The sequence below is a fragment of the Suncus etruscus genome, chromosome 1 (assembly GCF_024139225.1).
Source record: "Suncus etruscus isolate mSunEtr1 chromosome 1, mSunEtr1.pri.cur, whole genome shotgun sequence".
NCBI classification, from domain to species: domain Eukaryota; kingdom Metazoa; phylum Chordata; class Mammalia; order Eulipotyphla; family Soricidae; genus Suncus; species Suncus etruscus.
The window spans coordinates 143,513,942-143,586,030 of NC_064848.1; the positions used below are offsets into that span (position 1 = coordinate 143,513,942).

Genomic DNA, 72,089 nt, shown 5'->3' on the forward strand with positions numbered 1-72,089 from the left:
CAAAAAAGAAATCCTTTTAAACCCTCCTCTCCTTCCGTGGACGATGCCTGAGTGAAAGTAACTGGACAAAAATGACTTGTGTTTGCCCAGCAAGACACTGAGATACTTTTATTGCACTGGGGAATACAGCTCCTGCTCTCTTCCATTCACAGACATCTCCTTTACATCTCCAAAAGGTATAAATAATTCAATGTGCCAAAGGTATTATTACAACCTTTTTTCCTGGGGGGGAAATGTGGAGCTCATTCCTTCAAAAAGTAAACCCAGTGTTCCCTCCTCACTGATACCCACAGGTCCTCAGGACCCTTTCAGCTTGCTTTACTTGATTAGAATGCAGAACACTTGGCAGGCTGGTGAGTGATGGAAGTAGGTGAAGCTTGGGTGAGGTTGTCTTAGTGTGACAACGAGCTCCAGGCTTCTGCCTCACCCCAAACCACCTTCACCAGCTATGGAAATTATAAGGGTCAACCCAGGCAGCTGACATCCCCCCGCCCCCAAACAAACAAAAGAACCACCAGTTCAGTATCTGTAATTCTATTCTGATAGGCATCTCCTCGCACTGAGCAGCAAATCATGCAGGCACTAAATATATAATGTTCTTTGATCCTTCCACCAGCCTACCAGAGCACAAGCTACATACAGCAACCCTGGCATGCACCCTTCACTCACCCTCTAGTCCTGTCCTGGCTTCAGATCTTATGAATGTTGTCTCTTACTTGCTTTTTCATTTTTTCTACTATTGACGAGTGAGAATAGGGAACAAGGATTCTTGGAATATTCCTCAGAAATTCACAGCTTTAAGAGTTTAATCAGCCATTCTGAGTGGGCAGCAAGAGAGCAATGAGCAAAGCATCACATCTGCTCTCTCCTCTGCAATGTCTATTGCGAGGAAGATGCTGGATGGAGAGAAACCAACCATCAAAACGGCACAGGTCTCTCCTTCCCCCAGTTTGGACGTACCGAAACCTACACCGATGCTTTTATTCAATTGGTTCTTTACTTATAAATATTGTCACAGTCACTTTCAAATGTTATTCTGATCAATAACAGATCTGTATCTATATTGACAGTTCTTTCAACTGCTGCAAGAACCAATCACATTTTCAGCATAAAGCTATTGAGATAATGCTTTGTTGATCTATGAAGGACAAGATTCCTCCTAAGCCACCTTTTCCAGGCTAAAGAAAAAGAAAGCAAAATGAATGTAGGATCTGCCTTCTGAGCTCTAGAATGTGATCCTTCTCTGAGTGCTCTTGTGGAGCTGTTAAGATCTTGGTTTCACTCTGTAACAGGCCAATTAGTCCACTGGCCTAGAGCTGCTTCCCTGATTTTGAACCATTTCTGATCTAATGTACGTTTCCACCTTCTTTCCCATAGACGTTGGACACTATTATGTGAAATCAGATAGAGGTAGGACAAAAAGAGAAAAGTGCAACATTATTTTTTCAATAGTTTTCTTAATATCAAAGGGATTGTATGGACTCTCAGATTTGCCTTGAGCTGTAACAGAACAATCTACACACATTCTTTGCCAGATAATCTCATCCTTATAGACATACATTCTCAGTATCGATTATAACAAAATATAAGCTATACAGATAAAAAGAAATCCTATAAAAAATTCCCCCAAACATCCAGAGGCCCCAAAGAATAGAGCCATAAACAGATCTGGGGTTATAGGTGATGCACTACATAATGAACTTGTGACCACAGTGAAGAAAGCTGAGGTGGAGGCCAGAAAATGCAGCCAAGCAAGAGGGAGAAAGGAGCTCGGGGAGTGACAAGACATTTACTAGAATTCTTTAAAAATGCTAGACTTTGAAACCTAATCATAAACAATTTTGTATCCTTGGTGCTTAAATAAAGTAATTATAAAATAAAAGTCAGGGGAAAAACATGCTAGACTACTTTAACAGAAGAATAGATGAGACCTATTGGCCAGACCAACTCTGTTTTTGCACTTTTAGTAGCACTGACCAAATTAAAGTTCTGAGCCAGTTCATTCTGGACAACTGGACAAGGAGAAAGGAGAAGACGCAACTTAAGAGTGTCCAAACTCTTGAAAACTGGACAAAAACATTGTCAGGAGTATTAATTGTTGTTTGGCTTGGCCAGAAAAGAAAGTAGCAAAAAATAAATCACTATTGAAAAAAAAAAAAAAGAAAGAAAAATAGCATTAATAATTTGACAACAGAGTCAAGGCAAGGACATGCTGACATTAAATTAATGTAATTCAAATAGTCATTGTGTTCTTCCATTTCTTTTTTATAACTCTGGTCAAACTGCAAAGTGTCTCTCTACATACACTGAAATACATACATTCCACTCTCAATAGTCCATGTCATTTGCTATTTGCTTTAAGTCATATTCTGGATATTCTAAACATACTCTGTTGTGTACAAACTATATCCTCTTTGCAAAGTCACATGGTCTCCCCCAGAGAAAAAGAGTAGGCTTTTAATAGACCTTTCTCCTCCAATATGGTACACTTTGAATTTTTTTAATAAAGATTGAAGGATTAAAAAAATCAGTTGGCCTGGAGAAAGAAAAAAAAAGTGGTGTAAAATAAAGTTAACAGTAATGACTACTATTTAATATGTAAAATAGTTTTCCTTATATCCAGCTTTACAGAGTGGTGTCAGCTGCCAGGGTATTTCCGGAATCCAGCTTTTCCCATAGGTGAGCTCTTGACTGTCTGATGGAACCTCTGGTAGGTAAGAGCAGACAAGGGGCCCAGACTGAAAGAAATAGAACCTAAACCCGACAGGCCCCATTTCATGCTTCTATGTATATCAGCCTGTTCCTAGGGAAACCTCCAATGTTGCCCGACTGTACCCCAGGGTTGCTATGTTATGTGTATCACGTGTGTCCTGAAAAAAGTCTATAGAAACCCAGGTGAGCAGCTGTGAGCTGCCTCTACCTTAACTGGTGAGATAGCTCTATCATCATTTCTGAGAGGCTCTTTAATATGGGAGATTAAATCACCCTTAGACTTGGGAATTCCAAGTTCCAAAAAACAAAACAAAAACCATGGCGCTCATCACCTAGTGAGTTCACCCTCAAGGCAGCACTTTCTAGAGGAGCTACAGTGATGGACATCAGAGACCAGAATAGTCAAAGGCCTGGAAAGCTCGTAACTTAGGTAAAGACAACACTGTACCTTCAACATACAAAACAAAAGCACAGCAGCCTTAATGCCTTGGTCAAAGTCACATGGTGGTTCTGGCAAGGACTCAGGCCAGCCCCTACCTTGGAGTAGAGCTCCAGATGGGGACATGAACGTGCCAGGCTTCCCTGGCACAGCCCCAAAATAAAGGCCCTTGTGTACAAGAGAAGTAGCGGTTACAGTGGAACTACCAGGGATGGGCCAGCACTAAGTTGACAGGGAAGAAATGGAAACACCATGTCCTGTCCTGCACATATCATCCACCACATGAAACTGGGTCCCAGACTACAGGATGACTAGTTAGAAGGGGGCTAGGCTTTAGCAATGATATACACTTGGACTGGCCCCACCCTTGGGAATATACATCTAGAGCATTAAGATACTACCTGGCCAAAGCAAAAAAGAACCTGCCCGTTCCATATATCTCTTACTCTACAACTCAGTAGCTGGAGGGGTTGAGGCTCAGGCAGAGCTAGAGTGTGAGGCTGAGAAGAAAACAACTAGTTGAGCTCCTGGGAATCAAGTGTGGGTGAAGCCTGGAAAGACCAACTGATCTGGGCACAGTCACTAGATCTGATGTGGTATTAAAAAAAAAAAAAGACAAAGGGAAAGAGAGCATTGCTCTCTTTTCTGTGCGGGTCTAGAAAGCCATAGAGAGCAAAGCAGGACTTGTGCATAGAGAAAATAGAAAACCAGTGCTGGACATGGGAAAGCCTACTAGATACCAGTTCCCAGTGTCACCAAAGCTATGCTCATGATGAAATACTGGGAGAAGTCCTGCCCTGTGTCCAGGCATTTCAGTTCAAGTGGCAGATTGGTGGCTCCTACAGCGATGCTGGGGGTGATGGGAAAGGGCTATGGAGGAGCGGACAGGTGGCAAGAGATCTGGGAGGAGGCCAAGGAAGAAGAGTGATGGCTGTGAACAGCAAGAGAAGGTCTCCTCTTAGACAAGGGAGAGTGAGCTAGTAGCTCCGGGGACTTGGAACATGAAACCCAATCGCAGTACTAAAGAGCTGGGGAGGCAGAACAGAAAGAGCAAAGAGCTCTACAGGAGACAACTGATGCTATACCCACTGCAGGGCGGAGAAGCTTCCATTCTATTAGCAAAGGCCAGGGGGGCAGGGTCACTAGAGATGGGAGTAGCCAACTCTTGCTGAGGGTTCTTAGGTACCCCCATGGACTCCACGCTGCCAGAGCAACACTCAGGTCCAACCTCAACAGGTCTTTCTTCCCCACAGGCTCAGTTCTTTCTGTCCTTGCAAGGCTGGCTCTTAGCTGTCCCCAGGTTGTTCCACACCTCCGTGTACAGGAGGGTCCCAAGGAAGACGAAGCAAGTGCCCAGCCAGTGCCAGGGTGTGAAGGGGTTCTGGAAGTACAGGATAGAGAAGATGAGGCTCACAAATTTACGTAGTGTCACCACCAGGGTGACAGTCAGCGAGGTGCATTCTGTGGTGAGGATGAAGACACCCCGGATACACACGTACCTAGAAGTTAAGGAGGTTAAGGAAGGTCTTGCCTGGAAAGTTTGGGAAGTGGGGAGAGAAACATCCCACTGCTCATGGGTTACCAACCACAAGGCACAGAGATGGGAGGTTCTCCTCCCTGGGAGAACTTGCAGAATCCCAGCCCTGCCTTTCACCAAAGGCTCCCACTTAAAAACAACACCCTTTCATGCCAAAATTCTTGTTCTAACAACCTCCCATGTTGTGTGATGACTACTGTGTAAGCATTCACTCCCATGGTTACCTGATGTGGCCCCCACTGCACCCCACTCTCACTCCACACTTATCTCTGCAGACCAGATCTCCAAGGTGACTTCTGAGAATGAGACTTACCTCAATCTGTGTCATTATTCCAAACCTTAATGATTTTTGTAAAAATCCTAACTCCAGGGCCAAAAGAATATAGTGTGTAGGGCACTTGCCTTACTAAGCATGGCCAAAAGTGATCTCTGAGCAAGCCAGGAAAAAGCCCTGAGTACTGCTGGGTGTGGCTCCAAAACAAAACAAAAAAAGTTTGGGGCCAAGGCGGATATAGTACAGGGGTTACGATGCTTGCTTTGAATATAACCAACTAACCTGATTTGATGCTTGGCACCGGATATGGTCTCCTAAGTACCACCAGGGGTCACTACTGAGCAGAGTCAGGAATATCCCCTACATGCTGCTAAATTTGCCTCAACCCTTGCCCCTCTCAATAAATGAATAAATAAAAACAAGCAAAGGACTTAATGCTGATCAGAAGAAAAAAAATTATATTAAGTGTTAGTTCCTTTGAAATTTTTCAGGATTCTTGTGGCAACTTGTAAAACATACCCTCAAATACTTGAAAAACCCCAGGTAGAAACACAGGACATTCATGCAATGTGCCAATTCATAGTGATGTCTTGGCCTGGGTCCCTGAACCCAAAGTTTTTCCTCCAGGCTGCCCTGTGATACCGAGCCACTGTATTCCAAGCACCTCTTTGGACTCTGCCAAGTCCATGGGATGATCTGGGATCTCCAGGCAGAAAGAAAATTCAGGTGACTGCACTGTGAGAAGTAAAGTGCAAATGTTCCTAAGTTGTATGGTAGAGCAGCACAAAGGATACTGGGTGATGACGTTCATGAGGAGATAGAACCACATGATGGGTAGCGTCACGCCGACCACTGGGATCTGATACAGTTCTGCAAAGACCAAGAGAGAAGACACCATGTCATTTTTCATCCTTCGGAACAGAGGAACACAGACTGAACCAACTAGAGACACACCACCTCCCTAGCAGAGAGGCACGACCCATGTGCCATCCTGTGTCACTTCACCTGCCTCAAGAGCCATTTGATTTTTTTTTTTTTATTATTTTGGGTCACACCCGGCAGTGTTCAGGGGTTCCTCCCGGCTCTATGCTCAGAAATGGCTCCTGGCAGGCTCACAGGACCATATGGGATGCCAGGATTCGAACCACTGTCCTCCTGCATGCAAGGCAAACACCTTGCCTCCATATTATCTCTCTGGCCCCAGAGACATTTGATTCTTAAAATAAGATGATTTTAATAATAATAAAAAAAAAAAGTTCAGGGGCCAAAACGGTGGCACAGGGTGTAAGGATCTGCCTTGCATGTGCTAGCCTAAGACGAATCTCATGGCGTCCAATATGGTCTCCCCAAGCCAGGAGTGATTTCTGAGCGTGCATAGCCAGGAGAAACCCCTGAGCGTCACCGGGTGTGGCCCAAAAACCAAAAAAAAAAAAAAAAAAAGTTCTAATATTCACCTTAATAGGACCTCACTTTACCAAGAAAGAAGGAATGATATAGTCTCGGGACCAGAGAGATAGTAGAGTGGATAGGGTGCCTGGCTTGGACATGGCTGAGACCTGGGTTCAATCCCTGGCACCATCTATGTCCTCCAAGTCCTACGAGGAGTGACCCTTGAAGAGCCAGGAATAAGCCCTGAGCACTGTCAGATGTTGCCCAAAAACAAACAATAAAAACACAAACAAAACAAAATGATATGGCTTCAGCAGACAACACATGAGATGAGAAAGACAGCTGGGAACTGAACGCCGTTTATAAATCTTTAACGTTCGTAAGCAATCTAAGAATCCCAAATTCCCTATGACCAGAACTACTTCATACTTTATGAGGTCAGCAATTAAAATTTACAAATAACATCCTAATCTAGAGTGCATGTAGAGCAGACAGCCGTTCTGTAAGATAAAGTGGTGGTGGTGTTAATGATCAATTTCATAATACTGATAAAAGGGTCATAAAAGCATTGATACTTGTTTAAGAAGTAATCCCAGATAATCTAAAAAAGGGGGGGGGTGATACTTTCTTGCAGAACCTCTGAATTGTCTTTTATTTTTTTTACATAAAAATTACTTTTTTATTTTTATGGTTTTTGGGTCACACCCGGTGACACTCAGGAGTTACTCCTGGCTTTGCATTCAGAAATCGCTCCTGGCTTGGGGGACCATATGGGATGCCGGAGATTGAACCGTGGTTCATCCGTCCTAAGCAGTCTGTCTTAGGCTAGTGTGAGCAAGGCAGATGCCTTACTGCTTGTGCCACCACTCCAGCCCCCAAAATTACAAGTTTTATTTGGAGGTACTGAGGAAGAGGAGGGAGAAGATAAGAAAGAGAGACATGACAAGTTATACACTCATCATAAGAGAGAGTGTGAGCTTCTCCATAGGCAGAGTCGAAAGCATGGAAGTCCACATCTCAATAAGGAAGATAGAGAGGTAAACTGTGCTCAGGCACCACATACCAGGTAATGCATGTGCCTGAATTGCTTTTTTTTTATTATTATTATTATAAAGATGTAGTTATGCTAAAAATAAAACTGAAAGAGAAAAGGCAACTATGAAGTTATACCTATATAAGGATTATAACTATGTAAGAATATTTGTTATATCTATATCCTCTCTATATATATATATTAAATTAAATATAAATAATATCTATTTATATATAATATTCTTCATAATATATATAAATATGTAAGAATGTGTTATATTTATATACAATATATTACATATGTCCTATATATTTTATCTATATATTATTTACATATAATACATTAAATAAAATAATTATTTATATATAATATTGTTTATAATATATTATATATGTTACTATATATAAACACAGAGAGAGAAGCGATGTCTCTAAATGAAACTTAATGAGTTTTTGTTCAAGGCAATGGAGCTGTAACATTATCTTTTCACAAAGTCTTGCCTGTTTTACATAGGCTTATACAGTAAATGAGGAGAAATAAAATATCCAAGCTCAGGGAGCACATAGTGATCCTCAAAGGGTCAACATTTTGTACTGTTCAATTATGCCTTAGGAAATTCTACCAAAGTGAAGCTGAGGAACTGGTTAGTATATGTGATATATACATATGATTTTATGTCTATAAATATTATTCTCTGGACAAGTGGGAAATCTCAATAATCAGGTATCATAATGCCTTGATACACTTAACAAGTATACTGAAATGAAAAATGTTAATAAATGCCATTACTATCTAATAATTTCACAGAGCTACTAAAATTTGCAGAAGAGACGATCAGAATGATTTAAAATATTTAGAAGAAAAATTCAGCTCTTAGAAAAATCCAAGTTCGGGGCTAGAAAGATAGCATGGAGGTAAGGCATTTGCCTTCCATGCAGAAGGATGGTGTTTCGAATCCCGGCATCCCATGTGGTCCCCTGAGCCTGCCAGGAGTGATTTCTGAGCATAGAGCCAGGAGTAACCCGAGCGCTGCTGAGTGTGACCCAAAAACAACAACAACAAAAAAAATCAGGTTCATTTCAGATATTTAATTTCAATACAAGCAAAGGTAGTCTTCGTTTGTATATCTATTTTTGGGTTTGGGCTCAGGGGTTTCTCCTGGTGCCTGCACTGAGATTATTCCTGGCAGGGATTAGAGGACCATTTAGTACCAGGGATAGAATTTGGGTCAGCCACACGCAAAAAAAAAGTGTTCTGCTGTTGTACTATCTCTTCAGCTCTGAGGAAAGTATATTTAACATAGGAATGACTATGAAGAACTTGAAGGCAGACTCTATAAGGGTTCAATCCTCAGCACCGCATGTGGTTCCCAAGCACTACTGGGAAGGATTCCCTGAGCACAGAGCCACAGCTGGTTTTGGCTCAAAGGCAAAAATAAAAACTCACTGGCACCTTTAGAACTTTAAACTTTAGACTTTTGGTTGGTAGAGATGTTCAAAACCTTAAAAAATGTGGTGGCTATATCAGAAAAAAACTCAATTATTCAGAGTCTTATGAAGTTTTACTTATTTTTTTGTTTGTTTATTTTTGAGGGGGTGGCACAGGGTACGCCTAGCGGTGCTTGGTGGTACCAGGGATTGAGCTCAGGGAACACACTCTAGTCCTCTGAGTCATCTCCACAAACCCTTTCATACTATGCTTCATACACATGGGCAGAGGTTGTGAGTAGCACACATGGGTATGACAATAGTGCAAATTCAGAGAATGCTCACAACTTTACAACTCCTCCACATACAGGCAAACAAATATTTGCCAACAACATACTGTGGCTTAAAGTTACAACATTTTCAGTACAGAGCAACATCATGCCGTATCTTAGAAATGCATATTTGCGAGTCAGAGACAGGATAGTGGACAGGGCACTTGCCTTGCACATAGCCAGCCAGAGTTCTATACTCAGCATACCATATGGTCCCCTGCGCAATGCCAGGATTGATCCATGTGTGCAGAGCCAAGAGTAATTCTGAGCATTGCTGAATAATCCTCCCACCTCCAATTTTTTTTATATTTGTTCTAGTGTCATTCTTTTGCCTACATGAATATTTCAAAAGCCTATTAGGTTACATAAGTAACTTTCCCCCCCAAGTTAACTGGCAATTAATTCATAGGTCACTGATTAGAATCACTTGAAAAATAACTGCTAACTTAAGAAACTAGACAGCTGAACAAACTGCTTTCTCCTGCCAACCTCTTAACTAAGGTGTAACAAAGACACGAGACATGAGACCTGTCATTCATTTTGCAACCTCTCTTGCTCTCAGGCTGCTTGCCCAGGTGGGACTCATGAACAGAGGTGCCTTTCTGCAGAAAAAGAGGGATAAGTATAGAGAAGCTGGACTGAAGTTCAACTTCATTCTTCCAGTCTCCGCAGCAGCAAGGTTCACAGTGGCAAAACCTCCAACACACCACATTCAAATGCAAACGCAGCAATTCCAAGTGGAAATGGAATATTTGCAGACACTTTCCTACTGCACTTCAAATTACTAAGAAGTACCCATAAAAGGGTTTGTTGCTGCAACCACTGATATATGACATCTTCCATGGAAGGTGGATGAGGATGGTTTTGACAGCCTCTGTCTTAGAGGGCAATTTCTGGAAGGGTCTGAGATTATGATAATCAGATCATGAAACAGAACAGTGGTCAAGTGTAAAAACTGAGACTTTTGTCTCAGAAGCTGCAGGTCGTTCTGCTGGGTAACCCCACACTCACCAGACTTATTGAATAGAACTGCATGGTCATAAATATCAGAAGCCAAGAAGATGAAACCGGGAAGTGGAAGAGCATGCTATGGGAAGAAATAGTGCACATAAATTTAAATGCAAACACATCATCAAATCATTCGCTTTACAAAACTTGTTCGATAAGTGATATCAAGAAAAGCAAGTTAGATTCATTACGTTACATGTCTCGGACACTTACAACCAGTAGATAAAGATGGTATGACATCAGTCCAAACCACATGGATGAGGCTGTGTGCCCTCTCCTCCATAGGAACATTTAAATTCAGTCCTTCTGCCCCAAAGGATTTGCTATCATTTACTGATTTTTGAGATGGGTTATGTATATATCATAGATTTTAAAAATTACAAAGAACATGAAGATCAATTTCTGGGAGTTTAGAAAAATGAGAGGGGAAAGAGATTTGATAGACACTATGAAGCGGGAGGAAAGAAAAATAAAGACAAGCATTCCAAAAAGGTGGAAGAGGAAGCCAATAGGTATATGCAAAGAGGAACATGCTTGAGAGCAATGACCCATCATCACCACCACAATGATAAGGAATCAGAGCTAAGTTTTACTGAGCAGTTACAATGTGCCAAGTGCTGTTCTACAAGAAAGATGTGATTCAAACAGAAAGCTTCTTTATTTTGACAACCCCCCCACCCCCCACCCCCACCACCCCCCGGTCACAAGCTCCAGTTCCCATGAAATACTTCAAACCACTTGCGTGCATGTTCAGGACCAAAAGTTGGAAGGAGAGACTGTTTGGTGTTACTGAATATGGAAGCAATGCTATCGCCTTGGCTCAGAGGGCCTGTGCTCTGAGCATTTCAGTAACAAGAAATGGAAAGGAGAAAGGAAAGCTTGAGGAGGCAGCTCTACAGCAGCAGTCGGGAAAAAAAAATAGCACAACTAGACTCTTCATAAGAGGAATTGAGACCCCATTCCTCTTGCCACCCCCAACTCTCTCACCCAATTGCCTGCCTGCTTACCTTCCCCTGGGCTGACTGTTTCAATGTTTTTACAATATATGTCCTTTCCTAAGCTTCCATATCAGCTAAGAGCAGCAAAAGGGTGATGGCAGACAGGAATCTGCCAGGGGTGTTCCAGATCAGCTGACAGGCTCAGTCCACACTGACTCATCACTGTCCTTTTGTGTAGAGAACTGAAGCCCAGAAGGCAAATCTATAGCTTGTTAAGGCATATCAGTATATAAGTTACAAAGCAGTGAACCAGCTAAATATACTGATCCTGATTCTTCAAACTGCAGCATCATGGCAAGTAACATTTTAAAAACAAATCTGTCTGTCTGTCTGTCTGTCTGTCTGTCTGTCTATCTATCTATCTATCTATCTATCTATCTATCTATCTATCTATCTATCTATCTATCTATCTATCTCTTGAATTTATATAGTCACATATATATATTACAAGTCAATCACTGTTATCTTCTCTGGCTTCCAAAAATTACTCACATTATAAAACAAAGCTTCCTTTGAATGTTTCCCAAATTGTTTATATAGAGTTTCTTGGAAAATTCCCATCCTTGCTGACATCAGAAGAGCAAAAGTCAATGCACCAATACCTTAAAAAGACAAACAAACAAAAAGATCAGTCATGGGATGTCTGCATTTGCTCATTTCCAGATGTTTTATTAAAAATATCTACTGGTGGGGCCGGAGAGATAGCATGGAGGTAAGGCGTTTGCCTTTCATGCAGGAGGTCAACGGTTCGAATCCCGGCGTCCCATATGGTCCCCCGTGCCTGCCAGGAGCAATTTCTGAGCCTGGAGCCAGGAATAAACCCTGAGCACTGCCGGGTGTGACCCAAAAACCAAAAAAAAAAAATCTACTGGTTTATAAAAAAAAGGTATATAAAGATTATGAATTTTAGAACTTAAAACTATCTTATTATGTTAAATTGTTTTGTTATTTTATTATTTATTGTTATAAATATAAATATGTATTAAATATAAATATATTATTTATTATTATTTTAAATCATTTAAATCATTTATTCATAGTTAATAGAGGCTGGAGAGGCCCAGGTTCAATCCCCAGCATTCCATATGGTTCCTTAAGCCTACCAAGAGTGATCCTTTAGCACAGAGTCAGAAGAGAGCCTTGAGCATCACCAATTCTGTCATACCCCCAAGGGAAAAAAAATCCACAAAGCTAAGGTTATTTATAGTTGAGCTTCAAACATACAATGTTCCAGGATAAATGCGACCACAGTTGTCTATGGGCACCTAGAACATCACTTATCTGTTGTGTGGTGATTCCACAGCTGAGTTACTGAGCTACTGAGTTAAGGACTGCCATGAATGATAATGTGACTATGTCTTTTTGAATTAGTGCTTCTGTATCCTGTGGGAAGTTCTGAGTCATAAGGCAGTTCAATTCTTACTTTTCAGAGAAAGACTATTTCTGTAGGGGCTGAACCAGACAACATTCATCCATCAGCAGTGGGTGAGAAATCCTTTTCCACATTATCACCACCAAGAAAATTCATATATGTATGTATATAATATGTATTTTATATATTCCCCACAAAATAAATTTAAGATTTAGAAATGGTTCCTTGGAATTTTAAAGTCAACAGATGTGAAATACTCTTCTTTTGTGGCAATATCCACTCAACAGATAATGAAGAGATTAATGATCTTCTAAAGATTAATGATCCTCTAAGAACTATTTGAAGGATGTATAGGGTAATATGCATATCTATAATTTGTTTTGGGGTTATACTCAGTGATGTTAAGTGGTTATTTCCTGATTCTGCACTCAGGAAATACTCCTTGTCGTGAACTCCAGGTACCACTTGGGATGCAGGGGATTGAACCTGAGTCAGACACATGCAAGGAAAGCAAGAAAGCACCTTCTCTCCTGTACTATCTTTCTTTTTTTTTTTTTTTTTTTTTTTTTTGGTTTTTGGGCCACACCCTGTGAGGCTCAGGGGTTACTCCTGGCTATGCGCTCAGAAGTTGCTCCTGGCTTCTTGGGGGACCATATGGGACGCCGGGGGATCGAACCGCGGTCCGTCCTAGGCTAGCGCAGGCAAGGCAGGCACCTTACCTCCAGCGCCACCGCCCGGCCCCCTGTACTATCTTTCTAACCCTGTTCCCTTATTTTTCATAAGTGCCATTCTCATTGGTGTGAAAGGATCTCATTGTCGCCTTTATTCAGATTTCCCTAATAAAAGTGATAATGAGTACTTTTTCATATGTCTATTGCCCATCTGCCCGTCTTTTTCAGAGATGAGTCTGTTTATTTCCTCTCCTTATTTTTTGATAAGGTTTTAGAATTTGAGTGGTTAATCTGCAAGTACTTTATATATCTTGAATATCAACCCTTTATTTGCTATGCTGAATGCAAATACTTTTTTCCCATTCAGTTGGGTATCTTTTAGTTTTAGTCATTTCTTTTGCCATGCAGTAACTCTTTAATTTGAAATAGTCCAATAAAATAAAAATTTGAAAGAAATTAAAAGTAACCATATTCTTAAGCCTGCTCTTAACAGTTTGTCACTTCTGCCTCTAAGACTAATTATAACATTTTATATTTTTCTTTCTTCACAACCCTTTTTCTGGTCATTATGGAAAAATGTTATTAAAAATAGAATTTAATGACCACATGTTATTTAATTGAGTACAATAATAAAAGTCTCACAAATATGAGACTTTGCTTACTCCCAGTTACTTTATCATTAAAATCAACGCACAGCCTCGTAATAAACTCTTGAAACAAAATGTTGATTATTTTCTTAGGATAAATACTCATGGGTAGAATTGCTGAGTCAAGAAGGGTGAGATCATTTAAAAACTCAATATGTAACTTCTTTCACATTCAGGCTGGGTCAGTATATAGTAAGCAGTTATAAGAATATGGTTATCTTATTACATTTCCAGAAGCAATGAGAAGAACCATTTATTAGCCTACCAATCTAACAGACACAAAATACAAAAGGATTGCATCTTGGTTTTAATTAGCATTTCTTTGATTACAAAGCTACTGAGGTTGAACATAAAAAATGACATGACCTTTTTTAAAAATCTATAGGTAGCATGGTTTTTTTGTTTTTGTTTTTGTTTTTTTTGCAATTTTTAAAGAAATGAATCAAGTCTTTTTCTAACAAAGATTTCCAAGTTAAGAAGGGCAACTTAGGGGCCAGAGTGGAGGTACAAGCAGTAGGGCATTTGCCTTGCACTCACTAACCTAAGACAGATCTTGGTTCAATTCCCCAGTGTCACCAGGTGTGGCCCAAAAAGCAAAAAAAAAAGAAGGGCAACTTAAAGCCAAGGAGCAAGATTCTCCAGCTCTTTCTCTCCCAATCCACTACTCAGTTTCAATCTATTACTGCGTAGGGCCAAAAGTACTCAGACAGGGCTCCCTCCCTTTCATATACCAAGCAGTCAATACTTTCACAGAGCACTTTAACTGATGCCACAAACAATGGAAACATTTAAAATTTTACATTTTAAAATTTAACAAATTTTAAAATCTCCAAGAGATTTTAATGATTAATCAGCTTTGAGAGGATTGCCATGGGAAAAAGTAGTTCTCAAAGTGTAAATAAAACGAAATTTAAGGGGCTGCAGAGACAGTACTGGGGTTAAGGGACCTGCCTTGCATATAGCCAACCTGGTCTCAATCCTGGAACTGTATATAGTCCCTGAGCACCTCAGGAGTTGAGTGATCCCTGAGTACAGTCAGAAGTATACACGGAGCACCACAGTGTGTGACCACAATAGTGCCCCTTGCCCCACAAAATAAATCAAATAAATTTAAGATTTAGAAATGGGTTCCTTGAAAATTTAAAGGCAATAGCTGTGAAATACCCTTCTTTCGTGGCAATGTCCACTCAACAGATGAAGAAATTAATGATCTTCTAAGAACTATTTGAAGAGTGTGAAAGGTTAAGCAGACATAGCTTTTTGTTGCTATGCCAGTGGTAACCAAGACCTTGTTTCTGTAACACAGTACCATGAACATGGACATTTCAATACTTTGTTTCATTTACTGAACATGAAGGTTCCAAGACACCAGATCCCCAGTGCCTTTCTGTGTGGCATAATCTGTTTAGCTGTAGCTATGTGCCAAGAAACATGTCTCTCAGGAAAAAACTCAGCCAATAGATGTGCAAAAGCAATTAGGTTCAACTGTGATCATTGTACTTGCCTAGTAACCACCACGCAAATGCTTGGAATCCATCCTTTTCATTGGAGCTGGTCTGAGAAGTCTAAGAAATAAAGAAATTATTTGGTACAGAGCACAAAACTACATTTAAAAAAAAAGTTTTCTCATTCAAGGCAAAGGCTACCCATCTCCCATCTCCTGCCAGCCTTCTCCTTCAGGGATTTGAAATTTTCGTATTACAAAAGCACTAACATTTTTTTTCTTTATTAATTGCATGGTATCTAGGTACTTGTGACAAGTGTAAATATAAATAATTTGTGAACAGATTCTTACCACTTGCTTTGCTGACATAAAAGTGCAAATAAATATCCCCAGAGACACCAGGGCAATGGAGGTATATTTGAATATACTGTATCTGCAAAGATAAAAATAACCTTTAGGAAAGCAAGCATTCAGAGTGCCACAGGCAGTTGAGAATCACATATATCTGAGACTACAAATCACTAAATCATGAAAAGGTGGAGATGGAGGAGGTATCACTTCTAGAAGAGGTAGATATAAGTCTATGTTCATAAGAATCAGGAGGCTGACATTTTTTTAAGCTGTACTCTACTTGTCATTGGAAACTGCTTGTTTCCAGGAGCTGCTGCTGAACACACAGAATGTTTCATTAAAAATCAAAATCAAAGGACAGACCAGACATAACCTCCTGTTTTATTTTTCTTTTTTTGTTTGTTTGTTTGTTTGTTTTTGTGGTTTTTGGGTCACACCCGGCATGGCTCAGGGGATACTCCTGGCTCCATGCTCAGAAATTGTTCCTGGCAGGCACGGGGGACCATATGGGATGCCGGGATTCGAACTGATGACCTTCTGCATGAAAGGCAAACGCCTTACCTCCATGCTATCTCTCCGGCCCCCTGTTTTGTTTTCTGAGTTCAAATGAAAGCATATTTGAATGATAAATGCTAAAGATCTTTAGCATCTGATATTGTCCCTGTACTCTGGGGGCCACCTTGAGTGTGAAGACCACATCGGAGGAACCCAGGGTATGGACCACTGGCTGTGAGTAGGCAGATTTAATTCTGTGAAAGTAATTCAAACATCCATTTTCAGGGAGATGGGGAGAGTATATTTTAAGTCTCGGAATGACTTCGATGTTTTTAAATGTTGGCATCATTGGATAAAGGAAGAAACATTGAACTAATAGGATCATTAGCCATAATAATGGTGGCATTTCCCATTAACTAAAATAGTATCAGTCCTCTCAAGCTATTGGTGTGATAAAGCAAAAGGCCTCGGGTAAAAATGAAATTAAAACTTATAGGATGAACCATCTGAGGTTTTCTAGTCAAATGCCTTTTATTTCTGGTCACAGTATCCTAGAAATGGTCAACAGAAACTAAGAAGAAGAGCAAGGTATTTAGAAGGGTCAACAGCATTACGGTATTACGGCAGTGAAGAGGGGTAGATGGATATAAATGGATAGAAAAAGAGGGACCTCGAAGCCGAAGAAAGAATACAGCAGCCCAAATGGTCCCTAGGGCCTTGTGAGGAGTGATCCCTGAGAGCAGAGCCAAATAAAACAAAAAGAAACTAAAAAGCATAGAGAGGGCTCTATGAAAGACCAAGACAGAGAGATTTATAATACAGATAAAAAAAAAAACAAAAAACAATAGGGAGTGTGGGAGAAAACAGTACAGCAGATATGGTGCTTGCCTTACACATGGTCAATGTGTGGTTTGACTTCTGACAGTACATATGCCCCCCCCCCCAAACCCTACCAGGCATGATCCCTAAGCATGGAATCAGGGTAAGCCCTGAGCATCACCAGGTATGATAGTAAAACCAAAAATAAAATAAAACAAAATAAAGGATAAATATAAGGAAGAACATTATTATGGTAAATATAGGCTTAGGAGAACATACAAATACTGGGCAGGCTGCTAGCCCAAGTCATCAAAGGAACTAGTAAGTTGCTAATTCACCGCATTAGACATTAACTAACTTATGGGAATTTCTGTTAGCTGGGTGACAAACACCAAATATTTATAGAGATTAAAACAAACACAAAACAATAAATTAAAAATAAATAAAATAAATATTTCCTTTAAAAACCAGGGAAGGCCAGAGTGAAGCACAGTGGTAGGACATTTGCCCTGCATATGGCCAACCCGGGATGGACCCAGGTTCAATCCCCGCATCCCATATGGTCCCCCGAGTCTGCCAGGAGCAATTTCTGAGCACAGAGCCAGGAGTAACCCCTGAGCACTGCTGGTGTGGCCCCAAAACAATAAAATAAAAAGAAATAAAATAAATATTTCCTTTAAAATAAAAACCAGCATGATTAACCCAAAACGAGTTCTTGAAAGAAACTGTGATGAATGAATTGGTGTTTTCTCACTGTACCAGAATTCATACTTTTTAAAACACACACACACACACACACACACACACACACACACACACACACACACACACGCAATCTAAAGATTAAAAGGAGCACTGGTCTAAGGGAAATTCTATAGGTCCCACAGATCTCACTTCAGAATTAACAAAGGTGATATATGTATGCTGATCTATAAGAATATATATGAGAGGAATAATATCACCTCAAGAGAGAGAGGGCACACAATACGAAGCCTAGAAAAATATAAAGGACAACTGCCATATTATTCTTTTTCTGATTAAAAATTAAAAAAGTTGGAGGGCCAGAGAAATAGTATAGCAAATAGGGTACTTTCCTCACATGCAATCAACCTGGGTTCAATCCCGGGCATCCCATGTGTGGCCCTGCCAATCATCACCAGAAGTAATTCCTGAGTATCACCAGGCATGGGCCCCAAACCAAAATAAATACTCAAAATTCTGAATTATAGTTTAGGTAACATGGTTACAACAGTATTAAATTTATGGTACTGATGTACAAGATTACTGCAGCCTGCCACCACCATAGTGTCTATGACCCTCCACCACTCTCCCTGTACCACCTCTATTGTGAATAACTGTCCTCTTTATGACAAAGGTTTAAAATTCTAGATTCCCACACTGAACTGAGAGCTACCTTCGAAGTATGGACAGTTTTTATCAGGCTCAAGCAACTTCCATTTAATATAATGAACACACTGAATTCACTATACCAAATTCAATGCGATGATAATAAATACACTGAAAAACCGGCATCAAGATGTACAATTTTGGTCTTTCATTTGTGAGGAGAAGGGGGCATCCCAGTGGTACTCTGGAGGCCTGGGAGTCCTGCTGGCAATTCTTGGCCAACTTGAGAAGCCAAGTTGAATTCCTAATAAATGTAAGGCCTTGCAGTTCTAGATGATCCGGGCCAACCTGCCATGCTTGGGGATCTCCAAAACCACACCCAACAATGCTCGGGTGATGCCAGGAATCAGATACATGCCCAGGTCAGATACATGCCCAGTAGGCACCCTAACCACTGAACTATCTCCAGGCCCCTCCAATTTGGGTCTTAATAGGGAAAGTGAACTTCTGCTGTCGTTATCAATTACCTTCCTTCTTGGGAGAGAAGGGTGAGTCTTCCATGATTATAGAAAAATTTATCTGTGTACTTTTGCTAAACCTCCCTCTTAAACCTAAAGAATCTATGACAAGTCAAAACAAACAAACAAACAAACAAAAAACACAGCCTTAAAACATTTCAGTCCACCTCCTGGGCTTTCCAGGCAAATATCTTGGGAACTTTTCCTCCTCTATTCCTATGATGATTCTTTTCATCATTATATTGTATGGATCAATGCCACAGAACTTTTTGGTTTTTGGGCAAAACCCTGTTTCTGGCAGGCTCGGGGAACCAGATGGGGTGGAGGGATCAAACCCGAGTCCATTCCGAGTTGGCCACATGCAAGGCAAACGTCCTACTACTGTTCTATCACTCAGAACTTCTACCATAGCACTATTCCATTGAACTTCAGTGAAGCTGAAAATACCCCCTATCTGAGCTCTCCAATGTAGCTGTCACTACATGTATGTGGCTGTGAAGTATTGGGAAGAGAAACAAAATATTTAATTCTATTTCATTTCAAATGGCCTAATTTTACTTCTTTGTTTCCCTATCTGCAGGGTTTTAAGGGTTTATTGACAACAGAAGGCTTTTAACCTGAAATGATCTCTAGATCAGGAGACTAGAGGGGTGAATGCTTCCTAAACACTTAGTGAGTTCTAGAAATGTAAGGTGTCATTTTTGAAGGTAGATTCTGGTCAGGGTATAGCATGCATTAAATATTAGGCTTACAAATATTGAGCCACTTTGTTGTGCAATAAGGAAACCCTGAAGGATTTCAGAAAATGAGATAAAAATCCCAAGAAAGCCTTCAGGAAGATGAATCATACAGCAGTCTGTATGAGGAGCAAAGGATAAAGACACAGGGGAGTACAATATGGGCCTGGTTAGAAGACTAGCACAGTAGTTCAAATACGAGACTAAGTCAGGATATGAACTGTAATATTAAATAGTTCATAGTAGGAAGCTTGCAAAAAAGAGAGGGGGAGAGTGCAGTTAGGACAGAAAAGGGACCACTATGACAATGATAAATGGAAATGATCACTCTAAAAATGAACTGGGTGCTGAAAGGAGATTAAAGTGATATACATGAAACCCCTTCAACAACAATATTGCAAACCACAGTGGTCTAAAAGGAAGAGAGAAAGAGAGAGAGAGAGAGTGAAAGTGAGAGAGAGAGTGAGAGAGAGAGAGAGAGAGAAGATAAGAAGGTAAGGGGGTTCACGGGTAAAGGGTATGGTACATTATATAAATGAATTTCAATTCTATCATGAACAACTTTGTAACTGTGTATCACACAGTGGTTCAATGAAAGACTTTATTTAAAATAAAATTAAAAATAAATAAAAATAGTAGTGGATGCAAAAGATAGAATTTATAGAATTATTTTAAAGAATGTGGAGGAAAGATATAGCAAAACTTGGCATTGGGAGGGTGGGGTGAGGATGACACTGTTCAGGTCTATAAGGCCAAAATTCAGAAATTAAATATCCTAAATTGGGCCAGAGAGATAGCACAGCGGTAAGGCATTTGCCTTGCATGCAGAAGGACAGTGGTTCGAATCCTGCCATCTATATGGTCCCCCTAGCCTGCCAGGGGTGATTTCTGAGCATAGAGCCAGGAGTAGCCCCTGAGCACTACCAGGTGTGACCCAAAAACCAAAAAATAAAAAAATAAAAATAAAATAAAATCCTAAATTTTAAATATAAATGTTCAAGCAGCTGGTGGAGACCATCTAAATGGAAAAGGCAAATTTTAATAGCAACTGGACTTCCTAGCTAAAGACAGTATAAAGACTAAGTGACGAGGTGATTGGAGAACTAATAAAAGGGATAAAGTATATGCAACTCTATGAGGCTGACCCTGGTTCAATTCCCTGCACAGGGTCCCCTGAGCATTGCTGAGTATAGCCCTGAAAGTCTGTTGGAGTAAGCGGTTCTTACTTTATTCAGGATAATCCTTCTTTGCATGTACTTGTCTCACCTGAGCAGAAAGTACCTCTGGATTGGGCCCCTAACCCTATCTGTGCTCCACCCATGGGGGTGGTCCTTCTCTTCCCAATAAGAGTCTTCTGGTTTCAGTCCCACAGCTAGCCCATCTGCCTGGTGGTACCTTTTTGTCTGCTTGCAGATAGCTTGTGGTAAAAGTTCCTGAGCCTTTTTTTCATCTAACTTTGTGTGGATTATTCCGTGTTAGCATTGCTTCTAGACCTGCATTCCCAAGCACCACCCCATCCCCGGAATTGGGGTATGAGCCTTTCACTACAGAAGTCCCCAAAACTGGCCCAGGTGGTCTTGGATGCATTGGGTGGAGAAAAAAAGAAAAAGAAAAAAGGTCAGAACTAAATACCTAAGCCAAAGTTAAAGACAATAAAATCAACAAACCCAAACTATAACAATCTAAACATAAAATGGACCTGTTACACTGGTAGACCCAAGAGGTATGGGATGCATGCTGGGAACTCTGATGGAGGGAGGTCAACACTGGAGGTGAGAATGGCCCTAATTCACTGTATGCCTGAAATCCAACTATGAAGAACTTGTAATTCACAATGGTCTCAATAAAAAAATAATAATAAAAAGAGATCCCCAAAACTGACTGGGTGACCTTGGCGGTACCTGAGCTCCACAAGGGTGAGCCAAAGTAATTCACAGCACTGCAGGGTCTGAGCAGCAGTGAATCCTCAGGTCCTGGCATTGGACTACTGACCTGGTTGGCCATAAAACATTAAGAGGGGGTTGGGGTTCCCAAAGCACTCCTTAGAAGCAGTTCCACCATTCCCAAAGGAAAAAAAACAAAAACAAAAACAAACATGAACTCAACAGTTGTGGACAGAGAACACAAATCTCTAGAGTTCCAGGTAGGGCCTCTTACCTGGCTCTAGAAGTGTACATCATTTATATTTGTTTTTTTTTTCCTTCTTTTCTTTCCTTCCTTTATGTGCTCTGCCATGTTTCTTTTTTTTTTTTTGTTTTTGTTTTTGTTTTTGGGTCACACCTGGCAGTGCTCAGGGGTTATTCCTGGCTCCAGGCTCAGAAATTGCTCCTGGCAGGCACAGGGGACCATATGGGGCGCCGGGATTCGAACCGATGACCTCCTGCATGAAAGGCAAACGCCTTACCTCCATGCTATCTCTCCGGCCCCATGTTTCTTATCTCAAGACCATGGCCTTTATGTGGTGCTTATCTTTATTGTTGGAGTGCTCACTGGATATTTTATTTGACACTTCTTTTTGTACTGTTGTGGTGTTTCACCCTCCTTTTCCCCTTCGTCTCTCAAACCTAGGATGAGAGTCTCCAGAAGGACTCTGCCCATTTTTGGCATATTTGATTTTTCCCCCCAGTTTAGTACCTTTCTCTTCTTCAAACAAAACCACATAACTTGAACTATCTAGTCCCGCCTCCCAATTAGAGCAGGAAATAAGGGAGGTACCAAGACCAAACTGGTGTAGGACCTCTAAGTAGTAAGCTAGGCACAGAGGGGACCAGGTATTCTAGCAGCCCCGGGGGTGAGGGAGAAGGATATGGTAGGTAGGACGGGAGCGGAGGTGAAGAGAGAACAATTCGGTGATGGGAACTCCCCTGTTTTTATGTTAATATGTACCTAAAATATTATCATCAATGATATGTAAGCCACTATGATTAAAATAAATATTATATTAAAAAAAAGAGAATTAAGAGGGGCTGGCGAGGTGGCGCTAGAGGTAAGGTGTGTCTGCCTTGCGAGCGCTAGCCAAGGAAGGACAGCAGTTCGATCCCCCGGCGTTCCATATGGTCCCAAGCCAGGGGCGACTTCTGAGCGCTTAGCCAGGAGTAACCCCTGAGCATCAAACGGTGTGGCACGAAAAACCAAAAAAAAATAAATAAATAAAAATAAAAAACCGAAAAAAAAAAAAAGAGAATTAAGAAACAAGACAGGTGACCAAGAGCAAACATCACTAATTTGAGAAAAGGATTCCTAACTAGTTTATCCTTGAGATATCCTATATGTATATAAAATATAAACATAAATGGTTTACCTTTTCTTCAAAATGATAATCCCTAGAATCATGTTGGCAATTAGAGAACCCTGTAGAGAAGACAATGGTAACAGAAAATTTTAATGTCCCTCCAGGGGCAAGCGAACATAATTCAAGAAATTGGGGTTGGGGGAGAACAGCTAAAAAGAAAGCAATACAGTTATTAGCACAAATAATTAAGATAACTTATTACGAAGTATAAACCATAAAAATTGATCATGTAAAATACTAAAAGCTTTTTACATAATGAGAATAAAAGTCATCAATTTTTGATAGCCTGTCATAGTAAAATTGGAAGCTACCAAAATATACTATAGATTTTTTTTTGTAATTTCTACTAAAATTTTTTTTATCTTATTCATAAAACCCTTACAGGGCAGAGACAAAGTAAAGGGGTTAAGATTTTTTGAATCTCTGGTACCATAAAAGGTCTGTCTACCTAGCACCACCAAGAGCCACTCAAGCACACAGCCAGGAAGAAAAAGTCCTAACACATTGGATGTGGCCCAACCCCACTCCCGAGCCTCATTAAAAGCTCTTATATAAGTTCTTCCTCAGTGTAGCTCTAGTGCGAGAGGTTGCACAGAATTCTCACTCTTGTCTAAAAGAGAGATGACCCAACAGGAACTGTTTCCTGAAAAACTGTTGTATGTTCCATGAGTTGAAGATGACCTAGTACGTATCACTAGCAATGGAAAATTCTTTAGGAACAGCACAGACATTCTCATAAGAAACTCAGACTAAGCAGAAATATTACTCTGGGTCTTGACCATTTCTAGCAATTCTAACAGCAACCCCCTGAAATGAAGTATGAGTTCCTACTCTTCATAGAACACACCATTATTACGTACTAAACACAGATCTCTTGTCAAATATGAGGCAAAGTGGAGACCTTCTTATGACTTAAGGAAGAAGTGCAAGTTTTCACTAGAATTTCCCTTAATAGATCTTTAGATACAGAGTCTGATTTTATCACCCATGACGAAGCAGAAGTCTTCCATACACCACAAAAGCACCGAGGGGAGAGTAAATGAAGGTGAAAGTCTATAGTTAATCCCATGACAGTATACTTCAAAGGTGGAGAAACCCTGTATCTCTTAGGCCAATGGAATTCCCTTCCTAATGTCCCCAATATTTACTGTGCCTATGCAGGAAAAAAAAAAAAGCACAAAATAATCTTTTTTATTTATTTATTTATCTATTTATTTTTTGACTTCTTTGTTTTTGTGTAGATATTAAAGTTGATGTCTTCAATATAATTTTATTTTATTTTATTTTTTTCTTTCTTTTTGCTCTCTGGCATGTTTTTATTTCAGGACTGAGACTATTATGTGGTGCTTGTCTTTATTGCTGTAGTGCTCACTGTATATTTAATTTGATATTTCTTTTTGTATTGTTGTGGTGTTTCCTCTCTCAAACTGAGGTTAAGAGCCTCTAGAAGGACTCCGCCCATTTTCAGCTTATTTGATTTTTACCCCATTTTATTGCTTTTATTTTCTTCAAACAAAACCACATAACTTGAACTATCTAGTTCTGCCTCTCAAATAGAGGAGGAAATTGGGAGAGTACCAGGACCAAACAGATGTATGATCACTAAGTAGTAAGCTAGACAAAGAGGGGACTACTTAATCTAAGCAGCCTTGAGGGTGAGGGTAGGGGATATGGGATGCAAGTTGGGAACAGGAGTGGAGGCAGGACAAATTTGGTGATGGGAATTCCCCTGATTCAATGTTAATATGTGCTTAAAATATTACTGTGAAAGATATGTAAGCCAATATGGTCAAAATAAAAATTTAAATTTAAAAAAATAAAAAGAAGAAGAATTATTTTCCTTAATTATTTCAAGTCTGGGGCCGGAGAAATAGCACAGAAATAGGGCATTTGCCTTGTATATAGCCGACCCAGGATGAACTGAGTTTGATCCCTGGCATTCCTTTGGTCCCCTGAGCCTGCCAGAAGCGATTTCTGAGTGCAGAGCCAGGAGTAACTCCTGAGCATTGCTGGATCTGGCCCAAAATAAAAAAAAAATTTATTTCAAGTCTCTGTTTGGGGGTGGGGAGAGAAAATAATATGCTTCATCTGTTTCAGATGAAGTTAAATGCAATTTTATGGGAGAAATAAAAGGGAAATGCAATTAACATTCATAGTAGGTCTGAATATAAAACCAACAAAGTGGAGGGAGCTTAACAGCAAACATAATTTCTCAGGGAACTTCTTGGTTTGCTTGTTTTCAGCCATACCAAGAGTTGCTTAGGGGCTGCCACTGGCTTACAGCTCAAGGGGGACAACACAGTGCTAAAGATCCAACCTGGGCCTCCAACATGCAAAGCCTCACAACATGCCTGTTGTGTTCTCTCACCGGCCCCTCTTGGGGAAATTTCAACTTTCCTTTTACAAAGCATTCATCCAATATCAGAGATAAAGGTCAACCTTCATGATCTTCTCTTGCTTGCTTTACATCTCCAGAGGAAAGTCAGTCTTGGTAGAAAGACTCCCCATCACTAAGACCTATTCTTCCTTTGCGCACTTGACTGATTCTGAGACCTTTAATTGGAACTCAGTGTTCTATTCCCCCACTTGGTTGCATTTCTCAGAGGAGTACATGCAGAGGCACTAGCAGCACTTACAGATCTGAAGATCATATGCAGGGGCATTGCGATGTTGAGATTCAAAGCGTAGTTGTTCACCACACTGACAGTGAAGAACATGGTTACCATGATGACATAATACCTGAAACGCAGAGAGAACAAAAACCACTAATTCTAGAAGACTGGATTCAGCATGGGGAAGGGATTATGTAATTTTCATTAAAAGGAATTTTGTTGGGGTCGGAGAGCTAGCACAGCGGTAAGGCTTTTGCCTTGCATGCAGAAAGATGGTGGTTTGAACCCCGGCATCCCATATGGTCCCTGGAGCCATAGAGCCAGGAGTAGCCCCTGAGCGTTGCCGGGTGTGACCAAAAACAAAAACAAAAATAAAAAGGAATTTTGTATATTTCCTCTGTGTCACACTACCATTAGAATATGAAGTCAATCGCTAAGCACATGCACACACACACACACATACTACTACTACTACTACTACCACCACCACCACCACCACCACCACCATACAAAGCCAGGCTAACCGGGAAAAGGTTTGAATTTTAAAGTATTTTAGGAAGCACAGATTTTTTTTTACGTAGGCACTTTTAAAATATTTCAAGCAGGGAGTCTAGCAGGAGGAGGCTTGGCAGGCCCACGCCATGCCGGAGGCCTGCTTGGTCAGGCCTAGGGGGGGGGTGCGGGATTTGGGTAACCCCAGCACCCCTCTGCCACCTTGCTCCAGATCTCCAGGGCTTCCCCGGGCCACACCCCTGGGCAAGCCGGTGAGTTGGGTCCCTTGGTGGAGTTTGAAGGTACCCTAGGCCTTCCCCCACTATCCATGCAGCTCCTTAGGGAGGGTCTGGGTGGGGCTCTGAACTTCTGTTCTCCCAGCTTCTTGAAGGATCTCTCCTTCCTGGGAGCCGGGAGTCTAGCAGGAGGAGGCTTGGCAGGCCCACGCCATGCCGGAGGCCTGCTTGGCCAGGCCTAGGGGGGGGTGCGGGATTTGGGTAACCCCAGCACCCCTCTGCCGCCTTGCTCCAGATCTCCAGGGCTTCCCCGGGCCACACCCCTGGGCAAGCCGGTGAGTTGGGTCCCTTGGTGGAGTTTGAAGGTACCCTAGGCCTTCCCCCACTATCCATGCAGCTCCTTAGGGAGGGTCTGGGTGGGGCTCTGAACTTCTGTTCTCCCAGCTTCTTGAAGGATCTCTCCTTCCTGGGAGCCGGGAGTCTAGCAGGAGGAGGCTTGGCAGGCCCACGCCATGCCGGAGGCCTGCTTGGCCAGGCCTAGGGGGGGGTGCGGGATTTGGGTAACCCCAGCACCCCTCTGCCGCCTTGCTCCAGATCTCCAGGGCTTCCCCGAGCCACACCCCTGGGCAAGCCGGTGAGTTGGGTCCCTTGGTGGAGTTTGAAGGTACCCTAGGCCTTCCCCCACTATCCATGCGGCTCCTTAGGGAGGGTCTGGGTGGGGCTCTGAACTTCTGTTCTCCCAGCTTCTTGAAGGATCTCTCCTTCCTGGGAGCCGGGAGTCTAGCAGGAGGAGGCTTGGCTGGCACTGGTAATCTCTGTCCAGTCTACATTTTCAAAATCGCGCGGGGGCTATTGCCCCCGCGCGCACAAGAAACATTAATAGTACTCTCACAAGAAACATTAATAGTACTCACTATCATTGAATTATGTTTTTATGTATGCAGAATGTCCATTTTGTACTCTGCCCTTTTGCATACCCCTTCATAAGTTCATATTTCTCTTTAACTTCTTTAACTCCTATCATCATTACTCCTTTTTTACCCTTTCTAACTTAAGTACTGTTGAGTCCTAATTCACAGACCAAAGTGGTGCCCTAGAGTTAACACCCACTCAACTATTTTAAAAGGCATAAAAAGGACACATATCTTTTCAACATTTTATGGGTGTTTTCTTTGACGGCTATAACTTTTGCTAAATACTTTCTTATACAGTGATGATCCCCCCCCCCCCATGTTTTTTATCTTCTCTTTATGAACTGCTCAATATGGAATTTGGTGTGAAAGAATCCCTCAGTTTAATACTTATGTTTGAACCAAGTCATGGGTCTTGTTGGAAATGTTCTTATGCCCCCATATATCTGATAGCACCACGTGGCTTTATATCTTGTTTGCGTAGGCACACTAACATAGGAAAATACTATACATACCAATAAGTTCTTATCTAATAGAAATGGGAACTCACAAATCTTGTAGTGCAATGAGACCTTACACCCTGAACATTGACATAAAGACCTGGCACAGGCCTCAGAAGAATGGGCATTCTCCATTTACCCCTTGATCTACAGAAGACATTTACAAAACATCCAAGGTTGTATATAACATCACCTGGAGGCATTCCTGTACCAGGGACGACCCTACAGCTGCTCTGACATCGATCTACTCAAAAGAGACATCCCTTAACACTGAGAAGACAACAAGAACAATGACCTGTTTACTGGACAGGGCTTGCTGTATTGCCCCTTTATGGTGAGGTTTGTCTATAACATCACCTGGAAGCAATCCTCTACCACGGAAGACCCTACCACTGCTCAGACATCGTCCTGCTCAAAAGAGACTTCCCTTAACACTGAGAAGACTTAACAACAACAACCTGCTTACAGGACAGGGCTTCCTGCATTCCCCTTTCATGGTGAGGTGAAACGAAAAGGCACTCCACATCATGACTTCAATGTAGGACATGCAGATTCCAGAATCTTTAATACAGAAACATGAGACCAACAACAGAGACTGTGTGATAAGTGTGTTGGCGCTACGGACAATGTCTTGGAGCGAACGATAACTTTCCTGAGGCCTAGAGCTGGTCTTATGCCAGGAAACTTCAGGGGTAGGATCTCTTTGTATTTAGGCCAAGGCTATTCCTTTCCATGCCTCTCATATTTTGGTGGGCCTATGCAAACAACAATTGCCACTCTAACACCGTTTTTACTGTGCTCCTTTGACTCTAATCCTTAAAACACACCCACTTAAAATTTGAGGTTAACTTAAGCTAATATGCATGTACATGGAAATGTAAAAAATACTATGCCTCTAATGTTTAAGGAGTTACGTAAGTTTGATGGCTTTAGATTGCCTTGTGTGCTGTTAAGAAATATTATAATGTGCTACAATCTGGGGACTTGAGGGAAAAAGTAATTGCACATGGATTCTGTTTTATTTATCTTAACTTTCTTTGGTGAAAATTCAAAGTTAAGATATCAGCAAGGGGACTTCTTCTGATAATTATGTTATGGGTGATTGTCCTTCCACTGTAACTTTACCTTATCCTCTTTCTTTGCATCTTTTGTTCTCATAATTCATAATAAAAAATTATAAAAAATAAAAAAAAAATATTTCAAGCAACTTAAAAAATAAGCTTCAAAAACCATTACCCAATAGATGTCAAGAGATTTTGTAGAGTTAGCTTGCTTTGTTATTCTATTATATTTGTATGGATTTTCATATCCCTAAAGAACATAAAATGGCTCTCACAAATGTTTCCTCACGGGCCACATATTGTATTTGTATCTGTTTTGTTTCTTCATTGTAAAATAATATATATGCAGTGTGCATAAGAATTCGTTCATAAGTTTTGTTTTTACTATAGTCAGACCCTCCAATAGTCTGAGGGACAGTGAACTGACCCCCTGTTTAAAAAGTTTGAGGACCCCTGGTTTATACTGTTAAAAGTAGTTTGTGACAAGTATAGAGTGCATTAAGTATTAGGCTTACAGATACAGAGTAAATTTGTTATGCAATGAAGGAAGCCCAGGATGGGCCCCCAGATATTCCAGAGGAGTAAAAAATTAAACTTATCTTAAGTGAAGAGCCACAGCACAAGTCTAGGGGACCAACTGGTAAGGCTGGGGTGGGGGCTAGGGGGAGGGGCTATAGGAAGTAAATAAGGTCAGAGAGAGCAATAATTAGAAAAAGGTTAAGAAACTCTGGTTTATGCTATTACTATTTCACTATTTTTAAAGAAAAGATTTGCTAAATCAAGCACAATTTTCAGGCTATTGACTGTTAAAAATTCTCATTCTGAACCAGAAGCCTGTAAATTAATAAGATCATTTGATCAGTAGAGATATGTTTTCAAATCAAGGTCCCTGTTTTCTGAGTTTATAGGTCTTTAATAATAAAAAATAACCAAAACTAACTCTCCCCCAAAATGGTAATTCCAATAATTTACAAAGATAAAGGAATTAAATATAAATCGGCAATTAAAAAACTTAAATACATGATTTTACATTTTCATGCTCCTATATTCATTAGAAAACACTTACAAAAGCTCTCAAGCCTATCAAGTTAAAGTATATAAAATTGTGATTTGGGGGGGTGGGGTGGGGAAGATGGGGAAAGGCCAAAAAGGGTTAAATTTCAGATCAGAGAGATAATAGAGCAGGTAGGGCACTTGCTACAAAGACACCTGTTATAAGACAGACTTAGGTTTGATCCCTGGCATCCTAAATGATCCCCAAGCACTGGCAGGAATGATTCCTGAGCACACTGCCAGGAGTAACCTCTGAGCACAGCCAGGTGTGACCCCAAAACAAAACTATAACAAAAGGGTTGAATCTTGGCAATTTTGTATGATTTAACCTAATAACTTTTAATTTAACCTAATAATAATTTCTCAAAAAAAGAAAAATAATAATTGAAACACATGGCTCAAGAATGCCAAACAAAGGAATGTAAGTGACTCCATGTTAAAAAACATTATCTTTGGAAACAGAAAACTGGAAATCTGAAGAACGCAAGTCTATAGTTATCCTATACAAGAACTACTTCACTGCTTGCTAGATATGAAGCTCGATACCCACCTGCGCAGTCAGGCCAGAACCAAATTCCCAGTCTGGTAAGTTTATGGAGCTCTACTGTGAGTGCGCAATGTCCTTTAATGTACACATTCTTGTGCTGTACTGACAATAGCTTTTTCACAGCTTCTAAACCTAATATTCCACGGGTGACTCGGTTTCTCGGCCAATTTTCCTTGCCCTGTCTTGAAAACTTGAAAAGATGGCATTGAAGATAAAGAGTGCATCAAGGTATTTTAGAGAATAATTAATTCCAATTCTTCCCCAGTGCTGCCTACAACTTTGCCAAGAAATTGCTCGCAGGGATGAGTGAGATTGAGAGTCTGGTAACAGTTTCACATAAAAAAAAAAAAAAAGGAGCTGGAAAGATAGTATGGAGGTAAAGCATTTGCCTTGCATGCAGGAGGACAGTGGTTCTAATCCTGGCATCTCATATGGTCCCCTGAGCCTGCTAGGAATGATTTCTGAGCATAGTGCCAGGAGTAAACCCCCTGAGCGCTGCTGGGTATGACCCAAAAACCAAAATTAAAAAAAAAAAAAAAAAAAAAAAAAAAGCTCTCCCAAAAGGGCCTCTGTACGGTTATTAGGGCAAAATCCCGGGGGGCCTCAAATGGGAGGTTGAGGGGACTGGGGTTCACTCTGAGCCTAGTGGCAGTGATCCCCTCCTCTCCTTATCGAGGGGGTCAAGGCTGTGTCAAGACATAGGAGGAGGATGGAATGGAGGCATGATGAGGGGAAGGCAGAAATGTAAGCCAGCAGGACATAATAAGTGTAGTGATGACAGCAAATTCCTCTCAACCCCTGCGGGGAGCAGAGAGAAAGGAGAAAGACAGGAAGGAGAAAAAGGAAGGGTCAAAGGAGCTAGAAAACTCTTCCTGGAACTTAAATGCTGTTCTTGGGAGCGGAAAGGCAGCATTGGCAGACACGAAAGGCAATCAAAAAACAAAGAGGACTCAGAAAATGAGAAATTACTCTGAGAAAGTTAGTGGTGCCATCTTCAGATTTGGTACAGACTTCCTATTGCCAACTGAATACTCAAGGTGACAGTCCCTCTCCGGGGGCTAGGTGGACACTAAACCCCTCAATCCCCTAATTGGCAATCTGCATGGACTGCAGTACTTTATTCCCAGTGTCTCTCAGCAAGAATGAAAACTTGTCAGTGCACTGACTATTCTAAGAACCACCCTACTTTTTAGCTGGCACCATAAACCCAATTTTGCACACATGGCCTCACAGGCCAGGATCCATAATCCATGGGTTTCCCAGCTTGCTCTGGCTTTTGCTTGGAATTGAGGTGAAATTCATGTAAAATGCAATCACTGGCTTTAAAGAGAACAAGTCATGCAAGTGAGCACATCTATGTATTTCCGAAGTCATGTATGTTGTTAGTTTTTAAGAAACTATATAACTCTTTGCTTATTTTACCAGAATGACGACAGCATTCATCAACTTGGGGGAAAAAATCTATGGTGCCACTAGGCCTCTAACTAACATTAAGTCACAAACTCAAAATAAGACTCATGGAGTGGGCCGGAGTGATAGCACAGCAGTAAGGCATTTGCCTTGCACATGGTCAACACAGGATGGAACCCAGTTCGAATCCCAACATCCCATGTGGTCCCCCAAGCCTGCCAGGAGCGACTTCTGAGCACAGAGCCAGGAGTAACCCCTGAGTATTTCTGGGTGTGACCCCCCCCCAAAAAAAAAAAGATTCATCATAGAGTGTTGGCATGAATTGTTGCTCTATTGCTAACTTTGCTATGACTCTTAAGGAAGGCTGTCTCTATGGGCCAGAGTGATAGTACAGTGGTAGGGTGTTTGCCTTGCACAGGCTGACCCAGGATGGACCAGGTTCAATCCCAGGCATTCCATCTGGCCCCCCCCTCCCCTGAGCCTGCCAGGAGCAGTTTCTGAGCAGAGCCAGGAGTAACCCCTAAGCACCGCTGGTCGTGGCCAAAAAAAAAAACCACCCCCCCCAAATAAAAAGAAGGTTGTCTCAAAAGGATACTGTTAAAGAGGTGGATAAAAAGATTCCCACCACCAGTAACAGAAAAGATTTCAATGTGCCATACATACCTTATTGGGATCGTTGGTGGCTTCCTTCCCAAGTTGGCCTCAAAGAGAAAGCCCTCCGCAGCGATAAACAAGAATTGTGCAAATGTCACAATGTTCCCACATCCTGGATGCTTTCTGTGTCATGATAACAAAAAGGGGGAGAAAGCACAAGACACTGAAATAAAGAATTCTGCTTGCTATTTTAAGAGTCAAGAATAAAGGGCTAAAGCTTCTATTAGCAGCTTCCCATATATTTTTCATCCTCAACCCCCCCAACCCTGGTACACACACGTCTTCGGTATACCTCAAAGGGAAAGATGACACCTTCTCCCTAAGGAGTAGAGGGCCAGGGCACCAAAACAGCAAAGGACAAGAGAAGACATGGGGTCCAATCTTCTGGAATGTTTATATATTTAACAGTATTCACCATAACTAGGGTCAAAGGTAGGTAGCCAGTGCCAATGACTAGCACGTTCTCTTCCAAGGCATCTTCCCAGGGGCAACAACTGATTCTTTATACTTCTTATCCATATCAAGAATAGATATACGAACTGTACAGAAACCAGTACAGGGTATATCTGTAGAGGGGTCATTGGGAGAAATGTCTGAAATCATTCTGGAGGCAGATTATTAGATCAAGGAATATTGTTCTAATCCCCTCTTTTCTACACTCAGAACACAATATAGTGTCCCCCTATATAGTGAGCACATCACAATACTTGAAGAATCCTGTTGGATATGAACGGCTAAAGAAACTGTGGTATATACACAATGAAATACTATGTAGCTGTCAGGAAAAATGAAGTCATTAAGTTTTCCTATACATGGATGGACATGGAAACTATTATGCTGAATGAAATAAATCAGAGGGAGATAGACAGACAGAATAGTCTCACTCATTTGTGGGATTTAAGAAAAAATAAAAGACATTATTGTAATAATGCCCAGAGACAATAGAGATGAGGGCTGGAAGGACCTGCCCATGGTATGAAGTGTACCACAAAGAGTGGTGAATGCAGTTAGAGAAATAACTACACTCACAACTATCATGACAAAGGTAGTGAGCGAGATAAATAGAATGCCTGGCTCGAAAACAAGCAAGGGGCGGGGGAGGAGAGAGATGGGGAGCATTGGTGGTGGGAATGTTGTACTAGTGAAGGGAGCTGTTCTTCTTTATAACTGAAACCCAACTATAAACATGTTTATAATCATTGTGCTTAAATAAAGATATTAATTAAAAAAATAAAAAAGAATCCTGTTGGATTACACCCTATTTTACCCAAAACAAAAGATCATCCCTGGTTCCTTTGTATCTATTTGTTTACAACTTGGCTTTACCCCAAAACAGAGATTGTCTTACTTGTAAACCTGGATGGAACTGGCTGAGGATAGCCTGCCTGAGCTATCTGCCCTTACTCTGTCCTTTCTTCCACACCTGGAGGTGGTCTCTGTACTCAATAAAAACAACCATTCTGGCAAGCAATTCTCTCCATATGAGAAGATTATTGCCAAAATACTGTGTTTCACCCTCAGCCTGGTCTGGATTATTTCGTGCAGTGACTCTGCTTTAGACTCATTCACCTGGGTTTGAAATAGGTACGCGGGATGATTTTACAGAATCACATCAAAACTCAGTGCTCATCAACAGTGACACTGCAACAGGGATTATTGGGAACAATGTCACAATGCCTAAAAAGCCCTTTAAGTCCCTCTTGAAGTACACAGTGTAATGTGGCCAACCCACCTGAGCAATATCACTCAGGAGTGAGTGATCTCTGAACACAAGAGTCAGGAGTAAGCCCTGAGAACTACTGGGTGTGGCCCCAAAATAAATAAAAAAGGGTTCAGTTCTATGTCCTCTTGTTTGCTCTGCTCAGTCACTGGAAGAAGTACCCAGAGAGAACCCCACTAAGTCTTTCAGCATTTCTGTGTTCAAAGGACAGGGCTAAATGTGACAGAAACCCATAAATAACCACCCCAGATATTTGCCTCACTCAAGGAGCTAATTAAAACCATTAGCCTACATATGAGCGACAGGAGGGGTAGTTTCGTGTGGCACCAGATACTCCTAGCACAGAGCTTTTTCAACTCCTGCTTGCTGCTCTTTAAAAACCCTGTGTTTGAGTAATTCCTTCCTCCCTGTTCTAGTCCCAGAGGCCTCATCAACTAGGGGCCTAGAACCGGAAAAAATGTCTCCCAGTCGTTTCTTAAATACAAACAGAGGTTGGTTTGTGTGTATATGTGTGTGTGTAGAACCACTAGCAGGGAGTGTGTGTGTGTGTGTGTGTGTGTGTGTGTGTGTGTGTGTGTGTGTGTGTGTGTGAGAGAGAGAGAGAGAGAGAGAGAGAGAGAGAGAGGGAGAGAGAGAGAGAGAGGGAGAGAGGGAGAAAGAGAGAGAGAGAGAAGAGAGAGAGAGAAATTACAGCAAGTAGAGATCACTTGCCTTGCACACGACTGACCCAAGTTCCATCCCCAGCATCCCATATGGTCTCCTGAGCACATAGCCAGGAGTAACTCCTAAGCATCATAGTGTGCGGCCCAAAAAGCAAAGCAAAAGCCTTTGCTTTGGGATACAATCACAGACACACTCCATCTCTGTCATGTTCCTTTTAAGAGTGGAAATTAATTTTCTTATCTTTAAAAAGGGAACAATACCAATGCCTATCTTAAGGGTTTACTGCTTAGTAAACAAAGCACTCCCTAGGGTCAGGGAGATGGTTTCAGGGCATAGGCTTTGTATATAAAAGAACCAGGTTGATTTCCCCCCTATGCCAGGCACTTCAAGGTCCCCAAAGCATAGCTGAAAACAACCCCAGGACAGAGCCGGGCATAAAAAAGACAAATTTAAAACAAGCCTATCCTCGAAAAGCACTCAATGTACTACCTGCCACAGGGGGGCAATGACAAATTTTGAACTTCAGTACCATAGATCTAGCAAACTTCAATAGAATCAGAGACCATTAAAAAAAAAAGTGTGCTCACCTAGTTTTTTCACCTATAAAAGAGACAGGATCAATTTCTAGTGCTATAGAAGATTCAAGTAGAAAAAAAACCCAAAGCAGAAAATACAAGTCTAGCCCATGAAAGGGTTCATCAGGCTTCCTTTCATTTTATCTTGAAACCAGCTCAAGGTTCCCCTACTATGGGATATAGTGTCAGCCCATCATGCAAGTAAGGAAAAAGGAAGTATGCCTTATTTCCTCATTAGGAAAATGGATGAAAAGGTTCTTTTCTGCCTACAACTCATTTAGCATTTCCATTTCTATTGGACATCCTAATCTGCCACTGACTGAGGCACAGAGAGGTAGCAAGGAAGCCATAAAAGAGGGACTTCTCATGGGAACACTCCAAGACAGAATTAGAAAGAGCCACACCTGGAGAGTACATTAGGGACTATTCAATCCACCCAGCCCTTATTTTATTGCTCTATGACCTGAGAAGTGGTGAGCTGCCCAAGCATATCCGGAAAAGCTGTCATTTGTCTGGTGCATGGTACCCTATAGTAAATCAATAAATGAATGAGCACTAACCATAAGCATTAAGAGGAGCACTCCTGGGGCCGGGAAGGTGGCACTAGAGATAAGGTGTCTGCCTTGTAAGCGCTAGCCAAGGAACATACCGCGGTTCGATCCCCCAGCATCCCATATGGTCCCCCCAAGCCAGGGGCAATTTCTGAGCACTTAGCCAGGAGTAACCCCTGAGCATCAAACGGGTGTGGCCCAAAAACAAAAACAAAACAAAAAAAAAAAGAGGAGCACTCCTCACTGCTTTATGAGAACTGTCTGCTAAATGCTAAGACCCAAATAGCAAACAAGATAAAGATTGATAATTCAGTTACAAAGTATTCCAAATAGCAGACCCTATGATGCACAAAAAACACTGCAAAATATCTACTTTGTAAGAATAGTCCTACAACAAGGAAAGCACATACTGAAACAGAAGTTAGAAGCACAGATGTGTTTCAGGTTTACACTCTTATCTCATCTAATCCTTCAAAGCCCCATGAGGCTGACAGAGATCTAGTTATAACCCCACACTTAGTATTTAAGGAACAAACATGGGGAGATCAAGTCATTGGCCCAGGACTGACAACTAGCAAAAGACACTTTCAAAGGTCAGCAGTTCTAACATCAGTCTTTGGCAAGCTTTAGTTCAATGTCAAATTCAACTCAGTTATTTCATTATATATCTCTGACCTTTGTTCCTGTGGCTAGTCTGAGTTTCTCACCTTTCAATATTTTGAATCAATTTTCAAAGTGACTTTCCTTTGTGAGCATACTAGACTTACACTTTTTCTTTGTTCTTTCATTGTTCTATCCCTTACTGCCTACTTCCCCAAATGACAAAATGACAGATCTTCATCAATGCTTTGTTTCATAAAATGTCCAGCTCTGTAACAATGAAAACTAACACCATACTTTAAGTAAACTGGTTGCTTCTGAACGATTTCATGGTATCAAGAAAACACAATATGGTGCCAGAGATGACAGCAGGAAAAGGCTTGCTTTGCATGTGGCTGACCTGAATCTGATCCCTGGCACTGCAGGTAATGCCCTGAGCACTATTAGGAGTGATCCCCGACGACAGAGCCAGAAAGTAAGTCCTAAACAGTCCAGAAAATGCAATCTATTTCTTTGGGGCAAGAGTAATAGCACAGCGGTAGGACGTTTGCCTTACACCCGGCCGATCTGGGATAGACCCAGGTTCAATCCCCAGCATCCCATATGGTCCCCAAGCCTGTCAGAAAGAACTTCTGAGTGCAGAGCCAGGAGTAACCCCTGAGCACTGCCAGCTGTGGCCACAAAACCTAAACAATATATTTCTTTGGGGGAAAAGTGTAAACTATACAACATCAACACGCAGGATGTAACCCCATTTCCTATATTTGAGGCACATCGTGCTGTCATTGGAGTCATCTCCCTATCTAAATTCTATTTCTCATGTACACACATAGAAGAACTACAAGCTTACTCAAATAACAGGAGACTTGCAAAAGGGCTGACCTAGGAATTTAGAGAGCCTGGATTAAGTTCTGAAACTGAGGCCTAACAGAGTCAATGACCACCTATCAAACTTGTGGAACCCGGTTCACTTTCAGTACTAAACAGATAGATCATTCCTGGTTTATCAGTACCCAATACTGCTCTGAGGGTCAGCAAAGATTATAATGCCAGGCACAGAGTCAGAAAAGGGGACTTGACAGGTAAATTACAGCCATATGGCTGCAAGGATAAAAGACCAGCAGCTGATGAGAGTCACCACAGAAATCCCTAATTTAGAAGATGGGTCTGAGCCTCTTCCAGACCACCTGTGACTTCTTCTAGCGGAGTTTCCACCCCCTAAACTTTGCTCAAAATGACTCAGCCTGGTTTCCTTTGGGGAAGTATCAGAACCCATCAGGATGTCATACTGTGAGCCCTTGAAACGCATACCACTCGATTTAAGGGCTAAATCTTAAAGTTAAAATTCCACTCTGGGGTCTACGAAGGTGCTGGTCTCCAGGTGAAAGAATCTTTCTGACTCTATCAACATGAGATGTGTAACAGATCAGCAAAACTACACTCCCGGAGTGGGGTAATGAAAAGAAAGCTTTGCAGGCCACTGATTTAGCAGTGAAACCTCTTTTGCAACGTACTCAAAAGTGCATGCAAATGGGGACGGCTTTAGAGGCTCCAACAGCTTATATACAAGTCGAAGGGAGTGATCTCAAGCTCAAAAGACCCCAGACACCTTAAATTTGGATTTTGTCTTGTTCTTCCTCTGGGATTATGTTTGGTCACGGCTGCCTGAAAACCTTAGACCCAAACTCGAGAAAACAAAAACAAAAATAAAAAACTCTCCATGCGCTCATTCCCCCCCCCCATCTCATCCCAGGGTGCAAAGTGTGCAAGGTATGCGAAGTGGGAGAAAGCAATACCCCTTGGGGGTCCCCTTATCCCCAGAAGACTGGGAAGAAACTCTTGGGCAAGATTTTGGACGGTGACAGCTTGGCCCAGCGTGGCAAGGTTCCGGGAACCTGGACCACCAACCCACCCCCCCCCAAGGGGGCGCCTCCTGGATTGCTCCAGCAGTCCCGGGGAGCCCTGGGCGCGGCCCTTGGGGGAGTCACTCACCGGACCAAGAGCTCGAGGAAAATCACGTTGCTGCAGCAGCCGGCGAAAACCAGGCCCACGGCGAACGCCGGGCGCATGGCCGGAGCCGGTGCCGGGTTCGCGCCCGCCTAGACCGCTACCCCAGGAAGCCGAGTTGCAGCCGCTCCGTCGCGGCCCTCAACGCCCCCCACCATCCCGGGGCGCAGCTCGATCCGTGGCGCGCAGAGGCTTCCCGTTGTGGGTGGCCAAACTAACTGAGACGTGCGCACTCCGCCCCGGGCCCCATTCATCCGAGGGGGCGTCCGGGTGCGGGCAAGACTACAAGTCCCAGAATGCCGCACGCGTGCTCACGTGACGCCGTGACGTAGCCCGCTCCGCCTGGCTGCTCTACCGGAGACGGGAGAGGAGGAGGAGGCAGGAGGACCCGTCATGCTCGCGCCTTAGGGGCCGCGGGGCTTGCTGGGAAGCGAAGTTCTCCAGCCGTCAAACGTTGCCTCTAGGTGGCTGAAGGCTCTGCAAGCTGGAGGGAGCTCCAGCCCGTCCCAAGCAACTCAAGAGTGATTTTTTTTTTTTTTTTTTTGCAATGAAGTTGTTCGATGTTCTAAGTCTTGAATTGGGAGAAACATTTGAAATTTGAAATAGAAATTCCTCTGACTTTCTTTTTTATTGTCTTCTAAGTGAAAAATCTGTATATATTTATCTCTAGCTATACATCAACTTTTTTTTTTAACATGTTATAGTATATTAATTTATTTTATACTATTTGAGACCAGGGGAAAAGTAAGACTCTTATGATAAAATAATATTTATATCTGAATTTAAGATCGTCTTACTATTGGCAACTATACTCCTACTTTGTTTTTTTATTTATTTTTTATACATATCTTTATTTAAGCACCATGATTGCAAGCATGTTTGAAGTTGGGTTTTAGTTATAAAAAGAAAAAAAGAACACCCACCTTTACCAGTGAAACATTTCTACCACCAATGCCCTCCATTTCCCTCCTCACCCTTTGCCTGTAATCAAGGTAGTGAGTGAGAAAAATAGAATGAATTTCTTAACCTCTTGATTAAAAGCACTGGGCTAGGAGGTTCTGGGGTTGACTCTGAGCTCAGTCATAAATCTAGTCTGTTGACTTCATGCCTCTTCTTTGAGCTTCAATCTTACCATAAGAAAAATTAGAATAGTAATGCATGTATGCCTGACCTGATTGTTGTGAGGGGTAAAGTATTTGGTCACTTGGGGTTCTTCTTAAAAGACAGATTTTGAGTCCCTAGACTTGGGATGTGACTAATATTTTGAACTTCTAACAAGTGCCCAAAGGTAATGTTGATGCCACTGGTCCATGAGCCATGCTTTAAGGAATAAGCAATTGATTTTGGAGACCTCTCTAGCCTACTCTTCCCATTGGCAGCCAACATGGCCGTCCTTGTGCCCCCCTCCGCAGCCCAACTATGCTCAAACTATTTTTATTCCTTCTTCACTTGACTTATCTAACTTTAAACAATATTTGATGTTCATAACATGCACTTTCTAAACCTTCAGTTGGCTCTTTAAGCTATTGTGATCAAAGCCAGATTATTGAATTCCCATTCCCCTTATTCCCAGTGACAATAAGCCATTTGTCACTGACCCCCCCCCCCCTTTCTTTTTGATCTTGCAGTGCCTTCAGCAGTGAAAACTCCACTTTCCTGGCATTCTCTTGCCCCTTGCATATAAGCCACGAGTCTCAGGGTTCTTTTTTTCTACCTCTCTGACTTTCCTTTTTAGTTTTTCTCCTTTTTTAGTTTTTCCTCCTCTGCCCACTGAGTTCTCCTTCTAGTCACTGTTTGTTCCTTACCTGTTTTACTTTGGATGTTTTCTTTGGGTGATTTTATCTCTACAACTTTTACTATTACTATGTTTAATTTGATCCTTAGTGTATGTATATAGACAATTCCCAATTCCCCTGTGTCTTAAATCAGTTTCCAAATGCTTATTTGACAGTATTTCCTAATTTCTCAATTTAAAACATACATAACATTTCCATCTAAATTTTAAAATATATCAAAATGTATGCTCAGTTAATATGTATAAACTATATATATATATTTTTTGTTTTTTTTGGCCACACCCGTTTGATGCTCAGGGGTACTCCTGGCTAAGCGCTCAGAAATTGCCCCTGGCTTGGGGGGACCATATGGGACGCCGGGGGATCGAACCATGGTCCCACGGTCCTTTCTTGGCTAGCGCTTGCAAGGCAGATACCTTACCTCTAGCGCCACCTAACCAGCCCCTATAAACTATATTTGTATATAAATAACGAGCATGTCTTTTCAAGAACATATAACCAGCACCCAAACCAGAAAACAAAACATTACAGCATCCTAGAAATTCCTCTAACTCCCTGAAAGAGTAACCACTATTCTTACATTATAATCACAGAAATTTATTTTGCCTAGTGGGAGACTTTATATAATGGAATCATATGGAATGTTTCTTTTCATTTTTCTCCCTATATTATGTTTGTCAATTTATCCCCAATTGTCACCTCTATTTCTGTTCTGTTTATACTGACTGCTGTGAGAATAGCGTTTCTTTATATAAATAGAGCACAATATATCTGTTATCTGTGATACCAGTTTAGCTCTTAATAGAATGCTTATACAAAATTTCTTGTACATAGCTTTTGTGTACAAAAATATAGTCGTATAGCAATATGATCTTCACTATCATTAAATGTCACTATCAGGATCCAATCTGGAAACAGAAATTATACAGTAATTTAAGCAGAAAAAGTTTAAATAACAGTTTATTATAAATAATAAATAAATAAAGTTTATTAATAGCAGGAGATGCTACTCTAAGAGATTAAGGAAAACTCCTAAAATTACAGGACGAGGATGTACAGAAAACAGTGACTACTGAGAACTGAGGTGGACCATGCCAGGAAGGAACCAGTTAGGAAAAGGGCCTTTTCCTTAAAAAAAAAAAAAAAAAAAAAAAAGTTTTTTTTTACTTTATTTAAACACCATGATTTATAGGATGTTCATAATAAAGTTGTTTTCCCACACACACAATTACAAAATTGTTCATAATTGAGTTTCAGTAATACAATGTACAATATTCTTCACCAGTGCACATTTCCCACCACCAGTGTTCCTAGTTTCTCTCTCGCCTTCTCCCTGCTCTCTCCCCTCTCCTCTTTCCCCTCCCTATCTGTGGCAGACATTTCTCTGTCTCTGTCTCTCTGTTTCTCTCTCTGTTTCTCTCTGTCTCTCTCTCTCTGTCTCTCTCTCTGTCGCTGTCTCTGTCTCTCTTCTCTGTCTCTGTCTCTCTCTGTCTCTCTGTCTCTCTGTGTCTCTCTCTGTCTTTCTCTCTGTCTCTCTGTCTCTCTGTCTCTCTCTCTCTCTCTCTCTCTCTCTCTCTCACACACACACACACACACACACACACACACACACACACACACACCCCTTTCAGAAAAGGTTTTGACCAAACTGAGATTCTGAAGAATTCCTGTCTTTAGCTTTCTGGACCGCAGAAATTCACTGAGGTGATAATAAAACAAGAAATGATTCGCTGCTATCCAGTTCATTGGGAACTGAGGAATCCACTAATGGTGTGTGTGTGTGTGTGTGTGTGTGTGTTTGTGTGTGAGAAAGAGAGAGAGAGAGAGAGAGAGAGAGAGAGAGAGAGAGAGAGAGAGAGAGAGAGAGAGAGAGAGAGAGAGAGAGAATTGGGAACTGAGGAATTGGGAACTGAGGAATCCACTAAGTTGTGTGTGTGTGTGTGTGTGTGTGTGTGTGTGTGTGAGAGAGAGAGAGAGAGAGAGAGAGAGAGAGAGAGAGAGAGAGAGAGAGAGAGAGTCTTTTATGCACTAGAAAACAGGGGCTCTGGGACTCTGGCAGAAGTTTTTGGTGATCACTTGGAAGGCTACTTACTACTGAGAGCCATGGACTGTTTCATACAGTCAGAATACAGAGAAAGAAGTCATGAAGAAGCAAGAAGAGAAGGCACCTTTTCTTGCGGGCACCCTCAACACCCACCCCAACAGAACTGGCATTTGGCATGGAACTATTACAGGTCCAGCATCACTCCCAGACCAGAAAAGTAGATTTGGAGCAGAATTGATATCTAGAACAGCTTAACTACTTTTTAGGAATCAGCCTCAGTCTTTTGATTGTTTTATCCCAAAAACCTAAAGTTGTGAGATGCAAGCACTCTCTCTGGCTCTTGTTTTCTGGGTCCCTTGTGCTCATATTCCTGGCAACCCTGAATGAATAGCAACTTGTTAGGCAACAGCTGGGCTCTCCATGGTTCTATCACATGAACTGCTTCTTATGGAGGAAGGACCTTTATCCTTTTCTCAGTGTTGTCAGCAGGAAAAACTGTGAAGGTTGGTGTTTTTTTTTTAAGCTTTTTTAAAAGCCACTGTTTGCTTCTAGTTTTCAGCCACCCAGACATACTTGGAATCATTTCTAAAATTCACTTAACCAAGTTGTTAACCAATTAAATAGAATGATTTCTATTACATACAGCTTGACAAGCATCCTCCAGTTGACAATCCTACAGACATGTCACTTGATTTTTAAATAAACCTGTTTTCCTTATATAGCACAAACCTCATTTTCTCCTCTATCACATCAATCTTGTAATGTGAAAACTGTATTCAGAAAAGGCACATTATAAATATGCCTAACATGTTATTTAGAAAGTCAAAATATTTTTGTTGCTGGCAACCTAGGTCAGCTTCAAACAAAGTATGGCTTGATAGATTCATTCAAGGATGTTACTCAAAAAACAATTTTTCTTTTTTACTGAACTACATAGTTAATTCTTAACTGGTAAAGAATTTTGGCCTGGCTTGGCTAGTATGCAACTAGTAGTGGCATACCAGTGTCACCAGTGAGGACTTTGTTTATTAGTCACAGTAAACACACACAACTATCTAGATGGGATCTGGTTTATAGTTCAAAAAATAGTGTGAGGAGCTAGGAAGGAAAAAAGGGAGGCAGAAAGGGAGGAAAGGGAGATAGGAGAGGAAAACAGAAAAGGAGCATGGAAGGAAGAAAGAATTTTGAGGTTTCTTTTTCAGAAATGTTTATAAACAAGACAGAAGCACTGAAAATGGTACCTTTTCTGGAAGAAATACTGTAACTAAGTAGAACTACTTGTAGTTACTAACAAGTAGTAACAAGTTCATAATAACTAGATAGTAGTACCTATAACTGGCTAGTTGTATTAGTAGTACTGCAAACTAGTAGTAACTAGTTAGAGGTGCTAGTTAATATGAATGGTAATTAGTAGTACTACTAACAATCCTTGATCTCATAGCTGTGGATGAACTCATACTTGGCCTCTGCATCTCTACTTTTCCTTCCATTGTGACCAAATGGATGTTTATTGGTTATAAAATAGAGGTGGGAAATCTAACCAGTATAAAGGACTGTCACCATTAACAAAGCAGTGATACCAGAGCCTCAATTTTCTCTATCAGTGTCAAGTCTCAAATGCATTTAATGTGCTTCTTCCATTCCTGCCAGGATAGTTGATAAGTTTTTAAGGGAAAAAAGCAAACTTAATCTTTCCTCCCTGGTTTTGTCTTTTCTCAGGCATTGTGTGGAAAGATGTTACTAACCCGAATCTTAATCTTAATCTCATATTCAGAAGATGAATTTAGCTATCATGTGCCTGACCACTGCTTTTTCTTTTCTTTTTTTTTAAATATATATTTTATTTAAGTAACATGATCATAGTTGGGTTACTGTCACAAACAGAACACCCCCCTTCACCCGTGTAACATTCCCCCTCCCCCTTCCCATCCCCTGCCTGTATTCGAGACAAGCATTCTACTACAGTTATTTGTTTTTAAGTTCAGTAAATTGTATTTTTTTTCCTTAAAGAATAAGAGTAAAAAAATATAGTAAATGTGTGATAGTGGCAATCGCTGTTGTTTGCATAGGTCCAGAAAAATAGGGAAAATAGAAAAAATCCTTGACCCGAAGGTCAAGGAGTTTAAACTCCAGAAGTTTATTGGCGTAAGACCGACTCTGGGTTCCAGGCATACCAGTCTGTCCATCCCGAGTCGTTATCCGTGGTCCAGGTGAAACTTTTTCACACTTTAGCTATTGTTGGTATCAGATTCTTATATTTAAAGATTCTGGATTCTGTGCATTTCTTTCATCAATGTCAGGCTGCTGTGGAGCATCCTCTAGTTTCAGCATACCATTAAATGCGGAGCAATCTGCTCTGCTGCAAGCAGGCTGTTGCTGAGTCGTCTGGGTGTTGAGAGCACTCTGGAGTAAGTCAATGCCAAAGCAGTGGTAGGTTTTCCCTGGTAGAGGCTTGGATCCTGGTAATGTTATAGACAATTGTGGTTGTTTCCATAGATGGTATCCATTGTTCAGGTGTGTGTGGGCGATGACCTTTCTTCTGAGGCCTGAGCCAAATCATTATGCCAATGTTCAGGGTATAAGGCCTAATTGCATTACCAAATTTGTGTTCCCATCTCTATTAGATAAGAATTTGTTTGCATATGTATTATTTTCCCATTTTAATGTGCCTATGCAAAAGAGAAGCAATGCCACAAGATATTGTTGGTGCATCTGGGGGCCGACAAATGAAGCCCAACATTCCCCATAACTTGATTCAAACATGAAATCTATACAGCAATGCTCTTCTACCAGTTTTGCTTATAAAACAGATCTCAAAGGGAGAAAATCAAACAATCAAATAACAAAACCAGTGGGCAAAATTGTCACTATATGAGAATGTTCAAAAAGAGTTATAGATGTTAAGGGAATACATCTGAGATATACAAAGGAGATACAAGTGCCCCTTTTATGTTTTAGAAATAGTCAAGAGGGAGGGTGTTGTTTCCGAGACAACACCTTGGTCTGTGATTTGGACAGCGAAGAGCACATGGAGCCATGTCCTCCCCGTGTTGCCTGCTAAAGCTTCCGATTCCCCGAGAGGCATTTGCTTCCTAATTGCTGGAAGTTGGAAGTTCACCAGTCCCCTCCCAGCCCGTTGCAGGAACTAGGAAGCCTGGGGTCTCTTTTAAATTGCACCTCTCCAGAACACTTGCTGGGACCCTAAGCAGGTGTCCAGGAATAACCCTGGGGACCGGGAGGAAGGAGAGAGAAGGCTGTGGAGGGCAGCCGAGACTGCATCTTCCCCTTAGCTTGGCCAAAAAAGCCTACAGCATGAGCCTTGCAGTGACGTGTTGCCTGCTGAAGCTTCAGACTCCACCCAAAAAATTACTGTGAAAGATATGTAATCCACCTTGGCCAAAACAAAAATCATTAGTACAGAAAAATGGTTAAATGTGGAGTAACAGGAGATGGGAGTGAGGGAGTAAAGGAATAAAATGAGCTCCTGGAAGGCTTTCAGATTATGACAAACAGATGAAACACAATGATATCCAAATATTTGTCAATATATGCCCCCGTGCGGTTTCGCAATGGACAGGTTTAGTAAGGAAACTTCCATGGTAATTCCTGAAGCCAGAACCTATTGTGCTGCTATTCCCACCTCGCTGGCTTGCCCAGGCATGTGGCCAGGGGAAGCCCTGGAGTTCCAGAGGAAGGAGGTAGAGGGTGCTAGGGTGACCCATGTCTTGCACCCCTTCCTAGGCCTGGTTAAAGAGGCCTTTGGCATGGCAGAGGGCTGCCGAACCCCATATTGGCAGACCCTCCCAGCTCCCAGGAAGGAAGGAGATTTTTCCAGAGCTAGAAGACCTGAAGGTCAAAGCCCCCACCCCAGACCCTCCCTCTGGAGCCGGGAGAGAAATGGGGAAAGCCTAGGGAAACCAATAAGCTCCTCCAAGGGACCCACCTCCCTGGCTTGCCCAGGCATGTGGCCAGGGGAAGCCCTGGAGTTCCAGAGAAAGGAGGTAGAGGGGTGCTGGGGTGACCCATGTCCCCCACCCCTTTCTAGGCCTGGTTAAAGAGGCCTTTGGCATGGCGGAGGGCTGCCAACCCCCATGCTGGCAGAACCTCCTGGCTCCCAGGAAGCTGCTTTTTCTTATAAATAACTTATTTGCTTCTATCAATCTTGTAAGGTAGATAAGGATTTAGGTAGATAAGGATTTCTATTATTCAGAGAAAATATGAGTGTTAAAAGAAGATTCAGTGCATTTTTGTTTATTTGCAGGGCACACCTGTTAATGCTCAGGGGCTACTTCTGGCTCTGCTCTCAGGAATCACTCCTGAAAATATTTGGGGGACCATAAGGAATATTGGGGATCAAACCCAGGTTGGCCATCTGCAAGAGAAAAACCCTACACAGTGTATTATTTCTTCTTCCCTGCAGGGTATTTTTTTTAAGCTCTAGATTTCTAAACTCTAGATTTGAATGCATGGGGTCAGAATAAATTAACTGTACAAGACAAAATTTTAAGGCAAATTATTGAAATCATATACAGATCATATACATTTTATTTGGGGGAGGGGTGGGGTTGGAAAGTATATGGTCAATTGAACACATTCAAACTTAGATTTGAAAAAATTATTTTTTATGTGCTAAAGAGAAAGAGCACATGGGTGAAGGTACCTTACCTTGCATGTATACAGTTGACTTGGCTTGATTTCCACTATCACATATGTTCCTCTGACAATCTCTAAAAGTCATTCCTGAGCACAGAACCAGGAGTAAGCCCTGAGAATTGCTAAGTATGAATTACTTCCAGGTATGTCCCTACCCAAAATAATCTTCTTGTCAATTTTTTTATATCCAGCTCTGTTGCCTAACCTACAAGAACCACCCATAAATATTTGTTGGGTGACTGAATTTTTGAATAAACAAAGCACATAGATTTTCTATTTCTTTTTGTGATTTCTCTCTTTTTATTTTAATTTTTTAAATAATTTTTATTGTGACCAAAGTGAATTACAAATCTTTCACAATAATATTTAAGGTATATAGTGACAATAAGTCAGGGCCATTCCCACCACTAGTGTTGTCCTCCCTTCACCCCATATCTCCCTCACTTGCCCACCTCCGGACTGCTTGTGTAACAGCTCCCCTCTGTGTAGAGCTTGTTGTAGATTGGGTATCAATTCTGTTGTCATTGACTTTGGGTTTGGTGTTTGAGTCTGATAAATTTTTTTATTTCCACTCAATGTTCATATGACTGTTTGGTCCTGGTGCCCTACATTTCCCCCCACCCCTCAATTCAGGAGGCAGAGCAAGATGATTCAAGTTATGTGGTTCTGTTGGAGAAAAAAAATTGGGAGGAATCTGTTTAGAGGCTATAAATATCAATTTAAAAGAAGAAAGGGAAAAAAGAAGAATAACAAAACAAAAAACGAAAAGCAAAAAAAGCATCTACAAAGAAAAGCATCCAGCTACTAAAGACAACCACCATCATATAATAATCATGAGAATAAAAGAAAATTAAAACATTAAAATAATAAAAAAGAAAGAAAAATAGAAAAGAGAAGAAAAAAATAAATAGGAAGAAGAGAAAAAAACCACCAAAAAGCCCCAAAAAACCTAAGGAAGGAGGGCTGGTGTGGCAAGGTTTTGTGCTTCTTTTTTATTTATTTTTTGCATAGGCACAGTAAGTATTGGGGAAATTAGAAAGGGAATTCCCTTGGCTTAAGAGATACAGGGTTTCTCCACCCTTGAAGCATACTGCCATGTGAACAACTACAGGCACTATACATGCTCAATTTCACACCCCAAGGTCTTTTTATGGTGTCAGGAAACTTTCTGCTCAGTTGTGGATGATAACATCAGACTTCTGTAGCTGGAGATCTTGGTATTTGCGTAGGTCATAGGACAAAGGCTAGAATAGAGTCTTCCTTCCTTCCTTCCTTCCTTCCTTCCTTCCTTCCTTCCTTCCTTCCTTCCTTCCTTCCTTCCTTCCTTCCTTCCTTCCTTCCTTCCTTCCTTTTCCTTCCTTCCTTCCTTCCTTCCTTCCTTCCTTCCTTCCTTCCTTCCTTCCTTCCTTCCTTCCTTCCTTCCTTTTTTTTAAATATATTTTTATTTAAGTAACATGATCATATTTGGGTTGCAGTCATAACCAGAACACCCCCTTTCACCAGTGTAACATTACCCCCTCCCCCTTCCCATCCCCTGCCTGTATTTGAGACAGGCATTCTACTACAGTTATTTGTTTTCAAGTTCAGTAAGTTGTATTTTTTTTTCTTAAAGGATAAGATTAAAAATTATAGTAAAGGTGTGATAGTGGCAATGGCCATTGTTTGCATATGTCCAGGAAAATGGGAAAATGGAGAAAAACTCCTTGACCTAATTACAAAAAGGCCTCACCCTAGAAGTTTATTGGCATAAGACAGACTCTGGGTTCCAGGCATACCAGTTTGTCCAACTCCAGTCATTCTCAAGGTCCCGGTGAAACTTTTTCACACTTTAGCTATTATTGGTATCAGATTCTTATATTTAAAGACTCTGGATTCTGTGTATTTCTTTCATCGATGTCAGGCTGCTGTGGAGCATCCTCTAGTTTCAGCATACCATTAAATGCAGAGCAATTTGCCCTGCAAGCAGGCTGTTTCTGAGTCGTCTTGGTGTTGGGAGCACTATTTGGAATAAGTCAATGCCAAAGCAGTGGTAGGTCTTCCCTGGTAGAGGCTTGGATCCTGGTAATATTATAGACAATTGTGGTTGTTTCCATAGATGGTATCCATTGTTCAGGTGTGTGTGGGCAATGACCATTCTTCTGAGGCCTGAGCCAAATCATTATGCCTATGTTCAGGGTAAAAGGCCTAATTACATTACCAAATTTGTGTTCCCATCTCTATTAGATAAGAACTTGTTTGCATATGTATTATTTTCCCATTTTAATGTGCCTATGCAAAGGACAAGCAATGCCACAAGATATTGTTGGTGCATCTGGGGGCTGACGAATAAAGTCCAAAATTCCCCATAACTTGGTACAAACATGAATTCTATACAGTAATACTCTTCTACCAGTATTGCTTATAAAACAGATCTCAAAGGGGGAAAATCAAACAATCAAATAACAAAACCAGTGGGCAAAATTGTCACTATATGAGGATATTCGACAAGAGTTATAGATGTTAAGGGAATACATCTGAGATATACAAAGGATATACACGTGCCCCTTCTATGTTTTAGAAATAGTCAAGAGGGAGGGGGGTGTTTCCAAGATACCACTTTGGTCTGTGATTGGACAAGCGAAGAGCACATGGAGCCATGTCCTCCCCTTGTTGCCTGCTGAAGCTTTCGACTCCCCGAGAGGCTTTTGCTTCCTAATTGCTGGAAGTTGAAAGTTCAGCAGACCCCTCCCAGCCCCTTGCAGGAACAAGGAAGCCTGGGGTCTCTTTTAAATTGCACCTCACTGGAAACTAATTGCTGGGACCCTAAGCAGGTGTCCAGGAATAACCCTGGGGATGGGGAGGAAGGAGAGAGAAGGCTGGGGGGGGGGGGGGGGCTGCCGAGGATGCATCTTCAACTTATCTTGGCCAAAAGCCAACAGCATGGAACCTTGCTGTGACACATTGCCTGCTGAAGCTTCAGACTCCACACAAAAATTACTGTAATGATATGTAATCTACCTTGGCCAAAACAAAAATCATTAGTACAGAAAGTGGTTAAATGTGGGGTAACAAGAGATGGGAGTGAGGGAGTAAAGGAATAAAACAAATGCCTGGATGGCTTTCATATAATGGCAAGCAGATGAAACACAATGGTATCCATATATTTCTTATAATGTTCCGTGCGGGGGCTAGCAGCTTCACAATGGACAAGTTTAATAAGGAAACTTCCCTGATAAGTCCTAATGCCAGAACCTATTGTGACCCATGTCCCGCACCCCTTCCTAGGCCTGGTTAAAGCAGCCTCTGGCATGGCTGAGGGTTGCCAAACGCCATGCTGGCAGGACCTCCTGGCTCAGCTCCCAGAAAGGAAAGAGATCCTTTACGACCCAGAAGGCCGAAGGTCGCAGCCCCTGCCCCCAGACCCTCCCTTTGGAGCAGGGAGGGAAATGGGGAGAACCTAGGAAAACCAATAAACTCCTCCAAGGGTCCCACCTTGGTGGCTTGCCCAGCCATGTGGCCAGGCAAATCCCTAGCTTGCTTGCTTTTTCTTTCTTTCTTTCTTTCTTTCTTTCTTTCTTTCTTACTTTCTTACTTTCTTCTTTCTTTCTTTCTTTCTTTCTTTCTTTCTTTCTTTCTTTCTTTCTTTCTTTCTTTCTTTCTTTCTTTCTTTCTCTTCTTTCCTTTCTTTCTTCTTTCTTTTCTATCTTTCTTGCTCTCTTTCTTCTCTTTCTTTCTTCCTTTTCTATCTTTCTTTCTTCGTTCCTTTCTTTTCTTTCTTTCTTTCTTTTTCTTTCTTTCTTTCTTTCTTTCTTTCTTTCTTCCTTTCCTTTCTTCCTTCTTCTTCCTTCCCTTTCTTCCTTCCTTCCTCTTCCTTCCTTTCTTTCTTTCTTTCTTTCCTTTCTTTCTTTCTTTCCTTTCTTTCTTTCTTTCTTTCTTTCTTTTTTCTTTTTTTCTTTCTACTTTCTTTCCTTTCTTTCCTTTCTTTCCTTTCTTTCCTTTCCTTCTCTTTCTTTCTTTCTTTCTTTCTTTCTTTCTTTCTTTCTTTCTCTTCTTTCTTTCTTTCTTCTTCTTTCTTTCTTTCTTTTCTTTCTTTCTTCTTTCTTTCTTTTCTTTCTTTCTTTCTTTGTCTTTCTCTCTTTCTTTCTCTCTCTCTTTCTTTCTCTCTCTCCCTTCCTTCCTTCCTTCCTTCCTTCCTTCCTTCCTTCCTTCCTTCCTTCCTCCCCCCCCTCCCTCCTTCCTTCCTTCCTTCCTTCCTTCCCTTCCTTCCTTCCCTCTTCCTTCCTTCCTTCCTCTTCCTTCCTTCCTTCCTTCCTTCCTCCTTCCTTCCTTCCTTCCTTCCTTTCTTCCTTCCTTCCTTCCTTCCTTTTTCTTAAAAGCCCTTCATCAGTGCAACATTCTTATCACCAATGTCCCAAGTGTTCCTCCTCCCCACACCACCCTGGCCTGTGCTCTAGACATGCTTTCTACTTCCCTCATTCATTCACATTTTGTTATGATGGTTCTCAGTGTAATTATTTCTCTAACTGCACTCATCAATCTTTGTGGTGAGCTTCATGTCGTGAGCTGGAACATCCAGCCCTCCTATCTTTTGTGTCTGAGAATTACTGCAAAAATGTCTTTTATTTTTCTTAAAACCCATAGATGAGTGATACTAATTCATCTATTGAAGGACATCTAGGTTGTTTCCAGAGCCTGGCTATTATAAACAGCGCTGCAATGAATATAGGTGTGAAAAAGGGATTTTTGTATTGTATTTTTGTTTTCTTAGGGTATATCCCTAGGTGTGGTATAGCTGGATCATATGAGAGCTCGATTTCCAGCTTTTGGAGGAATCTCCATATCGCTTTCCATAAAGGTTGAACTAGATGGCATTCCCACCAGCAGTGAATGAGTTTCTTTCACTCCACATCCCCGCCAGCACTGCTTGTTCTCATTCTTTGAGATGTGCGCCGATCTCTGTGGTGTGAGATGGTATCTCATAGTATAGAGTAGTATAGTATATACATATTATATAGTATATATATACTATATAAATATATATTTATATAGTATATATTTACTATATGTAGTAAATATATATAGTATATACATAGTAAGTATAGAATAGTATAGAATAGAGGAGTCTTTCTTTACGGTTCTAGAAGTTCTGTTTCACCACTGTTGTTATAATCAGTCTTACTGTAATTAGTGGTATTGGTTTTTGCTCAGATCCTAGGACAAAGCCTAGGATAGAATCTTTTATTATGGTTCCAGACATTCTGCTCAGTTGCAGTTGTCAAAGTCAGACCTCTGGACTTTGAGATCTTGGTTTTTGTACAAATCCTAGGCAGAGGTCTAGGCTAGATCTTTCTTATTAGTCCCCCGATAGGTTGTGCCCAGTCATGTTTGTCAAAGTCAATCTTCTGTAATTAGGGATCTTGGTTTTGGCACAGAACAAAGGATGACATGTCTTCTGATTTCATCATATCGTTAGGTGATGAGATAGGGCAACCCTCTCTTAGATCAAGTTGTTGCCATTTCCTCGTTGTCAGGATGTCATATTCTCTCTTTTTATACTTTCAATTTCATGTTTGTTCTCATTGTTACTCTTTATATAAAGTCAATTTTCATCCAATGCCTTCCAATTTTCTGTAACGTAAGAACCCCAACCAACTCAGCATGTGATTGTGTTTAAAAGTTAGTAAGGGACAGTGAGTGCTCTGTGATTCCAGTTTAGAGCTTTACAGCATATTCTTTCTGATAGGTGTTTTGGGAATTCAATGACATATTTGTTTTCCTGCAGGTTCTTGGGTTCTGAATAGAACTGTCACTCAGAAAACTGCTATGTTAGAAAGTTATTGCTACTTTGTAAGTACCCTACAAAAATTTATTGAGTGAGGTTATATGGTCAACTTGATGTTTGGTAGTATAAGGTTATAGATCATAAGGCCGCCCATGGTAAGAGCTTAAGATGAACTTATTTATTGACAAAGAATGTGTAGAGCATGATCCCACTGTCCTTCAACAATAAGAGTTGATTCAATTCCTGGTCATTTATGTAAATGATCTCATTTAATCTTTGGAAAAATCTAGTGAGATAGGTATTATTAACATCATTATGTAAAGGAGGACGATGACGTTGAGAGTGTCTAACAGAACTTTGAAAAATGTAAACTTAGGAGCTGGAGCGATAGCACAGCAGTAGGGTGTTTGCCTTGCACGTGGCTGACCTGTGACGGACCTTGGTTTGATCCCTGGAGACCCATATGGTCGCCCGAAGCCAGGAACAAGTAAGTGCATAGCCAGGAGTAACTCCTGAACATCACAGCGTGTGGTCCAAAACACAAAAACAAAAACAAAAAAATGTAAACTTAGCTAATCCTCATGCTCCATTTTATACTAGGAGCTACGGTCATAACTTCTCTGATCCAATGACCAGAGAGGTTCTCTGCTTCATGAGAAACACATATGAGCATGGTTCAGCCCCTGGGATTTCTCCTTTACTGATCTACTACTCTTCATATGAAACCAGCTTTTCTTTCTATTCCTGCAGTTGGCAGAATACATTCCTACCCCAGGACCTATGCAATGGCCATTGTCCCAGCTATTGCCAGGGCATTCTTCCTCATACCTTCAGTTTTGCACTACTCTTTTCTTTGAAACCTTTCAAGACTGCCCTCTCCACCAAATACCAATAATAGCATTCCCTGACTGTGAGGGTAAATTCTGGGACTTGCTGGTTGACTGGTTTCCTGGGGATTGACAGCTGCTGCCTGCAGCTTGCTTTCAGCCATCTGCAGTTTGCAGTATTTACCGTTTTCATGTTCATGCTGAACCTGGAATGGATTCATTTTCGGCCAGGGGGTATTGAGCAGTCTTTTGGATCTTACTGAACTAGTCAAGCTTCTCTCTCTGCTACTTTCCCTGACACTTTTATTAGCCAGAGTTTAACATAAATTGCCTGAGAGTCAGGGTTGATGTAATTAAGGGTACTTGTGCTAATTAACTCAAAAAAAGGCAAAAGGAAAAGGGAAAAAATTACAGGTGTATTGTAATTCCACCCCGGATTTATGTGTAACTACCTGCAAGACCTTCCCGTTCCTGGGAAGGGTCTTGAGGAGATTATAAAAGGTTTGGCCTCAGGGTCAAAAGGGATTTTGCCAGCATGGAGAGGTAAAAGGAGCAGAGATGGCTGAGAGACAAGTACAATGCAGGGCTGAATAGATATACAGCATAAATGATTATGATATTAGGCCACACATGTTGGCCAGGGAAAATAAAACTGATATTTCCTGGAACCTGTCTGAATGATTTCCTTGCCTCTACCTGAAGTTGCTGACCTGCTGGCTAGAGAAGGAGGTGCAGCCACTTGGCCTGGGACGGCAGAGAAATGCACCTCCATGCTTGACCTCCATCAGGCTCCATCCTAAGGGCCTTCTTTATTATTTTAATCAACAGTGTATAACAACACCATCTAACCTTGCTCTGCCTTATTTTCCTATTATCTAACTTACCATTAATAATCTTTTTTATAGACTTATTTTCAAGTTGTGCATGTGTGTACTTTACACAAGACGATGAACTTCAGGTATCTAGAAACTTTTCATGTATTACCAGCAAATAAAATAGTGCCCAGTAGAGCATTACTGTAATAGCACGTAGCAGTATTCAATATTTGTCAAAAGAATAGATTACTTTATTGTGTGTGCATCCATGTGCTCTCAGATGATTGACAGGTATTGAATAGCAGCTCTGTGCCAGGCAAGTTGTCATATATTTTACATGATAGCCTCTCACTTATTATTTCGCCAATGCCATATTAGAGATGAATTTTCTTTACTTCTCATTTTATAGATACCAATAAGCAATCAGATATACAGAGAGGCTGAAAACCATGTTCCTGGCTATTGAGTGGTGGAGGTTAGTGTGATCTGATGGGCACAGTTCCTGCTTCTTCCTGCCACATATCCCGTCCTCAAGAGTTTATTCTCTAATTATGTGATGGTCTCCTCAATGAAACTTTTTTATCCTTTTCTTTCCTTTTTTTTTTTTTTTTTAGGTCACTCCCGGCAGCTCTTAGGTTGCTCCTTACTCTGCGCTCAGATATCGCTCCTGGCAGGCATGGGGACCATATGGGATACCGGGATTTGAACCACTGTCCATCCTGGATCGTTTCCATGCAAGGCAAATGTCCTACTGCTGTGCTATCTCTCCAGCCTCCTCAATGAATATTTTATCAATAAGTTGTTTCTATTTTTTTTTTTTTGTACTGAAGGAATTTTTGCAAGTTCTTCCAGGCCAGAGAAGGAAAGATCACAGGGTTTTTCGTATCCTGGTCCACATCCTCAGTAAGTCAAAAAACAAGGGTTGCAAGTTACGACCATGTTTTCTACTGTTGTCTTCACATCCCCCTCCTTCCTTCCTTGTGAGCCATCACAAAGATTGAAGGACAGATAATGAGGTGAGTGGTCTCAGGAGCCTCAGACTAAGATTTTGTTTTTATGCCTATCTCTTTGACAGCTTGTTTTCACAAAGTTGTCAATGATAGATCAATATTATTCTCACCATCTACTTTACCTGAATGTTCTAATGGCCTGAAGTTGCATCACATTCTTGGAAAGTGGAAGTACAGTCTGCATCTTCAGGAGAACCATCATTCTCTGAATGTTGATCTGGAAGATTGTCTTTCACCAATTTATCTTATTCATTGTAGTTTGTTTTGGGACAGGAAAGGAAAGAAAGGAAGGTGGAAATGAGCTCTTTTAGGCAAAATCAAAACAACCCATTACAAACTTAGTTTTTTTTTTTTTTAACAGAAACCACTGAGCTTTTGTTAAAGATAAAGTTCAGGGATTTCTTTATTATCAATTAGGTGCTCTTTATAGTGTTGGACAGTTGACACTGACTTCCTCTTCTATGTCCCCAGCACCCAAGCTTTCAGGAAACAGCATGCGGATAGTGACAGAGAGTGTGGTGGATTTGAAAAGAGGAAGTTATGCTCTGCTCTGCTCAGCATAAGACCCAGGGTGGTAACAAACATCTGTGTCCAGAAAAGGGATCTCTTACACTTTCTTGGTCCTCCAGAAATAACTCAAAAGGAAATTTTAAATGGAGATTGATTGATTCATGAATACTAATCCGCATCTCAGGGAAAGACCCAGTGCTTAGTTTCATCAGAGAAAACTTTGCTTATTGTCCTTATTTTTTTATTTTTTGGTTTTTGGGCCACACTCGGTGATGCTCAGGGGTTACTCCTGGCTGTGCGCTCAGAAATTGTTCCTGTCTTGGGGGATCATATGGAACACTGGGGGATCAAACAGCAGTCTGTCCTAGGTAAGCACATGCAGAGCAGACATCCTACCACTTGCGCCACCACTCTGGCCCCTGGTTGTCTGTTATTTCATTCAATTTTCTCACCAATCTTCTCTGCCTTATGAGTCCTGGAACACATCTCTGGAGCACAACATCTGGGCTTCTTTGCTTGTTGGAATCTCATTGAGCCTGTCAAGTAGCAGGTACTAGTTGGGGAAGTAATAAAAGGGGTTAAGTGATAGACTTTCAGTCTAGTAATGGTCCATCTTTCTATCACAGATGTGTTCTTTTCTCATGAGTTTCATTCATGCCATATCCTAAAGGCAAGTGTCTCCCTTTGATCATTCTGACTGAGGGCTGCTAACAGGTTCTCATTTTTGTTAGTCCTTTGATGTCTCCCTGATTGTTCTTAGTTCTTAAGCTTGTGCACATTTCACTATAAATTCATATCATAAAACTCTGACTAACATATGTTTCCTCTGGCCTCCTGATGGAGCAACAAATTCTGTTCCATCTTCCTTAGGATCTACTAGTTCTCCCACTCGATGTTGTGATTGATTTCTGTTGTCAAGACACAGTGGAGCAAGAGGTGGCCAACACTATAGGGAGAAATTCGCACATCTGTGTACTGTCTAGTTTTGCAAATAACTTTCTCCTGAAACTCAGTCATGCTTCAAGGACACATTTGAGTGGTTGTGACAAACATTAAAATATTGACACTTTGACCTTTCACCAGAAATATTTGCCAATTTCTTTTGAAGAATGGTGTCTCCCTCTATTACTGGCTGAGTCCCCAGATTCCACTATTAAAAGTCACATTGTTTTTGCACAGACTGAGCCCACCCCTGGCTCCAGTGCTGTTCTGCAAACATTCAGATCTCAGGCAGCATTGGAATCCAGATTCAGATCTGACAGCTACTGACCTTGGAAAACTTTCAGGAGCCCCAAATACCAGCCTCATTTTCTGAGTCTGCAAAGAGGGACAATTACTACTACTACTACTACTACTACTACTACTACTACTACTACTACTACTACCACCACCACCACCACCACCTTTCTCTCTGAAAGATAAGAAGAAAGGATGATACGCTGTTCAATGTTTAACAAAGGAACTGGTGCTTAATGGATGCTTTGAACGTTTTAGCTCATTCCTACCTGCATTGAGCAGGCGGAAGAGAAAGTATAGCAGGTAGGACAATTGTCTTGCACTCAGCCAAACTGGTTTGATTCCTGGCACCACATATGGTACCCAAGCACTGCCAGGGGTGACCCCTGAGCAGAGAGCTAAAATTAAGTCCTAAGAATCCCTAGCTGAGACAAAAAACACTGTTCCAAAAAAAAGGAAATATAAAGACACCTTTGATATAGTTTGGACCCCAAGTTGCTCACAGCTACAATGATGGCAAGAAATAGAGTAACTACAGAGATGTTCACATGTTCAATTAAAAATTATTATAGCCGGGGCCAGAGAGATAGCATGGAGGTGAGGCATTTGCCTTGCATGCAGAAGGTTGGTGGTTCAAATCCTGGCATCCCGTAAGTCCCCTGAGCTGGCCAAAATCGATTTCTGAGCATAGAGCCAGGAGTAACCCCTGAACATTGCCAGGTGTGGTCCAAAAACAACAACGACAAGAATTATTATAGCCTACATCCTCAGTCCCCAGATTTCTGTCCTTTTAAAACTTACAAGTCAACCCCTCTGGACAGACTCTTGATGTGGGAAAATGACCATCATCATTTCTTTTTTTTTTTAATTAATTTTTTGTGTGTGTTTTGGAGGTAGATGCCAAGAAGTGGGGTCACTTGTCATATGGAAGGTTTACTTTTTTTTTTTTAAATATATCTTTATTTAAGCACCATGATTACAAACATGCTTGTAGTTGGGTTTCAGTCTTAAAAAATACACCCCCTGGGGCTGGAAGAAATAGCATGGAAGTAGGGCATTTGCCTTGCATTCAGAAGGACTGTGGTTTGAATTCCGGCATCCCATATAGTCCTCCAAGCCTGCCAGGAGTGATTTCTGAGCCTAGAGCCTGGAGTAACCCTTGAGAGCTGCTGGGTGTGATCCCAAAACAAACAAACAAAAAATACACCCCCTACACCAATGCAACCTTCCTGCCACCAATGCCCCCCATCTGCCTCTTCCCCCACCCCACCTGTCTTTGAGACAGGCCTTCATCATTTCTGCTGTGCCCTCTTACCCCCCAAATAATAGATTTGGTGACTTTGAACTGTAACTCCCACAAATCTCTTTGGAAACAGCAGGGTTGCCTCTGACCTTAAAGGAAGCAACAACTGTTCAATGTGCTTTCCTTTCCAATGATCATATGATACATCAGCAATAGTGGGCATGCCATGTGCTATCAAAAGAATCTCACCTTCCTTACTGTGGATCCCAGGAGCATTCTAGGGACAATACAGTATGATGGAAAAATTCTTCTACCTCATGAATATTAATTTCATTATTCAACTGCCTCTATAGATGTTGTAGATAAAAGGAAATGCTTTATTTTGTGTTCATTAAACGTTAGAGGGTATCCCCCATGCCAACTCATTATGCCTGTAATGGTTAATGGGAATTAAATTCCAACATGACATCAGGGAGAAGAAACTATTCCTCCAGTATTTGGAAACTCCTTCTAAACTGCAGATCAAAGCTGGGTTATGAATATCTCTGTGTTTGTATTAATGGTTTAGACAAACTGTATTCTTTGATTCTATTTTTTCCCTCCAAATACTAATTTCCTCTTGGTTGAGATGATGATAAATATTCTGTAAGAAAGGGAGATGGTACATCTTCATGAATCAGCCACTAGGAGAGATATTTCCCTTCAGAAGAGATAAAAAAAATTGTCTAAATGCTTGTTGAGTGTGTGGCTTTGTTGAGTTTCTTGATTCTGTTTTACCTCCATTACATGCTTTTTTCTTAGAGTTAGAAGGAAATGGAGACCAAGAGTGGGTGAGAAACCTACCTCCACTGTACATGGATGTACAAATCCAGTGCACTTAAATTTCCAAACACTGCCCAGATACCAGAGAGATAGCACAGGGATTAAAAATGATTTATCTTGCATGTGAATAACTTTATGTTGATCCTCAGCACCACATATGGTCCCCTAAAGCCCATTTGTTGTGGCCCAATCCCCCCCAAAAGAAATGTAAAAATATAGTCTACCCTACATTTGGTCTATCATGTGGTTGTAAGATGCTCATTCAAATTAACAGATATGGAGCTGAGGAGGGCAAATATGAGAACAAAGACTCAGCTAACCCAATGGAGACCTGTTTGTGTGCAAGTTGTGATTTAAGTGGGGTCTCTGTCCTTCCATAGATATGATGAAGGAAAAACCAGGTCCCAGACCCTGGTGAGTGAGTTTATCTAGGATTTGAGAGGGTCAGAAGCATGTACAAAGGCTATGAAGACAAGTGATAGTGGCTGGGGGTGCTGACTTGGGCAGGTCTGCTCATGAGATGTGATGTTCCTTATACATTCTTCTCAGAATAGAAATCTTCTAGCCACTTCCTCTCACCCTGCCCAAAAAAAAAATCTGTCTCCTGAAAGTTCTAATAATATTCCAAAGCTTCTCCTCAGTGACCTAAACCTGTTCTCTCCTTGTTAACAAGATGTAGAAACCCCAACCCTCCTTCAACTACCTCCCTGTTTCTGCTCCCAGGCTCTTGAGAAAACACAATCTAGATCTGTGATTGTTTCACCTTAGAACTGAATAATACTAATGTTACATTCTACTATGCTCTTTTCATTATCCTGTGCAATAAAATGTGGGGCTCAAAAAGAACCAGAGATAAATCAGTTGAACAACACTTAGAGTTACAGATGGCTCTGCTGAGACCCCACCTGGAAAGCTGGACTCTGCTCAGAGCATCTAATGACCAAGTACAGACAAATGGGGTGAGTGTTGAGGTGAGGGATACCAAGAGTAATGAGGAACATGAGAGGATTTATGAGAAAAGATTAGGGGAATTGAATATATAAGTGATAATCTAGGGAACTTGGGGACCATCTACTTACATTGGAAAGTTGCAAACAGCAGAGTAAGATGATTTCCGTTAGGCCTGAGAAATATAACAAAGCATAATGAAAAGAAATATATAATAATAATGGCCTGTGTGTTTATAACTATTCCCATCCCAAACATTCATGGCTCCATCTAGTAGACCTGCTGTGTGTGGGTGTTATTCGCATAGGCTAGCAGCTTGGAATTTAGCTAAAACCTTTGCAGAAAAGAGGAGGGAGATTTGGGACTTGGGTGATGGGAATGTTGCACTGGTGATGGGTGGTGTTCCTTTTATGACTGAAACCCAAACACAATCATGTATGTAATCAAGGTGTTTAAATAAAAAAAAAATTAAAAAAAAATAAAGCAAAACAAAACCAGAAAAAAAAAAAAAAAAGAAAGGGGTGGAGGGAAGTGCCCTGAAAGTGGGCTACCTGCATCCCCTCTTCAGGCAGTGTAGGTAGAAAGGATTATTGCTGTGTTAAAGACCACAATGTTTGCACTGTTGGGGTTGGAGGTTAAGGCACTTGCCTTGTATGCAAATGATCCCTGAAGTTCAAATCTTCAAGAGGACATTACGCCCCCTCCCCCCAAACCCCCCTTAGCACTACCAGAGATTACTTTTGAGCATAGAGCCAGGAATAACCCCTGTACACAATTGGGTGTGGCAAAAAATAGTCTTAGAAAAAAGGAATTAAGTACTTGCTTAGGCAGCACATATACTAAAATTAGAACAATACAGAGTTAGCATGGCCAAGGATGACACACAAGTTTGTGAAGTGTTCCATATTTTTTTGGAAAAAATGGAATTAAATTTTATTTTTAAAATTATTTTTAAAAAAAGTACTTTCCATTGCCAATTTCAGAGGTACACAGAGATCAACTCACAGGTTAATGTCCATGGCTCAAGTGGTCAATTCCATGATGGAGAGGGCTGATTGCAGTCTGAGCTCTTTCTTCTTGAACTTCTTGGTTGAGATTATTCCAGAAATCCTGTAAGCACAAGACATGGCAAGGTAGGAATTTTTCCCTCTAGGGAATAAATGCACTCTGTAATTTCTGGGTGGTGTGGGGTCCTCTTGCTTCTTTTTCATTATTCTGGTGATGAAGTCTCCTCCTCCCTCTCACTTTTTACCCTTCAGCTTCTACAGGCAGAGAAGTTACATCTCTTTTCTCTTCCCATAATGATACTAAATCTTTTTTTTTTTTTTTTGGTTTTTGGTTTTGGGGTCACACCTGGCAGCGCTCAGGGGTTACTCCTGGCTCTACACTCAGAAATCGCTCCTGGCAGGCTTGGGGGACCATATGGGATGCCGGGATTCGAACCACCGACTTTCTGCAAGTAAGGCAAACGCCTTACCTCCATGCTATCTCTCCGGCCCCGATACTAAATCTTTTCATTGGGATCTTCCCTCTGCTTAGAACATGCCTTCCCCATCTATACACCAAGTGTACCCCTTGCTCCAATTGACTTTTCGTGGGATGAGGTGTTCCTGCTGTGTCTCACCCACTGGGCAAGAGCTTTCTAGGAACCCACAAAAGAGAGAAACTCCAGAAAACTCAACTCCATACAGGTTTTTCACAATATTTGTGATAAAAAGCCCTTGCTGTGATATCTAGTTTCAGTGCTAGGGTTGGTTTGTTTTGTCTTGTTTTGCTTGTTTTGTTCATTTGTTTGTTTCAGCATCACACCCAGCTGTGCTTAATTAAGACTTACTCCTGGCTCTGTGCTCAGGAATCATTACTGGCTTGGGGGAACATATAAGATACTAATTAAACCCAAGCAAGCTATGTGTAAGAGAAGTGCCTTGCCATTGTACTATCTCTCCGGCACCCTGTCTGGGATTTTAAACTCAGATGACTTTATAACAATAGGTCTCAAGGCTCCTTGTTCAAGTTAAGAACCCCACAGCTTATTCATTTCTCAGTCCTTTCAGTGTCTTGGAGGAGTATCCATTCGCCCAAAATTTGAGGGAAGAAGCACTCTATCAGCAAATAATCCAAGGCATGACTTGATCCATGATGCAAAAAGAGGCCGATTTGTTATTTACTGAAATAAATGTACATTATGTTTCTAAAGCTGATATATAACCCAAAGTGTCTTCAGATACCTCTTTGGTTCACAAGAAGTTCATACTTACCTCCTGAGTCAAATTAGGGGCCAAAGAGAGTACAGGTGGAAAGGACAGTGTGTCCCTTACTGAGACCATCATCGCTCATGCCTCTAGAGTCAGAGGACAGGCTTGAAGAGATGAATAGGAGAAATACGGAGCTGAAAGAAACTTTGAAAAGTCACCTCATTTGGCCTCCTAAATCATCTGAGGCAGGCTCATTTTATTTTGAAAGACCCCCAGGGAAGGACACTCAGAAACCTCTTTTTGGTAGAACCATTGCAGTGCTAACAACTTGCACGCAGGGGGAAGTTTAATCCCTCTCATTCATCACCTGCCACAGAAAACACACAATGATGGAGTCTGTCTGTTTCCTAAGGATGGATGACTGTACCTACATCCAAAAATGGGCGGAAGGCAGCCTACTGAGAGAATTGGTTTAGACTTGAGTAAAAGAGAGTTTGAAAGAACTGAGTTGCCAGGTATTTAGCTGCCTAAAGAAAGAGCCAGGGTGGCCTCAGGAGATGAAAGCCTGGATGGACTTAGAGTAGCATTAAACTGCGCTGATGGGGAGCTGGAGCAGTGGTGCAAGCAGTAAGGCGGCTGTGCTAGCCTAGGACAGACCGCAATTCGATCCCCCAGCGTCCCATATAGTCCTCCAAGCCAGGAGTGATTTCTGAGCATATAGCCTGGAGTAACCCCTGAGCATCATTGGGTGTGATTCCCCCCCCAAAAAAAAACCCCTCCAAAAACCTGAGCTGATGGGTGATGGGTAAAGAGGCACAAGACACACCATCACACATTGGAAGTGCACAGTGAAAGAGATGAAATTAGCAATAGGTACATTCTGGCTCAATAGAAGACGCTATGAAGGACTGATTTTTGTCTTCATCGGTATGTGACCCGTGTTACAAGAGCATCCTTAAGCAATATAAGAATATCTGTTGAGAGTGTGAAATAAAGTTTCTCTTCTTCTGGAGCTGATGGATAAATGACAAGGGTAAGTCCAAGTGGCAGCTGGGAGAAGGAATAAGGAGGACAATCAAACATGAGCAGGCACACCAGCTAGGCCAGGACCACCATCTGCTTCCAGGAGAGAATGGGGCTCATTACCAATAGTTGCACAACAGAAAATAGTCTCATCAGTCTTGCTGAAGGTACTAAACTGACCTTTAAGGCATTGCTACACGAGAGTTTTTCATGCTGACAAGTTGAAAGAAAATGCAAATACTAAAAGAAACGGAAGAAACGGAGATATAGTAGATTGAATTGGGCTAGAGGCAATCTAGCCTGTATGAAAACAACGTGGGCAATTTGAAAGCTAGAAATATTCCTTCTCTTCATTAAAAGGAAGATTGTTTTAATCATGGTGTTATTGCTATTATTGCTACTACTAACTCAACATAATTAAACTGGGATCCAAGATACTTTGCCTAGACAAAGCACTAGGATGGATATCGTTATATGGATGTGAAGCAAGTCTTGCACAGTTCCTTTGGAGCAAGAGACAAAAGTCATTAGAGAAGGCAAAGCAGAATTGAAAGAAAGAATCGAGGGCTCCTCCTTGTGTATTCTTCTGTGTCCTGCAACTTGGTTGAAATTCTGGATATTAGACAGATGGGTGGCTGAACAAGAAGGTGGGTGGATAAATAAGTGGGTGGATGGATGATGTGGATGGAAACACGATAAATAAGGGAGGATGAGTAGAATAGGTGGCTAGTGGAAGGATAGATGAATGCAAATGGATGGATATGTATAGATATGAAAATGTATCTGTGGATAGGAGTGAGTGGACATAGGCATATATAGGTAGGTGGGTGGAAGAATAGATTTATGGATTGATGGATACATGCATGAGTGAATGGATAGATAGGTGGTTATTATTAGACTTAAAGTAAAAAAGTTGACCTGAAATGGTTGTATAACATACAAGGGATGGAAGAAAAATAGTGATAGTGATAAATTGCTATTTATAATAGCTAGTAAGTACCTTACAAAAAAGTGACCAATGCTGTTCCCTATATAGGTTAGAGTTGTAGTAACTATATTTCTCAGCAGCTCCTTTTCACATCAGTAACTCCCTCTGTTTCTTCTTTTTGTGTCAAGTTGATTGCTTGCTTTTCCTCATTCCTCTTTCAGCCATTCCCACTCCTACTTCCCAGTTAATTTTTCTCTAACTAAACTTTCTATGTTGTTGACCCAGGCTCAGTCCAGAGTCTGTTTTCTTTTCAATATGTACCTTTTGTTCAGTGATTTTACCCATCCCGATGATTTAAAAGATCCTTTATCCTGATGATTCTCAAGTATTTCACTCCTGGCCAGATCTCTCTTATGAACATTAGACTCCTATACACAATAGCCTATTCTTCAGATCTACCATATTTTTAGTACCATAAAACTCACTTCCTCTCAACCCCCAAAAGACGGGGGGAAATGTCTGTGCATCTTATGGAGCAAATGCTGCCATAAATATAAACATAAAATGTTTTTTATTTTTTTATTTTTTTAATAATTTTTATTATGAATTATGACAACAAAAGATGCAAAGAAAGAGGATAAGGTAAAGTTACAGTGGAAGGACAATCACCCATAACATAATTATCAGAAGAAGTCCCCTTGCTGATATCTTAACTTTGAATTTTCACCAAAGAAAGTTAAGATAAATAAAACAGAATCCATGTGCAATTACTTTTTCCCTCAAGTCCCCAGATTGTAGCACATTATAATATTTCTTAACAGCACACAAGGCAATCTAAAGCCATCAAACTTACGTAACTCCTTAAACATTAGAGGCATAGTATTTTTTACATTTCCATGTACATGCATATTAGCTTAAGTTAACCTCAAATTTTAAGTGGGTGTGTTTTAAGGATTAGAGTCAAAGGAGCACAGTAAAAACGGTGTTAGAGTGGCAATTGTTGTTTGCATAGGCCCACCAAAATATGAGAGGCATGGAAAGGAATAGCCTTGGCCTAAATACAAAGAGATCCTACCCCTGAAGTTTCCTGGCATAAGACCAGCTCTAGGCCTCAGGAAAGTTATCGTTCGCTCCAAGACATTGTCCGTAGCGCCAACACACTTATCACACAGTCTCTGTTGTTGGTCTCATGTTTCTGTATTAAAGATTCTGGAATCTGCATGCCCTACATTGAAGTCATGATGTGGAGTGCCTTTTCGTTTCACCTCACCATGAAAGGGGAATGCAGGAAGCCCTGTCCTGTAAGCAGGTTGTTGTTGTTAAGTCTTCTCAGTGTTAAGGGAAGTCTCTTTTGAGCAGGACGATGTCTGAGCAGTGGTAGGGTCTTCCGTGGTAGAGGATTGCTTCCAGGTGATGTTATAGACAAACCTCACCATAAAGGGGCAATACAGCAAGCCCTGTCCAGTAAACAGGTCATTGTTCTTGTTGTCTTCTCAGTGTTAAGGGATGTCTCTTTTGAGTAGATCGATGTCAGAGCAGCTGTAGGGTCGTCCCTGGTACAGGAATGCCTCCGGGTGATGTTATATACAACCTTGGATGTTTTGTAAATGTCTTCTGTAGATCAAGGGGTAAATGGAGAATGCCCATTCTTCTGAGGCCTGTGCCAGGTCTTTATGTCAATGTTCAGGGTGTAAGGTCTCATTGCACTACAAGATTTGTGAGTTCCCATTTCTATTAGATAAGAACTTATTGGTATGTATAGTATTTTCCTATGTTATTGTGCCTACGCAAACAAGATATAAAGCCACGTGGTGCTATCAGATATATGGGGGCATAAGAACATTTCCAACAAGACCCATGACTTGGTTCAAACATAAGTATTAAACTGAGGGATTCTTTCACACCAAATTCCATATTGAGCAGTTCATAAAGAGAAGATAAAAAACATGGGGGGGGGAATCATCACTGTATAAGAAAGTATTTAGCAAAAGTTATAGCCGTCAAAGAAAACACCCATAAAATGTTGAAAAGATATGTGTCCTTTTTATGCCTTTTAAAATAGTTGGGTGGGTGTTAACTCTAGGGCACCACTTTGGTCTGTGAATTAGGACTCAACAGTACTTAAGTTAGAAAGGGTAAAAAAGGAGTAATGATGATAGGAGTTAAAGAAGTTAAAGAGAAATATGAACTTATGAAGGGGTATGCAAAAGGGCAGAGTACAAAATGGACATTTTGCATACATAAAAACATAATTCAATGATAGTGAGTACTATTAATGTTTCTTGTGAGAGTACTATTAATGTTTCTTGTGAGAGTACTATTAATGTTTCTTGTGCGCGCGGGGGCAATCGCCCCCGCGCGATTTTGAAAATGTAGACTGGACAGAGATTACCAGTGCCAGCCAAACCTCCTCCTGCTAGACTCCCGGCTCCCAGGAAGGAGAGATCCTTCAAGAAGCTGGGAGAACAGAAGTTCAGAGCCCCACCCAGACCCTCCCTAAGGAGCCGCATGGATAGTGGGGGAAGGCCTAGGGTACCTTCAAACTCCACCAAGGGACCCAACTCACTGGCTTGCCCAGGGGTGTGGCCCGGGGAAGCCCTGGAGATCTGGAGCAAGGCGGCAGAGGGGTGCTGGGGTTACCCAAATCCCGCACCCCCCCCAGGCCTGGCCAAGCAGGCCTCCGGCATGGCGTGGGCCTGCCAAACCTCTTCCTGCTAGACTCCCGGCTCCCAGGAAGTGTTTTTTATTTTTTGATGTTAAAAATTAAGTTAGGTAAATCTGTTTAACCAGCTGTAAACTGGCGTATTGTAAGTATACTTTGACCTCACAGGCTGGTTGTTCCCAGTGGCCATCTCCTGAAGTGTCTTGCATTGCACTATTTGCTTTGGAAGATTTTTAGTGTATGTGCTGCCAAAGCGAGGACTGCTTTAGAATTTGTTGTTGTTGTTGTTGTTGTTGTTTTTGGGCCACACCCTATGACACTCAGGGGTTACTCCTGGCTCTGCGCTCAGAAATCGATCCTGGCTTGGGAGACCATATGGGATGCCAGGGAATTGGAATTGAACCGAGGTCCGTTCTGGGCCAGCCATGTGCAAGGCAAATGCCCCATTCCGGCGCCACTGCTCAGGCCCCTGCTATAGAATTTTCCCCCCTTATTTTCCTCATCTAAAATCTAGTGTGTCTTATGGTCAGGTGAGTCTTATAGAGTGAAAAATACGGTACTTGAATTCTTCCGAATCAGATGACACTGAGCAAATCCAATATAAAGCAGCTTCCCTGTCTGCTTTTCTATTTCTGAACCAGATATCTAAGACCTGTAATTTCTCACTAATTTCTTTCTATATTTTCATCTCTTCTGCCATAGCCTTGGATGAAGAAACTGGCATAGTTCCTCCTCTGGGGTAGCATCTCAACAGGCTTCCCTTGTTTGCACTGTGGCTTCTCCATTCATACTTTGTACAGAATATTTTGTAACACACACATATACACACATACAGGATGTGTCTCTTTAACATCTCTTTTATCTCTACTACAATTCTTTTTGTTTTGTTTTGGGACCACACTTGGACATGCTCAGAGGTTACTCTTGGCTCTGTGCTGAGGAATTACTCCTGGTGGCTTGGGGAACCATATGGGATGCCAGGGATCAAATCATGGTTGACTGCATGCAAGGCAAGCACCTTAACTACCAGACTGTCTCTCTGGTCTTTCTATTGCACTTCTTATTCTTATTGTACTTCCTGGAAGATCACATAGAAAAATGATATAGAGGTTAACGCACTTGCCTTACATGTGGCTGATGCTGGCTCAATCCGAGCAACCACATGTAGTCCACCAGCACTGCCAAGAGTGACCCATTAACATAGCCAGGTGTGGTCCAAAAATTAAACCAAAACTCCATATACATTCTCCATATATATATATTGGCTGTAATGAAACACACAAATTTCTCCTGAGAGCTACACTTTCATTCCTGACACAACCAGTTCAACCCAACTTATTCTACATCTCACTCACTCACTCACTCACTGCTACCATGTTCTTGCTGGCTTTTAAAATCTTTAGCTCTGCTCCAGATTGGTTCACAAGAGCTTCATTTGGGTACCTATACACTAGTATAAGCCAAGTTTTTGTGTTGAAAACCTGGACTCGGCTTATACTCGGGTCATACAGGTTATTTGATTTGGTGCACATTGTCTCCAGTTCTCTTCCTCTTTCTGCTGGAGGGGGCGATGCTTCAGCTCAATCCACAAGTCGAGGCTGAGCTGAAGAGGTAAGCACTGAAATGAACTGAACTGGATGCCACTGAACTACTTAACCCACAATATTCTGCACTTTGTATGAGACCAACAGCAGTGATGATGATATCTGTGAACTCAATGATGATGACAATGTCTATGCTGACACCCTCACATCAGATACGGCTAAAGCTCTGTTTGGACACACAGATGAAAAGAGGAGGAACCCAGTTTTGAAGTATTTTAACTATTGTGATTTAGCTTGATTACCTGTTAAGCTACAGTTTTCTGTACTTTGTATAAAGTTTTAAAGTTATTGTTGTTAATTTACAGTTTTTCTTTAGAAACAAATACTGAAAAACATTTAACCTACGGATTCCTCAATTATTGTAATTGTTTTGGATATATATTTTTATTTTTGAAATTTACCAGTGGCTGCTGCTTTTTCCACCTCGGCTTATACTCTAGTCGGTTTCCCCGGTTTTTAGGGTAAAATTAGGGGGATCGGCTTATACTCAGGCCGGCTTATACTCGAGTATATATGGTATTTCTTCAGCCCATAATGTTAATTTTCCCCTTCCCTTTAAAGAGCTAATTCCTACTTACTATTCAACTTCCATGTCCCTCTCTTATGACAGCAATCTCTCTATCTCAGTCCATTTGTGTTGCTGTCATAGAACACTAGGTACCAGAAGGACTTCAGGATGTGATCTGAGAACTGGATTCCTGGTTCACTGAAGGTCACCTCCTCCTTGGTAGAGAGTGTCTGTGCCCTAGAGACAGGTCAAGGCTATGGCCCCCACAGGTCCTAGGCACCAGTCACTTAAACATCAGGTCAGATGTGAGTCCTGCAGCTCCTTCTCTCTCTTGCAGCTGCCATGCTGCAGCAGCTGTTCAGGGCAATGATGGATTGTGTGTGTGTTTTCTTTGAAGGACAGGGCTGGGCTAAGGCAACATCCCCTTTTTGAAAATGATGCGTGTCCAGGTTTCTGTGCTTAAGGAGATGTGATTTCTGAAGGGTAAACGTGGCCTTCAAGGGGGAAAATTTGCTCTGCTTAACTAGGCAGAGAAGTCCCTGCAGTTCCTTTCATTTGGTTTTTGCCAATAGGGCACATTTGCATTCTGTGACTTGTGGCTTTTTAGAATAGCAAATGCCTCTTTCTTTCCTCAATTTTCATTAAAAGGGGGAAGTGGCCTTAAGCTGCACTAACATTAGTCAGGGCTCTGGAGAGTGGGGCCCTTCATCTAGCCAGCAGGTTTCTCTTTCTCTACCCTTTTAACTTCATCTTTTTTTTTACTTAAAATTTCATTTTTTTCGTGTGTGGACTGGACTTCATAAATCTGTATGTTGTGTGTGTGTTTCTACATTTCTTTTTATCACATAGATGCACTAGAATAGGGAGAGAAAAGGAGAAAAAGAAAAGTGTAAGGAATCTTACTTGGGGGGAGAGAGAAGGCTTTGGTTTTGGTTTAGAGCTGGTTAGTGGGAAAAAAGGGGTGCCTAGATTATTTCCCTTTTTTGTCCCCCCCATTCACAATACAGACCAGGCAAAGGGCCTGGGTTAGGTGTATATGGGGTGCATTTACTGTACCTCCTCTTTCTATAGAGTCAGTATAGAGAACACAGCCTGTGGTAAGCATTGGGAGGCCTATTTTTTTTAATTAATATTTTTATTTAAGCACCATGGTTACAAACATGTTTGTAGTTGGACTTCAGTCATTATAAAGAATACCCCTCTTTCATCAGTGCCACCTTCCCAACACCAATGCCTCCCATTTTCCTCCTCCCCCATCCCCTGCCTATATTTGAGACTCACTACCATTGTCATACTAGTTGTCCGTGTAGTTATTTCTCTAAGTGCACTCACCACTCTTTGTGGTAAGCTTTAGGCCTTGGGCCATTCCTTCCAGCCCTCATCTCTATTGTCTCTGGGTATTATTATAATAATAAATGTTTTTCTTTAAATTTTTTATTGAATCACAAAATTACAAGGATATTTATGATATAGTTTTAGGTGTACATTATTTGTTTCAACACACAATATTAGGGTTTACTACTGAACCAATGTCCTTAGTTTTCCTCCTGCCCTCATGCTTGCCCCTGTGGCAGGCAATCTCTACTATTTCCCTCCTCTAACCTTCTCCAGTGTCAAGCTTCCCACTGAAAACTAGTTCTCCTGCTCTATGCTTCTATTGCTATTGGATACTTGATATTTCCCCATGAAGTTTCTTTATATCCCACATATGAGAGAGATCATTTCGAGTCTGGTTCTCTTCCTCTGATGGATTTCATTCAATGTGATATCTATTCATGCTGCAGCAAATTGCATGACACTATCTCTTCTTATGGCCAAGTAGTATTCCATAGTGTACTATAGTTTCTTTATTCAGACATCTGTTCATGCATATTTGTGTTGTTTTCATATTTTGGCTAATGTCTAGAAAGTTGCAATGAACATAGGAATGCAGATATCTTTTCTGCATTGTACGGCCCTTGGGATATATTCCCAGGAGTGGAATTGCTAGTTCATATGAAAACTCAATTACAATTTTTTCTTTTTTTTTCTTTATTTAAACATCGTGATTACATATATGATTGTGATTAGGTTTTGGTCATATAAAGAACACCCCCTTCACCAGTGCAACATTCCCACCACCAATGTTCCAAATCTCCCTCCATCCCACCCCACCCCCACCTGTACTCCAGACAGGCTTTCCAGTTCCCTCATTCATTCACATGATTATTTTAGTTCTCTGTGTAGTTATTTCTATAACTGCACTCACCGCTCTTTGTGGTGAGCTTCATGAAGTGAGCTGGAAGTTCCAGCACTCCTCTCATTGTCTCTGAGGATTGCTGCAAAAATGACTTTTATTTTTTTAAAACCCATAGGTGAGTGAGACTATTCTGCGTCTCTCTCTCTCTCTTTCTCTCTTTCTCTCTCTCTCTCCCTCCCTCCCTCCCTCCCTCTGACTTATTTCACTCAACATGATAGATTCCATGTACATCCATGTATAGGAAAATTTCATGACTTCATCTCTCCTGACAGCTGCATAATATTCCATTGTGTATATGTACCACAGTTTCTTTAGCCATTTGTCTGTTGAAGGACATCTTGGTTGTTTCCAGAGTCTGGCTATTGTGAATAGTGCTGCAATAAATATAGGTGTGAGGAAGGGGTTTTTGTATTGTATTTTTGTACTCTTAGGGTATATCCCTAGGAGTGGAATAGCTGGGTCGAATGGGAGCTCAATTTCCAGATTTTGGAGGAATCTCCAGATCGCTTTCCATAGAGGTTGGACTAGACGGCATTCCCACCAACAGTGGATAAGAGTTCCTCTCTCTCCACATCCCCGCCAGCACTGATTGTTCTCATTCTTTGTGATGTATGCCAATCTCTGTGGTGTGAGATGATATCTCATCGTTGTTTTGATTTGCATCTCCCTGATGATTAGTGATGAGGAGCATTTTTTCATGTGCCTTTTGGCCATTTGTATTTCTTTTTTATCAAAGCGTCTGTTCATTTTTTGTCCCCATTTTTTGATGGGATTAGATGATTTTTCTTGTAAAGTTCTGTTAGTGCCCTGTATATTTTGGAGATTAGCCCC

General features: G+C 41.3%; 1 protein-coding gene, 1 non-coding gene and 1 pseudogene across 2 annotated transcripts; 1 reads left to right on the plus strand and 2 right to left on the minus strand.

Annotated features, from left to right (window-relative positions):
* Positions 1–3,752: 3,752 nt before the first annotated feature.
* SLC35B4 (solute carrier family 35 member B4) lies at positions 3,753–38,703 on the minus strand. The gene is made up of 10 exons (XM_049775173.1): positions 38,420–38,703; positions 32,328–32,441; positions 25,479–25,581; positions 22,852–22,901; positions 15,635–15,716; positions 15,344–15,404; positions 11,642–11,751; positions 10,155–10,230; positions 5,757–5,832; positions 3,753–4,650 (listed from the first exon to the last, which is right to left on the minus strand). The coding sequence occupies exons 1-10, from the start codon at positions 38,494–38,496 to the stop codon at positions 4,407–4,409; spliced, it is 993 nt and encodes a 330-aa protein (XP_049631130.1). The 5' UTR covers positions 38,497–38,703; the 3' UTR covers positions 3,753–4,406.
* Positions 38,704–60,914: 22,211 nt separating this feature from the next.
* LOC126029582 (uncharacterized) lies at positions 60,915–61,010 on the plus strand (annotated as a pseudogene).
* An 8,990-nt stretch (positions 61,011–70,000) lies between these two features.
* Positions 70,001–70,133, minus strand: LOC126032018 (small nucleolar RNA SNORA51). The gene has a single exon (XR_007503802.1). It is a non-coding gene; the product is annotated as a small nucleolar RNA SNORA51 (small nucleolar RNA).
* Between the last annotated feature and the right edge of the window lie 1,956 nt (positions 70,134–72,089).

Coding starts and splice junctions, on each gene's coding strand:
- SLC35B4 (XM_049775173.1), bottom strand. CDS start 38,496: ATGCGCCCGGCGTTCGCCGTGGGCCTGGTTTTCGCCGGCTGCTGCAGC. Junction 22,902..25,478: donor TGCATATGATCTTCAGATCT/GTAAGTGCTGCT, acceptor TCTTCTCTACAG/GGTTCTCTAATTGCCAACAT. Junction 10,231..11,641: donor AGGAAGCTTTGTTTTATAAT/GTGAGTAATTTT, acceptor TTCTTCCCATAG/CATGCTCTTCCACTTCCCGG.